The sequence below is a fragment of the Heterodontus francisci genome, chromosome 10, assembly GCF_036365525.1.
Source record: "Heterodontus francisci isolate sHetFra1 chromosome 10, sHetFra1.hap1, whole genome shotgun sequence".
Taxonomy (NCBI): Eukaryota; Metazoa; Chordata; class Chondrichthyes; order Heterodontiformes; family Heterodontidae; genus Heterodontus; species Heterodontus francisci.
The window spans coordinates 84,102,959-84,175,047 of record NC_090380.1 but is presented as its reverse complement, the minus strand read 5'-3'; the positions used below and the strand labels follow the sequence as shown (position 1 = coordinate 84,175,047).

At 43.0% G+C, this 72,089-nt stretch overlaps 1 protein-coding gene across 1 annotated transcript; it reads left to right on the top strand.

Annotated features, from left to right (window-relative positions):
• The first annotated feature begins 13,360 nt into the window (after positions 1 to 13,360).
• On the top strand, positions 13,361 to 64,650 carry zpld1a (zona pellucida-like domain containing 1a). The gene is made up of 10 exons (XM_068039970.1): positions 13,361 to 13,466; positions 15,873 to 16,093; positions 17,138 to 17,319; positions 17,424 to 17,496; positions 28,534 to 28,631; positions 28,719 to 28,799; positions 37,661 to 37,832; positions 49,388 to 49,502; positions 61,530 to 61,559; positions 64,478 to 64,650. The coding sequence occupies exons 1-10, from the start codon at positions 13,361 to 13,363 to the stop codon at positions 64,648 to 64,650; spliced, it is 1,251 nt and encodes a 416-aa protein (XP_067896071.1).
• Positions 64,651 to 72,089: the final 7,439 nt, after the last annotated feature.

The window sequence follows — 72,089 nt, the reverse complement described above, 5'->3', positions numbered from 1 at the left end:
ACTGGATTTCAGCAGCATCAGGGCCATCTGCCACATGCAAATGGGGCCTCATTCATATTTAAAACTCAGAATCCAGTGATGCCTATCATGACAGTGGCATACTTTGCTGGGCATGCAAGTGAAACCTGGCGGCATGCAAGATCATGGCCAGATCATGACCAGGTATTTTAAAATTTTACAATTTTTTAAATGCACTACCCTGGGCCATACAGGAAAACCTTAAGTCTCCCCTCTTCCAGGTTTTTCTTTCCGTCCCCTGACGACAATCTTCTCCAGAATCCTCCAACCCTCCATCACCACTTACCGTACCACTGGGTACCAGTCCCTTGAGTCCCAGCAGTGGTCTCCTGCCTTGCAAAATCGTGCACCTGCCTGCCTGCCACCTCAACATTCCCCCCAGATTTGGGTGGGACTATTACCATCTACATGGTAATGAGGCTCAGGGGTTAAAATAGCCCAGGCTTCAAACTGGCACTATGTGCACATCCCTTCCACCTCAACCTTGGCACCAAACACTCACACCCCAAGTTAAAATCTGGCCTTGGTAGTGACACAGTTTTTACCTTTTAGAAATCAACATTGATTGAGAAAGTACTCACATACTCAGGGGTGGTTTAACGGCTCTTTTGCAGGTATCACTTCTGCGGTTTTATATGTCACAGGCAATCATCTCTTCAAAATGGAACAAATGTAGAACCAGCTTTAAGTTAATATTGAATGGGTGAAACATTCTTGGTAAAATACACAATTATTCTGATAACTGTGGCTCATTTTCAGTGTCTGATTTTATTCAGCAGTTAGTTTTTCCAGACTTATTGTACACACTACAGACAGGAATGTTTAATAGTCTGATGATTCAGTCATTTTGCTAAATCGACAACTTGTAGTGCAAATCTCATAAAAAGATTGTGTGTTGAAAGGTGAAGATGAAACAGAAAGCGCAGTCAAAGCATGGACCTCACAACCTACTCAGGTTTCTGGGCTGTTGAAAAGAATTGTACAATAAATTGAGATTTGGTAACTTTTCCCATGTTACTCCATGTACAGTTTTTATCACCGTGTTTAAATAATGAATTCTTCTGTTTTCCCTAGATTGCCGCTGCTCATCTTTTTTTCTAATAATATTCGGCATGGCAAGGTAGCAGAAAACTTGATCACATGCAGAAGGACAAGGCATATGGAGCACAACTGACCTGCCAGCTACAAGGTCCTTGGGTAAGTGGAAAGATGATTATTTTTTTTAAAGATTTTCGTCATTTATTTTCCATGCCTTGTAAGCAATAAGTAATGAAATGACTCTACGTTAATACAATTATGTTTTTCCCTCACAGAGGGAAGAATTTGTGCCCTCCAGTATTATTATCCATTTTTATCCAATAGTTAAAAATTCAGAGATCACTTTTAAAAGAGTTTTTAAAGTTAGCCTAATCCTGAAATCATCTAAAAATTAGTGATTTTTTATAAAGATTGGTTATTGATACCAAGTCCAATAAAAGTTTTTGTTAAGAACATAACACTAATTCTTCTGAAGGATCTCACAAATTATGAACTTTAAGATACCCTAACTTTCTAATCAATAATCCTATTTAACAAATCATGTGTATTTGAATACTCAATAATTATTCATCATTTTAAGCACTTATAATTTGATTGGTACATTAAAGATTAATATTTGCATTTACCTTTGCTATTTCAATGAACCTAACTCTGATTCAAAAGAAAATCTGCCCACAACGTATAATATTTCCAGTAATTTCACTTACTGCATTTGCTGACAAATTCCTTGTTTGCTTATTCTCCATATAGGATATTGTAAAATGCTAATCCTACTTCCATCATTTTTAGTCTTCACAAGGAAGGGGAAATATAATAAGCCTTTGTAAATTTGTTTATCTATGTCTTGATGCCAGAAAGATTTTTTTTAAATAGAGAAATCTATGTAAAGAACAAATCTTATAAGAACAGGCAGCATCAAATTTGAAAAGAGTAGGAGGGAAGGCAAAGTAAATGGGAAAAATGTGATTAACTGAAGACTAGTTTGCCTTTTAAAATTCTATAGACTGCAGGAGGAATGGAAGACTATAATGAAGATAACGAGCTTCACGATTTTGAAGTCCTGAAAAAGAATGAGAAGAAACAAATATAATGGGCTGAATTTTATTCGTGCACCGCGCTCTGCGGCAGAGCGCTTTGAACTTGCCGGTCTTCCAACATGGAAGTGCCACCAAAGAGCCCCCGCGATATTATGCACAGGGGCCCATTTAAATAGAGGGGGCGGAGCAGCCGCCCCCGATAATGTAGAGGAGGCAGGCACCGCATCCTTGGCAAAGGCGTCCGGCGCAATTTTAAAGGGCTTCAAGCCCTTAACACAGAAATAAATATATAAAGGTACAGTCGTTCCCATTTTTAATAAATGAACAATTATGTTATGGAGGCCCTTCCCCAAACCCCCCTCCGAAGGTCTTTTAATTGGCCCTCATTGCTAAAATGACTTTATTCCCTGCCTGAAATTTCCCCCCCAACCTTCTATCATTTGCCCTTCAACCCCTTCCCACCATTCGCACAACCAATAAAAATAGTTTTCCACGCTCCCCTACCCCACCGGCCCTGAAAATTTTATTCCTCCCGCCTCCCCACCAGGTTCCTGCCTCGGAACTCCTAATAGAGTTCCAAAGGCGTGCCAGAGACGAACGGCGGCCGTAAAATTGGTGTTGGATGGCCGTCGCCCACAGTTAAGTTTATTTCCATACCATTAATGTTAATTTAAATATTTAGATGAAGGGCCCACTGCCATGCGGCAGGGGTGACCGCACAGAGGTCCACCCGCTGCCGGTAATATGCGGCGGCCCCTTCTCAATGTCGGGGGTCATGGCGTGTCGCTCCTGCAGAGTTTTACTGCCCCCACCGCCCCCCCCCCTGGTTAAATTCAGCCCAATGAGTCTTGATTTTAGCACTGGTGAGGACCTGAGAAAATGAAGCTGAATAGGACAGTTTATTTGCATCTTTGAAGGAACAGATAAAAAAGAATTCACACCAACAATCTAGTATTGATGAAATAGAGACAGTCAATAAAGCCTGTGATAAGATTTGAGGCAAGAGGTGACAATAGCAAGTTCATTTAAAATAATTCAAAGTTAAATAACTTTAAAAAACAGTTCCCAGCGTGCTTCATAAATTTCCATTCAGAGCTTCATCTGATTCTGGGAGGAAAACAATAGAACCCTGATTATTATAATTAGCAGAAATTGTAAAAGCAAAATAACTGACAGAGGTTGTTCCCAGCTGGACATTGGGTTCCATGACAGTGGTGGGAGGGGGGCCGGAGAATCAGAGCGGCAGCAGCCGCCACGGAACCCAACGTTAGGAATGCCGGGCCTGATCTTCCCGGCAGTGGGGAAGCTCCAAAGCGGCCCTCCGCTGTTCTGCAGCGGGACCCTGCTTTCCATATGCTAATTAGATGTTCATATTAATTTAAATGTAACGCACAGTGATCTTACCTTCAGTTCCCGATCTACAACGTGACGTGCGGCATTCACACGCCTTCACTTTCCCATCCAAGGAAAGCTGGCGCCACCGAGGTGGGAAAGGGGTCAACATTGAAGTATTTGTATAGGAAAGGGGGAGGGAAGGGGTGAACTCTGCAGTATTTGTATAGGGGAGGGGGGAAAGGGGTCAACTCTGCAGTATTTCTTTCGAGAAGGGGGAAGGGGTCAATTCTGCAGTATTTGTGTAGGGAAGCAGGTTAAGGGGTCAGCTCAGCAGTATTTGTATAGGGAAGGGGGAAATAGGTCAACTCTGCGGTATTTGTATAGGGAAGGAGGGAAGGAGTCAACTCTGCAGTATTTGTATAGGAAAAGAGGTAAGGGGTCAATTCTGCAGTATTTGTACAGGGAAGGAGGTAAGGGGTCAATTCTGCAGTATTTGTACAGGGAAGGGGGGAAATAGGTCAACTCTGCAGTATTTGTATAGGGAAGGAGGTAAGGGGTCAGTTCTGCAGTATTTGTACAGGGAAGGGGGGAAATAGGACAACTCTGCAGTATTTGTATAGGGAAGGGGGAAGGGGTCAACTCTGCAGTATTTGTATAGGGAAGGAGGGAAGGGGTCAACTCTGCACTATTTGTATAGGGAAGCGGGGAAGGGGTCAACTCTGCACTATTTGTATAGGGAAGGTGGTAAAGGGTCAACTCTGCAGTATTTGTATAGGGAAGGAGGTAAGGGGTCAACTCTGCAGTATTTGTACAGGGAAGGGGGAAAATAGGACAACTCTTCAGTATTTGTATAGGGAAGGGGTCAACACTGCAGTATTTGTATAGGGAAGGGGCTATGGGGTCAACTCTGCAGTATTTGTATAGAGAAGGGGTCATCTCTGCAGTATTTGTGTAGAGAAGGGGTCATCTCTGCAGTATTTGTGTAGGGAAGTGGGATAAGGGGTCATCTCTGCAGTATTTGTATGGGGAAGTTGGGTAAGGGGTCATCTTTGCATTTCATTGGACTGTCTGCAGGACTGGCAGCTTATAAAAATGGTGCCAGCACCTGCTTCCGCATCAGGTGACACCATGAATGGCATCACCAATGCCACCCCCGCCACGTGATTGGGGGAGGGACGGCTGTCATGAATATGCTAAGTGGCCACCTGCGGCGTAATCGTGGCAGCGTGGTCGCGCAGGTCCCATGTGGGATGGCCGCCATGTTCTTCGCCCACTGCCGCTTCTGACAGTAGGACTACAAAATCCAGTCCATATGAGAGGTTTTGATGAGGTAAATTGGGGCAAAGTATTTCTACTGGCCATTCAGTCTGTAACTAGTGAACATGAATTTAAGATCATCACCAAAAGAATGAAGGGAGAGGTTAAGATAAATGTCTTGCCCTGAGTTGTTAGGAAATGGAATTCCTGACCAGAGTCAGTGATGTGAACAGAATCCTCAAAAGCTTTTAAACAGCAAATGTATAAATATTTGAAAAGAAAACATTGAAATGGTCTGGGGCAAAAGTAAAGACTGGATTCAGAAGATAATTCTTTCAGAGAGCCATGCTGGCATGTTGGGTCAAACGGACTCCTGTGTTGGAAAATTCTATGGGGCTATTTTTGACCTCGTGCAATAGAGTAAAGTGGGTGATAGCAAATCGGCAGCTTTTTCAATAAAAAATGGAACTGGTCTGGTCAGTTCTGTGGAGAAACTAGAGAAGTTGGGATTATTCTCCTAAAAACAGAGAAGGTTATGGGGAGGCTGAATAGAGGTGCTCGAAATTATGAAGGGCTTTGATGGTGTAGATAAGGAGAAAATGATTCCACTGGAGAAGTGTTGGTAACCAGAGGGCGCAGATTTAAGATAATTGGCAAAATAGTCAGGGAGAAAATTAGGAGCATGTTTTTCTATGCATTTGTTATGGTCTAGAATGCACTACCTGAAAAGGTGATGATAGCAGAATAAGTAGTAATTTTCAAAAGAGAACATGATTATATACCTGAAAAAGATAATTTGCAGGGCTATGGGAAAAGAGCAGGGGAGTAAGACTAATGGAATAGCTCTTTCAAAGCACAGACACAATGGGCTGAACGGCCTTCTTCTGTGCTGTACAATCTTTTTTTTTTATCTCATTGCTATTTGTGACACCTTGCTGTCCAATGTTTCCTGCATTACAATAATGATTACATTTCAAAAGTAATTCATTGGCTGTAAAGTGCTTTGGGACATCCTGAGATCTTGAAAGGGGCTACATAAATGATTTGCTGACTCAGAGATGAGAGTGCTACCACTGAGCTCAGGCCCTATATTAACTATTACACCTATAAGTTGTCTTCAGCACAGTATTAAATACATTAAATATCTATTTCTGGAAAACAAACTGCTACACATAAATTAAATATTAAACAAATTTATGGGAGGTAAAAAACTAATTCAATTTTAAAGTTTCAAAAAAATCACTGAATCCCTTGGATCATAATATTCCTAGTTAACATGGGCCATTCATTTTTGTAAATTATGTCAACGTGTAGTATATAAAATTATCAAGTTGATGTTTTGCTAATCTACAATAAATTTATATTTGCATAGATTCATTAAAACAAAACATTAAACTTAAAAGGAGTAAAACTGTAAATACGAATAACGCTCGAACAAATACATTTTTCGTTATCAGTAAATTAAAACACTGATGTATTTCCCATTGTGATATTTTTACTCTGAAATACAAAACAGTCCAAAGATGATGGATTACTGCAATTCTACTTAAAGCCTGAGCACTGACCATTTTTGCAGTTTGTGTATAGTCAGGGTTGTTGTATAAGCAAGCTGGTAATAAGATTTCCTTGGTTTAAAAGTTGATAAGAAATGTAAAATAAATAAAGAGACAAGGATAAGGCTAACTTTTTGTTCCTTTATCATTATTTGCTGAACAGTTCAATAATATAAGACATTTTTAGTGAATTTCATTGGTAGACATGGCTGTGACACTGACTTTGGTTTTAAAAATTAACATTTATGAAAATGACATTTGGTGATTGGAGAAAAATATGTGTTACCTTTCAAACACAGCAGTGGCATAAAAGAAAAATGCTTTTGTTATTGAGTGAAAATCAATTAGGTCATTAATAAGTTATTTTATTTATGCCATGAATTTTTGGACAATATGCCTGAAGGTGTTAAAGATGATAATTTGTCAATGTAAGTGGTTCCAGTCAAGAATAGATTGTGTTAGATATCTAAAGTTTTAATCAATCAGAAATTCTAAATAAACATCGTGATGTTGAGGTAAAGCAAAGTTTTCAATATTAATTACATACAAAATGTATGGGATTGTAGCAACTAATTATATAGTAAACAGGATACCTCTAGCGGTTTTTATATTCTATATATTGCACATTATTCCTATGATTTACGTTATTACTAATGAGGAATGAAAATATATTATTCATTCTGCTGTGTACTGTTATTGAATTTTGTTGACTAAAGTTATGAATGTGGTGGCGAGTGATTGAATTAGCATGCTGTACCATTGTAGCATAAAAATTGACAACTAGATCTCAAAACCAAAAAGTTCCAGAAGCAAATCACCAACAAGAGGTTACTCTTAAGAACCGGGAAATGAACCATGACATTGTGGGGAAATGTTAAGTCAGTGTGACATGTATTTTATCTGGGCAATAAAGCATCCACTTAGCACACACACCAGCCACTTTTTCATTTTTAACAGTATGGGCTGAACTTTATGTCGCCACCGCTGCCAATATCAGGCCGGGCCTTCCTGGCATCGAGGCCCGTGGCAGGTCTCTCCCAGAGACATTTTTCGGGCCCCGCACCACAACCCCCAACATCGGGGGGTCTGTAAAATCCAGCCCTATATGTCAATTTTTCCTTCAGTTCCAACAGCAGTTTAGAAAGTGTGGTGGAGCATTAAGAAATGCACATTTATGGCAAGGTTCTCGAGGCTCTGGAAGGAGTAAGGGGAACATCAAGTGAAAAGCAGTAAAATAAAATAAAAGGTAAAATAAAATAAAAATACAAATGCTGGAGATCTGAAATAAAAATAGGAACTGTTAGAATTACAACTGATCAGTTAACACCTGTAAAAAGAAAAGGTTATGATGGTATGGGTGCGTGCTGTTCACTGAGAAGGATACACACCCGATGTACCCCTGAGTACACACCCTCAACATCATAACCTACCTTTCCTCTTTACATATGCTGACTGGCCTGCTCTGTATCTCAAGCATTTTCTGTTTTTCTAAAGACATGGCAAACCAGGAAAGTCATCTGAAAGAAGATGTCAGGCTGAATAAATCTACAATGGTAACAATTAATTTTAATGTGCATGGCATGCACTTGTCATAAACGAATTAAATGAAGTTACCCTAAACTGCTTGTTCCTGAAAAAACAGTATGACAAATTTAGAAAGTGTAGTGAGACAACCAAGGGAGTAAAGCATTGACATGAATGTGAGGAAAGATGCAACCCTAAAGGAAATCAAGGTTCTGTTGCTTAGTTCATTAAAAAAAACTGTACAGAAGCACCAATTAGAAGGCTATTTTAGACAGTCAAGGCTTGCAAGTGAACCTAGCAAGGTGATTATTATTTCCTTTGAACATCCAACACACACTCAACTTCTACAAGACTGCAGAGGATGGTATGCAGTGATAGTGGCCAGGATTTTACAAGCATAGCCGAGGAGCGGATGTCGAGGCCAAAAGCAGGTGGCACTGATGCTCCTGACCCGATCCCACCACTATCTCGTGTGGGCTGGCCAATTAACTGTCAGCAGATGGGGGGATGGACCATTCCGGTGTTGAATGCAGGCATTTAGGCTGTAACTGGAGTGTCAGCTGACACCAATGGATGTGCTGGCACCATCTTTAAAGAGTTGCCAGCCCTGGAATGCAGCCGAAGCCCTCCTGGAATGAAGCCAGCTTTCCCTGAAGAGCCAGCCAGCAGTGCAAGCATGCTGGAGGACCTGCCTCCTGAGTGCACGCTGCCCATGGCAGGCGTGCACTCCCGGTCTCAAGGGCCACTCTTCCAGATGCTTCCTCCAACCACCCCACCCCACACCCTCTCAGACCCCTGTCAATCCACCCAAGTGCCAGCAGCCAGATGGCACTATGGAGGCTCAACCCCAAAGCTCTGGCATCTGAACTCCTCCTCTTCGTTGCAAAATGCTATGACTACACTGCCCCATCCTTCCTGTAAAGGCTCGCTGCATCCCCTGAAGGCTGCCGAATGCGGCAATAACCTAAGCTGCTCCCTCATTACCATCCTGATATACCTGCTGGGGCTCTGACGCCCCATGGCCCCCGTGCAATCTTTGGAAAATTGGAACAGGCCCGTAAAATACTGGTTAATTGCCTTCAGTATCTTTTCTTCAGAAACGTGCACCATTCCCTCTTCACTTGCTGTCCACCCTTCGTAAAATCTGGACCTGTTGTTCTGATGCCACCCTACGTGATTTTACTTCCCTCCACCTCCAAAACCGCAAAGGGGCCGGAAAGACCCAGCCTATGTTGCTGCAAGCTGGTTAATAAAGATTATATCCAGATATCAATGGAAGGCTTCAGCTGTGAAGTCCTGCCATTGCTGTCCATCCTCCTGCAATGAGAGTTCGCAGCTGGTTCATCATCCTTCTCTTGGCCTTTTGGTATGCCATGGATTGCAGATGCTCTTCATTTTCTTCGATGCTGAGAATTTCTAGAAGAACAAAATGGAGCCGCATTCAAAATAATTCTGGAAACCCTGAAAAATTGCACTATGCCTTTCCCCAACCCTGCCCCCCACAATCAGTCCAAATTTTTGAAACTCATTCTTGGGATCCTAATTCAAGTAAAAGGTGTCGCTATGGGTACCCGCATGGGTCCTAGTTATGCCTGTCTTTTTGTGGGATATGTCGAGCATTCTTTGTTCCAGTCCTACTCAGGCCCCCTCCCCCAACTCTTTTTCCGGTACATTGATGACTGTATCGGTGCCGTTTCCTGCTCCCGCCCCGAACTAGAAAACTTTATCAACTTTGCTTCCAATTTCCACCCTTCTCTCACCTTTACATGGTCCATCTCTGACACTTCCCTTCCCTTCCTCGACTTCTCTGTCTCCATCTCTGGGGATAGGTTGTCTACCAATATCCATTATAAGCCCACTGACTCCCACAGCTACCTCGACTACACTTCTTCACACCCTACCTCCTGTAAGGACTCCATTCCATTCTCCCAGTTTCTCCGTCTCCGACGCATCTGCTCTGATGATGCTACCTTCCATGACGGTGCTTCTGATATGACCTCCTTTTTCCTCAACCGAGGATTTCCCCCCACTGTGGTTGACAGGGCCCTCAACCGTGTCCGACCCATTCCCCGCACCTCTACCCTCACCCCTTCCCCTCCCTCCCAGAACCGTGACAGGGTTCCCCTTGTCCTCACTTTTCATCCCACCAGCCTCCTTATCCAAAGGATCATCCTCCGCCATTTTCGCCACCTCCAGCGTGATGCCACTACTAGTCGCATCTTCCCCTCCCTTCCCCTGTCAGCATTCCGAAGGGATTGTTCCCTCTGCGACACCCTGGTCCACTCCTCCATTACCCCCACCACCTCGTCCCCGTCCCAGGGCACCTTCCCTTGCAATCGCAGGAGGTGTAATACCTGCCCATTTACCTCCTCTCTCCTCACTATCCCAGGCCCCAAACACTCCTTTCAGGTGAAGCAGCGATTTACTTGTACTTCTTTCAATGTAGTATACTGTATTCGCTGCTCACAGTGTGGTCTCCTCTACATTGGGGAGACCAAGCGCAGACTGGGTGACCGCTTTGCAGAACATCTCCGCTCAGTCCGCAAGCAGGACCCTGAGCTTCCGGTTGCTTGCCATTTCAACACTCCCCCCTGCTCTCATGCTCACATCTCTGTCCTGGGATTGCTGCAGTGTTCCAGTGAACATCAACGCAAGCTCGAGGAACAGCATCTCATCTACCGATTAGGCACACTACAGCCTGCCGGACTGAACATTGAGTTCAATAATTTCAGAGCATGACAGCCCCTCACTTTACTTTCATTTTTAGTCATTTTTAGTTATTTTTTCTTCCTTTTTTTTTACATTCCTTTTTACATTTTTTACAATGTTTTTTTGCATTTATTTCATTTCATCTTAGTTTGTTCAGTTTGCTTACCCACTGTTTTTTTCAGGTTGTTTTTCTTCAGGTTTGCACTTGCTGCTGTTCAATATTCAGTATATTCACACCTAATCTGTACTAATGCTTTGTCTTTCAACACACCATTAACATATTGTTTGCCTTTGCTCCGTGACCTTTTGGTCAGCTATGTGGCCTGGTCCAATCTGCACCTTCTCCTTTGTTATCTCTTGCCCAACCCCCACCTCACTTGTTTATAATCTGTGACTTTTCTAATATTTGTCAGTTCCGAAGAAGGGTCACTGACCCGAAACGTTAACTCTGCTTCTCTTTCCACAGATGCTGCCAGACCTGCTGAGTGAATCCAGCATTTCTTGTTTTTGTTGCTTGGGATCCTAATAGTGTGTTCAGTGAGCCTCGTTATATGTGTGTTCTGCTGTTATATATGAGAATTACATAATTGACGTGGGTACCCAACATTTCCAATCTGGTCTCTTTTCTCCTTCAAACAATATAGGACTCACCAGATTGTCCTTAAATAAGGCAACATTAGAGCTCAACAGGTGTTGACTTGAATTTATCAGAACTGGTTATCACAAACCAGTTGGATGTTGATGGAATAAAATTCTTCTCTATTCATGTATAACATGGCATTTCACACAGAGACAGCATGGCAACATAGGTATATTTATTAACTCACTGCAGTCTTAGTAAGACAGCAGTGCTGGAAAAATGGGTCACCATATCCTACAGTTGCTATTGACTCATGCTGAACTGAATGTACATTTGCATCGTGGATTAAGATATCTGTGATCTCAGCAGTGATGACAATGAGTGCAAACTAGCTGACACAACATACTATAATCAGCTTTTGACAGGAATGATACATTAGGGATGTGGTAATTATCACTACCACTGATTGTAGAATGCGTTTGCGTGTCTTCTTGCAGAAGACAGCACAGATGTATCATTGCATACTTACTTAGTCTGAGCATCCTGAGGCACTGATCTACTGTGACATACAGGTAGGTATGCAGGGGCCAGTACAATTAGTTAGTACTGACAAGACCCGCATGTTGCTTTACTTTGCAAATGTGCCGCTGATGTTCCTCCTGATCCACCTCTGCTATATAGTGAGCTAGTGCTCTACTAAATGAGTCAGCCTTGGCTTAGTGGTAGCACTCTCACCTCTGAGTAGAAAAGTTGTGGGTTCAAGCTGCACCCTGGAAACTTCAGCATGTAATGTAGGCTGATACTTCAGTAGAGCTGAGACAAAGTGCTGAACTGTTGGAAATACCATCTTTCAGCTGTGATTTTAAACCAATGCCCCATCTGCCAATCAGTTGGATGTAAAAGATCACATTACAATATTCAAAGAAGAGCAGGGGAGTTCTCCTAGTGATCTGACCAACAATTATTCCACAATCAACACAAACAAAATAGATCATCATTACTGCTGTGGGATCTTGCTGTGTGCAAACATTTGCTGGAATTGCCCACTTTACAACAGTGAGTACATTTTAAAATAAGTACTTTATTGTCAGTGATGCACTTTGAGGTGTTCTGAGCATGTGAAAGGCATCATATAAATGCCTGTATATTTACTTTTAGATGGTGTCCCAAATATAAGAAAATTGCTTCTGCAATAAGTTAGTTGCTGCTCTGCGGTCAGTGTAACAAAGCTAACTGTCCCATAACTGAGACAGAAATTTATCACTGATTTAACAATCTTAACTTACACTTGCAATCTCGAATATTACACTGAATTTATGCAGACAACACCTTTGGAAACAGCAACAGAAGCAGGAAAATTCAGCACGGTAGTGCACAACTAAAATTCTTTTATAGTAACAGATGACTAGCATGTGCGATAAAGTAACGGGAGGAAGTTTTAGCCTTGTATGACAGCTTCAATTAGATTTTGAAACATTTTTAGGCAAAGTGTACAGAGCAAGCCATTAAATGACAATGCATAGATATGGCTTTGTATTTAAATTATAGAAAATTATATTGGGACCAGTATAACAGCAGTAGAATTTTTCCACATCAAATTATGAAAGAAAACAGACTTGCATTTATATTGCACCTTTCATGACCTCAGGACATCCCAAAGCACTCTATGGCCAATTAAGTACTTTTGAAGTGTAGTCACTGTTGTAATGTAGGAAACGCGGCAACCAATTTGCACACAACAAACTCCCACAAACTGCAATGTGATAATGATGTTGATTGGGGGATACATATTGGCCAGGATACTGAGGATAACTCTCCTGCTCTTCTTTGTGATGTCCTCGGAACTTGAGTGAGGTTTAGCCGAGTTTGGCATAGGATATGAGGCAAAGACAGAGAGACAAAGTCTGCAGCAGCTGAACACTAGGGCTTCTCCTTTTATTCTGTCTTAGTTTCACTTTATCTTTTCTAGCATGTATGTTCTACAGCAGCCTGTAGTGTGCACAATGCACAATGCAGTTGCAATTTCAAAATACTACAAAACTAAATTCTTCAAAATAGTGCCATGGGATCTTTTGCACCCACCTGAGAAGGTAGTCAGGGCCTCGGTTCAACATCTCATCCAAAAGACAGAGCCTCCCTTAGTACTACACTAAAGTGTCAGTCTTTATTTTTGTGCTCAAGTCCTTGAACCCACAATCCTCTGACTCAGAGAGTGCTATCAAATGAGCCACAGCTGACATCTAACGGTTACACTTATGCAGCTTGTTCGATTTTTTTCAGCTTGTTCAATTTTTTTCAACAGCTTTGCAATGGAACGGTTCAGCTTTCTGCTGCTACTAGCTATCAAGATACATTCAGTGGATGCACAATTCAATGGGTACAACTGTGATGCTAATCTGCACAGCAGGTTCCCTGGTAAGTTGGATCCAAAATTGGCTCAATGGCAGGAAGAAAAGGGTAGTGGTCAGTAGATGTTTTGTGACTGGAAGGCAGTTTCCTGTGGGGTTCCACAGGGCTCAATGCTTGGTCCCTTGCTTTTCATGGTATATATCGATGATTTAGACTTAAATATAGGGGGCATGATTAAGAAGATTGCAGATGATACAAAAATTAGCCGTGTAGTTGATAATGAAAAAGAAAGCTGTAGACTGCAGGAAATATCAGGTGGGCAGAAAAGTGACAAATGAAATTCAATCAGGAGAAGTGTGAGGAATGTGTTTGAGGGGAGGCAAACAACGCAAGAGAATAGACAATAAATGGCAGAATACTGAGAAATGTAGAGGAACAGAGGGTCCTTCGAGTGCACGTCCACAGATCCTCAAGGTAGCAGGACAGGAAGATAAGGCAGTTAAGAAGACATACAGGATACTTTCCTTTATTAGATAAAGCGTAGCATATAAGAGCTGGGAGGTTATCTTAGAACTGTATAAAACACTGGTTAGGCCACAGCTCAAGTACTGTGTCCAGTTGCGGTCACTGCAATGCAGGAAGAATGTGGTCACACTAGAGGAGGTACAGAAGAGGTTTATGAGGATGTTGCTAGGACTGGATAAGTTTAGCTATGAGGAAAAATTGGACAGGCTGGAGTTGTTTTCTTTGAAACAGGGGAGATTGAGGGAAGATATAATTGAGGTGTATGAAATTATGAGGTACCTAAATAAAGTGGATAGGAAGGATATATTTCCCTTAGCAGATAGGTCAATACGCAGGGGGCATAGTTTAAAGTAGTTGGCAGAAGGATTAGAGGGGAATTGAGGGGAACTTTTTTCACCCAGAGGATGGTGGGGCCTGGAATTCACTGCCTGACAGGTTAGTAGAGACAGAAACCCTCATCGCATGGAAAATATACTTGGCTATGCACTTGAAGTACTGTAACCTACAGGGCTATGGACCAAGAACTGGAAAGTGGGATTAGACTGGATAGTTCTTTGTTGACTGGTGCAGACATAATGGGCTGACTGGCTTCCTTCTGTGCCATGAATATCTATGATCAAACAAAGTGTACACAAAATATTAAATGCTTTGAATGTCAAAAAGTCAATCCCATCTTTGGTCTGTTATTGAAAATACTGTGCTCGGAGCTGAAGAATTTCTAATTTTACTCAAGTCTTTCTGCCAGGGTAAACAGGGTGTCTGAAAAAGAAGACTTAATTAGATCACCCTGAAATCAGCATGATATTTAGATTTAATGAACATTCACTTGCCTATTGGCAACATATTTTATATCTTCAAGTTGCTCATTTGTAGCAGGTTTTACTCTAGTTCTGTGTTTTCCCCCTTTTCTCCTGAAAGCAGTACGGTTGATCTTGACTTTATGCGATAGTGTGAAATGGGTGGTAGCAAGTCGACAGCCCATTTTACATCTCTCCTGACCTCCAATGGAAATAAGAATGAGGAGAGTTATAAAATAGGCTGTCGATTCATGGCCATCCATTTTACGCTATTTCACAAAGTAAAGATCTATCCCTGTGATTCTTATTGGGGTAACATACTGAACTATTCGAAGCAGATCAATGTCCTACTGAAATTGTAGGCAATGCTCTAAATGAGTCCTTAGCAGTGATTTACACAAAGTAACAATAACTTGAATTAATCAAATCAAATATTCTTGAAATGCATTTCTAAACCCAAAGATTTCTTCTGATCTCTATGTATTAAGGACTTAGCTGGCTGATTTCCTATGTTTGCTACTTTGAATCAAATCGTAAAAATGTTCAAAAGGAACTTAGCAATTGCAATCAGATAAATCTTTCCACTTTGTTTATGATGTTGTGTTGGCATAGCAACCAGAGGAAATCTTTCCCCAATTCGCATTGATGATAACAACATCATTTTGTGTGGATACTTGAAGATAAATCAGGCCCAAATTTCTTCCTCTTCCAACTTTTCCAATGAACTCACTACATTGCATTTACATGTTTCACATTTCCTGTTCCAAACTGAATAACCTTACATTTGTCCATATTAAAATCCAATTACCATACTTTAACTCATACACATAATTGATTTGAATCCTTTTGAATGCTATCATATACCCTTATACTTATCACTTAGCTAAATAAATTGGCATCATTAGCAAAGTTGATAATATTATCAGAATCTAGAAAAGAATTGGCTGCTTACCATCTGGCCACTTGATTGAATTTATGTCACTTAAAACGTTATGTTTATATCCCAGATAAGCATTTGTCAAATATGTGTCAACAAAATTGAATTTAACTGCAGTCAGGGGTTATGTTCTCAGCAATGTATAATATCAGCCATTCTTTACTGAACCTTGATCAGATTATAATTGACTTCATTGAATGTTCCTTCCTACAGGTGAAAAGGACATCCTTGTCTTTTGTGGAGTACAGACCATAACAATCAAGATCAATTTTTGTCCAGTACTGTTCTCTGGCTACTCAGAAACTGATTTAGCATTAAATGGCAGACACGGCAATGCACATTGCAGGGGTTTTATTAATAACAGTACTTTTCCCACAGTCGTCATATTCACTATCAACCTCAATACACTAGAAGTCTGTGGAAATAGCCTAGTGGTAAGATTAACTCTCTTCTTTCTCTTGTGAACAATAGGTTATTGGTAATGTTTCATAAATATCTCAGAGACAGAGAAACACTGAAACACAGTTTGAATGTGTCATCTTGTTAAGCGTCCAACACTTTCCATATATGAATCTGTGTGGGAAGCCTCACTCTAGTTATAAAGCATTAGAATCAAATGTTTCTAAATGGATCAATTGCTCTCAAAAGCTAGAGAAAAAGGAAAATAGCACTGGTCCTATCTTTGCCAACTGATTCTGGAGCAATACTGATATTTTCCATGGTCTAGGTAACAGTGATGAAATCACCCTGGGTTACTCTCATGCACATCTTAATGGTTGCCGAATTCTTGGCTGACAGATGATGCAGCTGCAAAGCACACTCGAATCAGGAAGGCCAAGGCCAGCCTAAAATTGGGTCTCGAACCCCATTAATTGGATGGGCTTCCAGTGCCTTTCTCGGCTCCTCAGGCACCTTGCCCACTTATAGGTTTCGTCAGCAGTGACCTGAAGCTAAGTCCCGGGTGGGGAAGGGTGGAGCTGCCAGGTTGGTGGGGGTGGGGGGCACTGTGGATTTGGGGAAGGCTCCTGCTCCTCCTTATTCCCCAGCAATGTATTTTTAAAATCTAAATTTATCTTAGGCCGTAGTGACTTTTGAAGATGTCTGAGTGGAGCAGACCCACCTCCTGCCCCACTCATTGGAAAAGAATTTCCCAGAGGGATCCTTAACAGCCATTAGGGTGCTCATTAATATATACCCAGGATGCCTAGAAAATGAACCCAACAAATTTTGTATTATCCGGAACATGCATGCAGATTGGGCGCGAGTTGTCCTATTGCTGCATTTCTCACTGTTGCATCCATTTTATGACAGAAACATGGGTCCGACACATACCAATTTTTTCCCAGTGAACGGCAAATCAACCAACATTCCCACATCCCTTTCAGCTTCCCACTTGACAAATTATATTCCCAAGCGGTACATATGCCTCCTATTTTGAGCTGTAGAATCAGTAAAAATTGTCTTGTGAACTATTTTAGGTTTCTTCTACTCAAGGACTCAATGCGTTAGGCAATATTTCGATGGTGCAATTTGGGAACGTTTCAGGTTATATTGACACTCCAGACCCACCAACCATTATAAGCTACCTGCCAGGACTATTGTATAAGTATAGCTGCAGCTACCCACTGGAGTACCTTATCAACAACACCCAGCTTGCTTCGTAAGTTTCAACTTTAATTGGAAAAATATTTCAGCACATTTGTTAAAGTACTTGACAAATATTCCTGTTCAGTTTTTAAATTACTTTCACAACATTATTTTTAGATCATCTGCAGCAATTTCAGTGAAAGACAGCAATGGTACATTTATCAGTACTTTGAACTTACTCCTGTACAACGTAAGTTTGTTAACTGTTATTGAAATAGAAATAGTCAATATAGCCATACTTCTCTTTATAGTACAGCTCAAACTTATGAAATGAATGCAAAATTGATGAGAAACAATTCTTAAATCATGCTTTATTTCATTTTCTGTCTTCTTTGGCCTCCTTATCTCGAGAGACAATGGATATGCGCCTGGAGGTGGTCAGTGGTTTGTGAAGCAACGCCTGGAGTGGCTATAAAGGCCAATTCTAGAGTGACAGGCTCTTCCACAGGTGCTGCAGAGAAATTTGTTTGTCGGGGCTGTTGCACAGTTGGCTCTCCCCTTGCGCCTCTGTCTTTTTTCCTGCCAACTACTAAGTCTCTTCTGTATTGCATATATATTGTATCTCTGCACATCGAATGTTTCAAGTTTCAAACTCCTCAGTTGACTTAGTATCAACTTGGCTTACAGTAGAATTTTGCATATTGTAAGTTCAATCCTTACACCATAAATTGGCTGGCATTTCAATGCTCTACTGATGGAGTGCTACACTGTCAATTTCCATTATCTACATAAATTAGGTTAAGCACAACTGTGATATCCCAATAGGCACTCACAACGATGAAGGTCCATGCTGGTTACGTAATTAATTAAATCAGCCCTGTACCATACATCATAGGACAGAATCACATTTTATATCTGCAGATTGGGATTTCAAAGACACTGGGAAATATATCATTTGGTACGAAAGTATTTCAATTTTTTGTTAATTTTGAGGACTTGTGTTTCATTTGGGAAAACTGAAAATGATTCCATGGATTTTTTTTTTCACTGGGGTCATTGAAAGGTCTTGTTTGCAAACAACATGGACTGGAAGTCACCTGTATTCAGATAAATACCTAACAGGGGGATTTTTTTTGACTTGGAGATGTTTGCAGAGAACTGACGGGTTAAGATTTATAGGGGTCAAGTGGCTTGACTCTTCAGATTGTTTTTGGTTTCACTTTGGAAGGTCAGTGGGAGTTTTAAAAACCAGCCAATAGAGCAGTGACCCCAACTCAGCCTTTTCCATCTCTTTGAAAAGCCTGCAAGCTTTTCTATCTCTTTGAGAAGCTCTTAGAAGCGAGTGTAAGAAATAAAGAAATTGGTGATAGATTCCTCCTGAAAGGCCTGCCTAAAACTCTTGTTACCACATTTTTCCTGAGATGCTGGAAAAACTTGATGGATAAATCCTCAATGCCGCCTGCTCAAAATGCTCCAGAGAAAGATCCCAGTGACAGCCGTCCCTACGTACCGTCGACGCCAAACCAAAAAAAGGACAACTGACGTCTTGAAAGATCTTTTCTTTTTTCTTAAAGGATTGGCAAGTATTTGGCCAGAGTATTCTTTTCTGTCCTTTTTTGTAAAAGAGCTCTAAAGAGAAAATCTCTTTTTTCCAGTTAACCGGTGTGTGTGTGTGTACGTGTGTGTGTGTGTGTGTGTGTGTATGTGTGCGTGTGTGTGTGTGTGTATTTGTGTGTGTGTGGCTAAGGTAAAAGGGAACTTTCATATTTCAATCTGTGTGTTAATGCCTTTCTTCATAACTACTAGTTATGTCTTGTTTTATAATGAAGTGATAATTTTGTTGTTTATCAAAGAAACCTGGTTGGTGTATTTCATTCTGGGATAAAGACTAGAGTCTATGATGACTGTATCGGTAACTGGGTAAATATTTAAATATATGCTGTGGCCTGTGGAAAAGTGGAACTAGAAAAGACTCCTCCCACCTTGTTGTAACACATTTAACTACTTGATCTCGGAAGAACTGATGATAGATATAATGATTAAAAATGTGTCTTGCTGTATATCTTGGGTGTCACGAAAACATGTGAGGTCGAAGGATGATTTTTTAAAATTTTTAATAAGGAAACCTGAATATTGGACTGATGGAAATGACCCACTCAGTCCTTGCAAGTTTTGAACTTTGTCTGCTGACTGGGCTCACTTACTTAAGCCTGAGGAGGCAACTAAAGAGAGAGAACTTTCTGGAAAAAACGGACAGAAACCTCCTTCAGCTACACAGTTTAGAGAGAACTTTCCAGAAAGAACAGACAGAGATCGCTCTCGAAGGAATTCAGTCACATTTCTGTCTCCCGGAAAACCATTAAATCACCATTCACCTTTTCAAACCGGATGCTGGAGAACCACCAAATTCAGCCCGAAGCCAGTGAGTCACAAACCTCCACAGACAGTATACCCCTTTTATTTCTCTGGACTCCAATTCAACCAATCTATCCTTCCACATTCTGTAACCTACTGTGTATGTGTGTGTGTTGTGTGTGTGTGAAAGTTGGAGCGTATTTTATTATTTTACTTAGATTGGTTTACATACCGTAAAGTTAACCTCTTTCTTTGGTTAAACTCAAGAAAACCTGTCCAATGGCTCTTTTTATGATCACGGCACATAAACAAGTAAACACTCACTGAATTGATAAGTATATCCACTTAAAAAAATAAATCTGTTGTGGTCAAACAAAGAGAGGAAAAAGAGGGGAGCCCTTCAAACCTTCCTCACCTGATCATAACAGAAATTTGGGGACTCTATGTCCAAGATCAAACTCAAAGACGAACAAGAAATTGGAAGCGGGAAACCAAATTGATCCCTAGCAATAATTTGCTTTTAAACTTTAAAACAGGTTTTCTTGTGGTTCAGTGCTAGAGTACTAAAATTTGAGGCCAGTGTCTTCCTAGAACAGTGTGAAGTAAGTTGGGACAGTTCAAAAGCCCTATCTGTTGAAGAGTTAAGGAGTATAGCTAGGCATTTACAGATAAAAATCTGCCCAAAAGCTAGGAAACCCAAAATCCTAAAACGTGTAGCTAACCATTTTGACATTTAAACTGAAGAAACAGAGCCAAGCATAGAATCTGAAACAGACAGAATAGCATTAGCTAAGATACAACTGGAACAGCGATGACTAGCGCTAGAATTCAAAGAAAAATAAAAATAAAGGGAGAGACAAGGACAGAAGGAGGAGAGAGAATTCTAGGAAAGGGAGAAAGATAGAGAATTCCAGAAGGAGAAGCAGGAAAGAAAGTTAAGGCAGATCGAACTGAATAGGGGAAAACCCAATATACCCAGTGAAGGCACCACTAGTGAGGGAATGACCCCTAGCTCAGGATTGAGTGCTGTGCTCTTCAAGTTCCCCCAGTGGATACCTAAGTTCAATAAGGGGCATGTGGAAGCATTTTTCATCTCATTTGAGAAGCTTGCAAAGCAATTGAAATGGCCAAGAGAGGGCTGGGCCCTGCTACTGCAAAGCAAATTAGCAGGAAAAGCACATGAGGTTTATTCCCTATTGTCCGATGAGAGTTCATCAAACTATGAGATGATCAAAAATGTTATCCTGAGCGCATATGAGCTGGCACCGGAGGCATATCACCAAAAATTCTGAACTCTCCAAAAACAACCTGAACAAATTTACATCGAGTTTGAAAGGGTTAAGCAGCTTGCTGTTGAATGATGGATCGGTAGAGCCCACCAATAAGTACCTCAGAGAAGTGGTCCCCATCTAGGAGTTCAAAAATACAGTCCCCCTTTCCATAAAAGGCCACATGGAGGAACAAAAGGTTCCAAGAGCTAGGCAGGCAGCAACCCTGGCTGATAATTATGAGCTTGTCTGCAAGCCCTTGCCCCAAGGGAAACCATTCTCTAGTCACCTCCAAAAACCTGAAAAGGATAGAATGTGGGAGGGTGATAGGAGGATGAAAAGCCATGGGCAAGAAGGGAAATCTGGAAACACAGGGAGCCCTCCTCAGGCCAAAAATGAAGGTGCTGAGAACAGGAGCGATGCCTGAAAACCTGCATGTTTCTATTGAAACAAGGCAGGTCAACTTTGAGCTGACAGCTCGAAGTTACAGGGAAAACCCATAGGATTCGTCAGGGTACACCAGACCAATGCAGCAAAAGCAGCCCTGATGGAAAGCACAGGAGACCAGGCTGTGGCTCTAACTGTGACAGTCCCTGCAGGCGTACCGCTGTGAGTGCAGGAGAACTTAACAAAATCCTTGGGAGTTACCAGGATTTTGTGTCCAGAGGAAAAGTTTAGAGAGAACTTTCTGGAAAGAACAGACAGAGATCTCCCTTGAAGGAATTCAGTCACATTTCTATCTCCCGGAGAACCACTGAATCAGCATCCACATTTTCAAACCGGAAGCCTCAGGACCACCGATTTCAGCCTGAAGCCAGCTGAGTCACAAATCTCCACAGACTGTATACCCCTTTTATTTCTCTGGACTCTTATTCAACCAATCTATCCTTCCGCATTCCTATTTGTGTGCATGTGTGTTTGTGTGGGTGTGTGTGTAAGTTGAGCGCATTTTATTAATTTACTTAGATCAGTTTACGTACAGTAAAGTTAACCTTTTTCTTTGGTTAAACTCAAGAAAACCTGTCCGATGGCTCTTTTTATGATCATGGCGCATAAACAAGTAAACACTCACGGAATTGGTAAGTATATCCACTTAAAAAATAAATCTTTTGTGGTCAAACAAAGAGAGGGAAAGGAGGGAAGCCCTTCAAACCCTTCTCACCTGATCGTAACAGAAATTTGGGGGCTGTATGTCCAAGATCAAACACAAAGACAAACGAGAAATTGGAAGCGGGAAACCAAATTGAATGTGGCGAGTCAGCAGAGAGTGCATTGAATGCAAAAGTATTAGTGAACGGTATCAGGGGAAGGTATATGCCCAAACCTTTATATTGGGTGCAACTGGGGTGAGACCTTATTTTAGGACCGTTAACCATGGGGATTGTCCCTAGTTTACCTGTGGACGGGATTGACCTGCTCCTTGGTAATGATCTGGCAGGGGCGAAGTTTGTAGCTTCCCCAGTGGTCTTAGAGAGGCTGAAAGAGGTCAGGGAAACAGAGCAGTTACCAGAGAAGATCCCCAGCATTTTCCCTGACTGAGTGGTGACCTGGTCCATGGCCAAACAAGCTCCATCAGAGGAGGCTGAACTGGCACTACAGACAGATGACCCTAATGTCTGGTTATATGAAACCTTCTTCGGGAATTTAAAGGAACCAAAGGAAGTGTTCAGCAGGTCTTCCTTGGTCGAGGCTGAGCAAGCCGACCCAGTGTTAATAAAGTTAACCCAGATTGCCCAAACTGAAGCTGAAGCAGAGGGGCTTCCAGAGTGCTACTAAAAGAATGAGGTGCTGATGAGGAAGTGGAGACCTCCTCACAGACCTGCGTAGAAGAGTAGACAGTGGTTCACCAGGTAGTGGTGACACTGAGGTACCATAGGGAAATATTGAGGATAGCCCACAAAGTTCCAATGGCTGGACATGTCGGTATCCAAAAATCCCAAGCCCACATAAGAAAGCATTTTTACTGGCCACAACTCCACAAAGATGTGATGGAGTTCAGTAAAACTTGACACACGTGCCAAGTTGTGGGGAAGCCCCAACCTGCAATAAAACCTGCACCCTTAATTCCCATACTGGCTTTTGGGGAACCATTCAGCAGAGTGGTGGTGGGTTGTGTGGAGCCCCTGCCGAAAACAAATGGGGACAAACAAGCGCAGGTCTGACAGGCAGTCAGGAAAGAGCAGGGTGAAAGGCATAGTGAGGATGAGTTAGAGGAAGGTATGGAGGATTCCCAAATCGAAACCCCTATGGTTGGTTAGCTAACACCGAAATGTTAGGGAGAGTAGACGCCGTACTCTCCTATTTAAACGCAAAACAGAGAGGAGACCTAACAAGGCTGCTCACAACATTTAAAGAGATCTGCAGGGACAAACCAGGGTGCACAACCCTAGCCCTACACAATGTGGATGTAGGAGACACCCCTCCCATAAAGCAAAATCTCTATCGCCTCGGTCCGGGGAAACTGACCCAGGTTCGGGAAGAAATTCAGTATATGCTGGAGCACAAACTGATTGAACCCAGTCAGAGCAGCTGGAGTTTCCCAGTTGTGCTGGTGCCCAAACCTGATGGCTCAACATGGCTCTGCATTGATTAAAAGAAAGTTAATGCAATGACAAGAGCTGACTCCTACCCAATTCCCCCCCAGAAGACTGTATCAATAGAGTAGGAAACACCACCTACATAACCAAAATAGATTTGATAAAAGGATACTGGCAGGTTCCCTTAACCAACCAAGCTAAAGAGATCTCCGCTTTTGTAACCCCAGACGGCTGATTCCAGTGTTGGGTGGTGCCATTTGGATTAAGAAATGCCCCAACCACCTTCCAAAGGCTGATGAACCAGGTAGTGGCTGGCCTGCCCAACTGTGCAGTGTACCTGGATGATCTGTTAGTATACAGTGACACCTGGGGGGACCACCTAGACCAATTAGAAGCCCTCTTCCGAAGGTTACAGTCGGCTGACCCAGTGGTAAATCATGCAAAGAGCGGGTTAAAGGTCAGGTAACCTACCTAGGGTATGTTATGGGTCAAGCGTGAGTACTGCCCAGAGCAGCGAAGGTACAGGCATTGATGGATTTTCCCAACCCCACGACCAAATGGGAAATAATGTGATTTTTGGAGATGTGTGGGTTTTACCGCAAGTTCGTCCCAAACTTCAGCACTATAGCCACCCCACTGACAGACTTATTTACAGAAAAGAGTGAAGGTAGTGTGGTCAGGGAGGTGCCAAACAGCTTTTGAGAGGCTGAAAGCCATTTAACCAATAAGTCAGTAATAGCAGCTCCAAACTTTAACAAACCATTTAAAGTGGCAGTGGATGCTAATGACCTAGGGGTAGGTGCCGTCCTGCTCCAAGACGATGAGTCAGGCATTGAGAAACCAGTTGGGTATTTCTCCAAAATATTAAACAGACTCTATGGTGGAGAAGAAAACTCTGCAACTGTTGCTGGCTCTCAAGCACTTTGAAGTATATGTCCAAAATGGATATAACGAGACCGTAGCTCATACCAACCACAATCCTTTGACACTTGTGGAGAAATTCAAAGCCAAGAATGCAAGGCTATTTTGAAGGAGCCTGCTTTTGCAACCTTACCACCTAAAGATTACCCACATTGCAGGGAAAAACAATATGATAACTGATGCTTTATCCAGAGTCTAACTCAGCATAGAAGCATCCTGGATGAAATCTAAACTGGAGCATAGCTATGGCAGTGTGAGATTGATAAGTGGGTGTTTCAGGATATACAGATTTTTTTATTTTTACAATTTTATAATGAAATGCTCCTGTCATCGCATTTCATTCCACATGGTGTGGAGGTTTATGGGCGGCACAGTGGCACAATGGTTAGCACCACAGCCTCACAGCTCCAGCGACCCGGGTTCAGTTCTGGGTACTGCCTGTGCGCAGTTTGCAAGTTCTCCCTGCGTCTGCGTGGGTTTCCGCCGGGTGCTCCGGTTTCCTCCCACCTCCAAAAACTTGCAGGTTGATAGGTAAATTGGCCATTGTAAATTGCCCCTAGTGTAGGTACGTGGTAGGAGAATAGTGGGGATGTGGTAGGGAATATGGGGTTAATGAAGGATTACTATAAATGGGTGGTTGTTGGTCGGCACAGACACGGTGGGCCGAAGGGCCTGTTTCTCAGTGCTGTATCTCTAAATAAAAAAAAATTAAAATGTTTTAGGTCGAAGGATGATTTTTTTTTTTAATCCACCAGCTGGAAACCTGAATATTAAACTGGTGGAGCCGAACACTCAAAACTTGCAAGTTTTAAATTCTGTATGCCGACTGGGCTTACTTACTTAAGCTTGAGGAGGGAGCTAAAGAGAGAGAATTTTCTGGAAAGAAGACAGAAACCTCCTTCAGCTACACAGTTTGTAGAACTTTGGGAAAGAACAGAAAGAGATCTCCTTTGCATGAATTCAGTCACATTGCTGTCTCCCGCAGAACCATTAAATCAGCATCCACATTTTCAAACCGGAAGCCTCAGGACCACCGATTTCAGCCTGAAGCCAGCTGAGTCACAAACCTTCACAGACTGTGAACCCCTTTTATTTCTCTGGACTCTAATTCGACCAATCTATCCTTCCCCACTCTGTAATCTATTTGTGTGTGTGCTTGTGCATGTGTGAAAGTTGAAGCGTGTTTTATTATTTCTATTTAGATCAGTTTAAGTACAATAAAGTTAACCTCTTTCTCTGGTTAAACTCAAGAAAAGCTGTCCGCTTGGCTCTTCTTATGATCATGGCATGTAAACAAGTAAACACACTGAATTGGCAAGTATACCCACTTTAAAAAAAACTGTTGTGGTCAAACAAGGAAAGGGAAAAGAGGGGAGCCCTTCAACCCCTCCTCACCTGATCATAACAGAAATTTGTGTCACACTCAACCATTCTTTTATTGGCCTCGCTTTATTTCTCGGCTTGTCTTCTTCCCTCTCCCTCTCTATATGTGGCTCTCACACATTTTCTGTTATTGCTGTCTCTATGTTTGTCTCTGCAACTTGTATTCCTGTCTCCTTCCTTGTGGAAGTGTTTTCTACCCTTTGTTTCCTCTTTGCTTGATATTTATTCTAGTCTGTGTCTGTGCCTCTAACACTTTTGCTTTAGCCAATTTATAATTTTTAAAGCCAGGACAATTAATGAAATGTTTGAAATTTGTATTGACAGTGTGAGGGAGAGGACTGGAGGCATATGGGAATAAAGCTGTCCATAAGCAGTTGGATGCAAGGGAGAAACTAGCTGCCAGATCTGGGCCTAATAATGGGAGAGGGTGGAAGATTGGCCTCGTTGGGAGGAGCAGAATATGGAAACTGGGTTAGAAAGATGGGGCCAGAACCCTGGATGGACGTCATGTATGAGCTGAATGGTCTTCCTCTTGCAAGAGATCCAGAGCTGCAGCCCTGGCCAGTATTGGCATGTCCAAGAGCACTGCAAAATACATGGGTGAGAGAAAAACTGAAGTGAGCAGTGGGACCAGGCTCGAGGATCCATAGGAATTAGGAGGGTTTGGGTCAGGAGGAAACCACATATTCACATCAGGAAGGATTGGGAATTAGCACGGAGGCCATCAGAATGGAGACTGAGGTATGAGAGAAAAGGGAGATTACATCATCAGTAAAAAGAAAACAGCATGCGTGGGAGTGGTTTTTGTTCAATTCATTCACAGGATGTGGGCATCACTGACAAGGCCAGCATTTATTGCCTATAACTGAGCAACTTACTAGTTCCTAGGCCATCTCAGAGAGTTAAGAATCAACCCCATTGCTGTGGGCTGCAGTCTCATAGAGTTCAGACCAAGTAAGAACAGCAGGTTTCCTTCCCTAACAGACATTAGTGAACCACATAGATTTTTACAACAATCCAGTAGTTACATGGTCACAATTACTCATACTATGGTCTAGATTTTAAGAGCCCACCGCCGAGATCGGCAGTGAGATCAAAAGTGCAGGCCGCATGCCAAAGAGCCGCTGCCATCTCCTAAACGGCAGCTCATTTAAATAGTCGGGGCGGCCCACACCCCCCCCCCCCCCCACCCCCGCAATCACATGGAGGGGGCGGGCTGTCTGTCCCCGGCAATGGCGTCAGCTGCCCGTGCGCTGGTGCTGGCTCCCTTTTTAAAGGGCAGCCAGCCCCATCGGCATATTTACATTTTTAAAGCTGCACCCCCCAAAATTTATCTAATAAATTTCTAATGCCCCTTTCCCACCCTCCAATAATAATTGCATTAATGATTTGCCCTTCCCCCCAAAACACTTACCTTTCAAATCTGACCTATCACCCCATCAGTTCACCTCTTCCCACTATCTCCTACACTCATTACGTTTATTTGACCCCGTTCCCCATCCCCACACTGAAAATCCTAACTCCTCCCCCTTCCCCACCAGTGTCATGCCGGCTTTCCACAGATGGGGAATTGAAGGCACGGGAGTGCCGGCCGCCACACTGAGGATTGCGGCAGACCCAGACGATTAAAGGTAAGTTTATTTAAACTTATTCATCCCATTCATTCAAATATTGCAATTCAGTTCCCATCGCCTAAAGGCAGGGGAAGTCGCCACGGAGCCTCGCTGCCACCAGGAGGATCAGGCCAGGCCCTCCTGGCATCGGCCTCCGTGGCGGGCCTCTGTCAGAACAATCATCCGCCCTTCCCTGCCACGGACCCCAATGTCGTGGGCTTGGTAAAATCCAGCCCTGTCTTTTTATTCCAGATTTATTAAATTAATTGAATTTAAAATCCCCAGCGCCAGATCATTAGTGCAAACTGCTAGATTCCTATCCCAGTAATGTAACCACTACAAATACCATTGCCTAGAAGGAAAGAAGGTTGGGAGATGCAGTGCTAGGTTAGGGGGTTAAGAGGGAATTAAGCAGAGGCCAATGATTGAGTCTGGGTGCTTCGTGCAGGTTCCTGAAAGTGCCTGGAGTGGAGGATTAACAAAAAAATAGATGCAGAGCTATCCTGACAGCTAAAAATAGTAGGTTCAATTTTCTTTTCCAGTGATCTGATTAGTTTGTGGTATCACATGGCTAACAGAGACCAATCACCAACACTCACTAAAATATTGTAACCATCCAATATTACAGACAGAGAAAAGACTTTTAGATAGATTATGTAAAATTAGCATATTATAAATAAGTGGTAAAATTAAACACAACAAAATTATACATGTATCATTGGTTGTTGTCATTCACTCCCGTTTTGTGTCCACAGTGGTTAGGTGTAGAGTGAAACAATAAACACTTCATGGGACATATCTATCCCTGCACCACTGAGTCAGGGATGGGGAGGAGGGAAGTTTTGTGGAGGGCAGTAGGTTAGGGCTAAACACTCCAGTTGAAAGAATATTCGAGTGTTTTATTTGATTTGCTTTGTGAACTGGAAGTTTGCAACAGGAGACTAAACAGATGAGATTAGAGACCATAATAGCATAATGAAAGGTCATCGGCCTGAAACGTTTACTCTGTTTCTCTCTTTGCAGATGCTGCCTGTTTTGCCAAGTATTTCCTGCATTTTCTGCTTTTATTTCTTGATTGACTGAATGTTCTGTTCTCATTTAACACTTTGTTATTGGTTTCCTATGCATTACTGATATAAAACTGTACATTACAAATTGGAAGAAGCAAGTACACTTCTGAGAACTTCAAACAATCTTTTTATTTCTCCAGGATTCAGCCTACAATCTCCCTCTCGTGATACCACCTGCAGGTTTACCTTTAAAGACCAAAGTATATGCAGCTGTGAAAGCTACAAATCTAGATGGAAGGTAACAGCTTGATTGTTATATTGATTTGATCCATTATAAACATGATCAATTTTTCTGATTTAAAAAAATATCTTGTTATTTGTGTAGATGGCACGTCTTTATGGATTATTGTTACACCACACCTTCTGGTAATCCAAATGACGAACATAGATATGACCTGTTCTTCAGGTGAGTAGTTGCTTTCTTTAAGACCTGGAAGGATGAATGCAGTGCCTCTTTCTGGCTGCCTGTTCCCAATCAGATTATAGCCTATACTTAGATGCATTTAGTAAGTTTTGAAATAAGGATAAATGAATAAAAATCCAAACAGCATTCAGAAGCGCTGAGCTCAAAATAAAACTTTAAATTATATCAAAGTTTCCACTGATTTCCTAATATTCATTTGTGTGACAGCTATACCAAATCTAAAACTATAGCCATTTTCAAACATTATCATGTTTTGGATCATAGAATTGTAGAATCAATAGGGCGCAGAAGGAGGCCATTCAACACATCAAGTCCATGTCAGCTCTCTGCAACAGCAATTTAACTACTCCCACGAGCCTGCCCTTTCCCCATAGCCCTGCGATTTTTTTTCTCTTCAGGTGCTTATCCAATTCCCTTTTGAAAGCCACAGTTGAGTCTGCCTCCAGCATCCTTTCAGGCAATGCATTCCAGATGCTAACCACTCGTTGCGTAAAAAGGTTTTCCTCTTGTCCCTTTTGATTCTTTTGCCAGTCACTTTAAATCTGTGTCCTCTGGTTCTCGACCCTTCCACCAATGAGAAACATTTCTCTCCATCTACTCTCCAGATACTTCATGATTTTGAACATCTGTATCAAATCTCCTCTCAACCTGCTCTTTCTAAGGAGAACAACCCCAGTTTCTCCAATCTATCCACGTAATTGAATTCCCTTATCCCCAGAACTATTCTCAAATTTTTTTTGGACCCTCTCTAAAACCTTCACAACCATCCTTAAGTGTTGTGCCCAGAATTGAACACAATACTCCAGTTCAGGCCGTATTAGTCTTTTCTAAAATTTCATCATAACCTCCTTGCTTTTGTACTCAATGCCTCTATTTATAAAGCCCAGGATCCCGTATGCCTTTCTAGCCACTTTCCCAACCTGCGCTGTCACCTTCGACAATTTGTGCACATATACCCCAGGTCCCTCTTTTCCTGAACACCCTTTAGAATTTTACCTTTCAGTTTATATTGCCTCTCCTTATTCGTCCTACAAAACAGTATCACTTTACATTTATCTGTGTAACATTCATCTGCCACGTGTCCAACACATTCCACCTCTCTTATGTGTTCTTGAAGTCTATCACTATTCTCCTCCCAGTTCACTATACTTCTAAATTTTGTGTCATCTGAAAATTTTGAAATTGTGCCCTGGACACCCAAGTCTAAATCATTAGTATATATCAAGAAAAGCAATCGTCCTAGTACTGATCCTTGAGGAACACCATGATATACCTTGTTCCAATACAAAAACCAACCATTCACCACTACTCGCTGTTTCCTGTCACGTACCCAACTTTGTATCCATGCTGCCACTGTCCTTTTTATTCCATGGGCTTTAACTTTGCTGGCAAGCCCATCATGTTGCTCTTTATCAAATGCACTTTGGAAGCCCATATACACCACATCCATGCTGGCTTTCCCTAATTAATCCGTACTTGTCCAAGTGACTGTAAATTATGTCCCAGATTATCTAATTATCTATTATTTCTAAAAGCTTTCCTATCACTGAGGTTAAACTGACTGGCCTGTGGTTGTTAGCTTTATCCTTACACTCATTTTTTAAAGAAGGGTGTAATATTTGCAATTTTCCAGTCCTCTGGCAGCACCACAGTATCTAAGGAAGATTAGGGCCAGTACCTCTGAAATTTCCACCCTTACTTCCAGCATCCTTGGATGCAACCCATCCAATCCTTGTGATTTATCAACTTTAAGTACTGACAGTCTTTCTAGAACCTCTTCTTCATCAATTTTCAGCCCATCCAGTATTTCAACGACCTCTTCTTTCACTATGGTTTGGGCAGCATCTTTGTCCTTGGTAAAGGCAGATGCAAAATATCCATTTAGTATCTCAGCCATGCACTCTGCCTCTGTGCATGATCCCCTTTTAGGTCCCTAAAGGGCCCCACCAACCTTCTTACTACCCTTTTACTATTGATATGCCTACAGAAGACTTTTGGATGCCCTTCATGTTTTCTGCCAGTCTCTTCTCATACACTCTCTTTGGTGCTCTTATTTCCTTTTTCTCTTGCCCTCTGAAGTTTCTATATTCAGCCTGGTTGTCAGTTGCATTATCAACCTGACATCTGTCATACAGAACATTTTTCTGCTTCATCTTATTCTCTATCTCTTCCATCATTCAGGGAGCTCTAGCTTTGGTTGCCGTACCTTCACCTTGTGGAATGTACCTCAACTGTACCTGAACTCCTCTTTAAAAGCAGCCTATTGTTCAATTACAGTTTTACCTGCCAATCTTTGGCCCCCTGAGGCGGGGTCGGAGGTGAGGGAGCACTGAGTATCGCAATGGGTGGTGGGGGTGCGGGGGGCAGAGTGCCTGGTGCCTCCCCATCGCCAAGTGATCTTCCCAGGGGTGGGATAGGCTGACGACGGCCTTCCCATCCAGAGGCCAATTAAGGTTCTTACATGACCTATTAATGGCTAATTAAGGGCCTTTTCACGCTGCTGCTGGGATCGTACCAGCAGCGGGGGAGATCCTTCGCCACATGGGGAGGTCGCCTTGTAAAACAAAACTCCTTCCCTGCAGGCTTGGGGCAATTTGTGGCCCAAGGAGGATACCCACCGGGAGCCACTTTATCTTCCAGAATCCCCTCCCCCTGGACTGAACGACCAGCCCCCAGCCCCCCTTCACCATGGCCTCCAGACTGGCCCAAGTGACCCCACCTCACTTACCTAACGTCTGGGGTTCCAGCACTGGGCCTGGGTCTGAGGTAAAGGCTTGCTACCCAACCCGAACCCAACAGGACCCGATGACATGTGTCAGGTTCGGGTCGGGTCGGGTTGCACTTCCGGGTCCGGCATTCAGGCTCGGGTCGGGCCGAGTCGGACAAGCTCCATCACAGCTAAGTGGCTCCACTGTTAATGTAATTTTTGGACTAGAAAAGTGGTTTTGTTACAGTTATTTTAAGCTTGCGCAGATCAGCAACAAAGGGAAAAACAGAAGGTAAGTTAACTGATGGTCGGGTTGGATCGGGCACGGGAAAAAGTGAAAGGACTCGGGCCGGGTCAGGCTCGGGTCGGATGTGGTTCTGTCGGGCTCGGGTCAGGTTTTTGTTTTGCAGACCCGAGCAGGCCTTTAGTCCGAGGCCTCTGCAATATGGGCAGTAGCCACTGCTATCAGTGGCACTGCCGATACTGCTGAGCTGCCAGCTCTCTGCTTGGCTGGCAGCTCTTGGAGGCAGGATCCCCGACTTTAAAGGGATGGGAATCCCGACTCATGAAACTTACAAGTAAAAAAACTGGAGGATCGCTTCGGGGGACGCGAAAAGGCCAAGGTGGGCTTTCCTCCGCCTTTTCAGCCTGGTGCCGGGAGCCCCAGCTCCAGCACAATATTTAGCCCTTTGATTCCAATTCACCTGGACCAGACCTGTTCTCAACCCATTGAAATTGGTTCTCCTCTATGTCTTACTATGATCCCTGTTCCCTAAATGTTCCCCCACTGACACTTGATCCACTTGACCCACCTCATTCCCAAGAACTAGATCCAACAATGCCTCCTTCCTCATTGGGCTGCAGACATACATCTCTTGAATACACTTCAGAAACTCTTCCCTTTCTCTACCCTTTACACTATTACTATCCCTGTCTATATTAGAATAATTAGGATAATTGCAGTCCCCATTTATCACTACACTATTGTTCTTGCACCTCTCAATAATTTCTCTGCAAGTTTGCTCCTCTATATCTTTCCCACTAGTTGGTGGCCTGTAGAATACATCCAGTAGTGCAATGGAACCTCTATTGTTTCTTATCTCTAAGCAAATAGATTTTGTCCTTGATCTCTCCATGATACCCTCTCTCTCCAGCAATGTAATCTTCTCCTTAATCAATGTTGCCACCCCTCCTTTCTTTCCTGCCCTATCTTTCCTTTGTATCCAGGACTATTTAGTCCCCAGTCCTGCCCTTTCTTGAGCCAGGTTTCCATTATTACCACAACATCATATTCCCATGTAGTTATTTGCACCTGCAGCTCACCAATCTTATTTATCACCCATCATGTGTTTATAAACCTAATTTAAACCTTATTGTAATCCATTTTAGTTTGACATCATCTGATATCTGACTGTATTTTGCACTGGTGCTATTTGTCTCTCCCAATCCTTTGTGAATCTTATTTCTCCTTTCTAATGCGACATTCTGGTTTCCATCCGCCTGTCAAATTAATTTAAACCCTCTCCAACAGGAGTAACTAACCATCCCACAATGACATAAGAACATAAGAAAAAGGAGCAGGATTAGACCATATGTCCCGTCCAGCCTGCTCCGTCATTCAATATGATAATGGCTGATTGTGTGCCTCAACTCCATTTTCCTGTCCACTCCCCATATCTCTTGATTTTCTGAGAAATCAAAAATCTATCTATTTAACCTTGAGTATATTCAATGATGAAACATCCACAACACAGTGGGGTAAAGAATTCCAAAGATTCACAACCCTCTGAGTGAACAATTTTCTCCTCATCTTAGTCCTAAATGATCTACCACTTACCCTGAGACTGTGCCCCTGTGTTCTAGATTCCCCAGCCAGGGGAAACGACCTCTCAATGTCTACCCTGTCAAGTCTCTTCACAATCTTGTATGTTTCAATAAGATCACCTCTCATTATTCTAAACTGCTGAGAGTATAAGCTCAATTTACTCAGCCTCTCATCATAGGATAATCCTCTCATCCCAGGAACCAATCTAGTGATCCTTTTCTGTGCTGTCTCCAATATAATTATATCTTTCCTTAGATATAGAAACCAAAACTGCACACAGTATGCCCGATGTGGTCTCACCAAAGTCCTGTACAACTGTAGTAAGTCTTCCTTATTCCTGTACTCCAATCCCCTTGCAATAAAGGCCAACATGCCATTTGCCTTCCTCCTTGCTTGCTGTACCTGCATGCTAACTTTCTGTGTTCCTTGTACGGTTACACCCAAATTTCTCTAAGCATCAACATTTAAAAGTTTTGTGCCTTTTAAACAATCTTCTGATTTTTCAGTCTTACAACCAAAGTGAATAACTTCACATTGGTCCCAGCTCTGTTGAGGTGCAACCCATCTGGCTTGTACAGATTCCACCTTCTCCAGAACGCATCCCAATGTCTGAGGAATCTAAAGCGTTCCCTCCTGCACCATTTCTGCAGCCATGCATGCATCTGTGCTCTCCTCCTATTTCTATACTCACTACTGCGTGGCACCTGGAGCAATCCAGAGATTACTACCTTTGAGGTCCTGCTTATTAATCGTTTATATAACTCCCTAAAATTTGCCTGCAGGCCCTCATCCTTCTTTCTAACTATGTCATTGGTACCAATATGGACTACAACCTCTGATTATTCACCCTTCTGCCTCAGAATAATCTGTAGCTGCTCAGCGACATCCTGGACCCTGGCACCATGGAGGCAACATACCATCCTGGATTCACATCTGCAGCCATATAAATACCTGCCTGTTTCCCTAACTATTGACTCCCCTATCACTATTACTTTCCCAATCTTCCTCCTCCCCTCCTGTACAGCTGAGCCATCCATGATGCTGTTGTCTTGGCAATAACTGCACTCCCCAGAGGAACCTTTATCCTCACCAGTATTCAGAATTGAATACCGGTGATGGAGCTTGATGCACACAAGGGATCCCTCTTTGACTGTCTGGAAGTCACCCATTCCCTCTCCATCTGCAGAGTCTTTAGCTGCAGGTTGACTATCTCCAGAAATGTGCTCCTCCATGTAGCTCTGAGCCCTGCAGATGCACTGCAGTGACAACAGACACTATTCAAGCTCCAAAATCTGAAGCTCGAGTTCCTCCAGCTGACAACACTTCCTGCACATATGATTGTCCAGAGCATGAGAAGTGTCTAAGAGTCCCCACATGGAATAGGATGTACATTCCACGGGACTTTGGTGCCCTGCCATGCCTCTAGTTATCAGACTATTAACTAATTCAATGGAAATGAGCTTAAGGCTAAAAAATTACCAGCTACTGGAGGTTAAAAAAAGCAGCACCTCCTTCCCTAACTGCACTGAATTCCCACTTGCACTGATTTCCCTACTCTAGCACTCTGTTACGTCTGCACTCAGTTCTGTGAACACTCCATGCTCCCCACCTTAGCATGTCAAGAGACAATATGATATAAATGATACAATTTTTAAGGGGTTGCTGGAACAGAGAGACCTGGAATGTATGTACATAAATCTTTGAAGATAGCAGGACAAGTTGAGAAGGCTGTTAGAAAAGCATATGTGATCCTGAGTTTTATGAATAAAGGAACAGGGTACAAAAGCAAGGAATTTATATTAAACCTTTAGACAACACCGATTAGGCCTCAGCTGGAATATTGTTTTCAATTCAAGGAACACTTGAGGAAGGATGTCAAGACTTTGGCGAGGGTAGAGAGTATATTTACTAGAATAGTACCTGGGATGTGGGATTTCTGTTATATGAAGAAACTGGAGAAGTTGGGATTGTTCTCTTTAGAACAGAGAAGGTTAAGAGGAGATTTGATAGAGATATTCAAAATCATGAATTTTTTTGAAACAGTAAATAAGGAGAGAAAGTGGCAGAAGGGTTGTTAACCAGACATCACAGATTTAAGATGTTTGGCAAGATAACTAGAGGCAACATGAAGAAATTACTTTTTTACACATCCAGTTGTGGTCTGGAATACATTGTCTGAAAGGGTGGTGGAAGCAGATTCAACAGTAATATTCAAAAGAGAATTGGATAAATTGAAGAGTTATGGGCAAAGAGCAGGGGAGTGAGATTAATTGGATAGGTCTATTGAAGAGTTGTAGAAGCATGATAGGTCAAATTAGCCTCCTTGTGTGCTGTAACATTTTAGGATTCTATGATAAGAACATTAGAATATAAGAAATAGGAGCAGGATTAGGCCGTGTTGCTCTTTGAGCCGGATCCACTATTCAATAAGTTCACAATTGATCATCTTGCCCTATCCCCATATCCCTTGATTCCCTTAGTGTCCAAAAATCTATTGACCTTTGTATACTCAACGACTGAGCATCCACAGCTCTCTCGGATAGAAAACTCCAAAGATTCACAACACTCTGAGTGAAGAAATGTCTCCTCAGTCCTAAATGGCTGACCCCTTATCCTACAACTATGAATCCTAGTTCTGGACTCTCCAGCCATGGAAAACATATCCTATCGAGCCCTCTAAGAATTTTATACATTTCAAGGAGATCACCTCTCATTCTTCTAAACCCAGAGTGTATCGGCCCATTCTATTCAAGCTTTCCTCACAGGAGAACCCCCTCATCCCAGGAATCAATCTAGTGACCAAAATTGTACCCCCTCTAAGGCAAGTATATTTTTCCTGAGGTAAGGAGACCAAAACTGTACACAATACTCCAGGTATATTCTCACCAAAGCCCTCTATCATTGCAGCAAGACTTCCTCACTCTTATACTCAAATCCCCTTGCAATCAAGGCTAGAATGCTATTTGTATTCCTAATTGTTTGCTGTGCCTGCATGTTAACCTGCAATTATTTGGGTACAAGCACACACTAATCTCTCACCTTTTAAAAAATGTTCTGCTTTTCTATTCTTCCTATCAAAGTGGATAATTTCATACAACTGCAAAATACTGCAGATACTGGAAATCTGAAACAAAAACAGAAAATGTTGGAAATACTGAGCAGGTTGATGAATGGTCTGATGAAAGGTCAAACAGACCTGAAAGGTTAACTCTGTTTTTCTCTCCAGATGCTGGATAATTTCATGTTTCCCCACATTATACTTCATCTGTCACTTTCTTTCTCACACACTTAACCTGTTCATATCCCACTGCAGCCTCTATATGTCATTCTCACAGCTTACTTTCCAACCTAGCTTTGTATCATCAGCAAACCTGGATACATTACACTCATCTAATTCATTGATATAGATTGTAAATAGCTGAGGCCCAAGCACAGATCCTTGCAGCATCTGTTAGTTACAGCCTACCAAAATGAAAATGACCCATTTATTCTATCATAAAGCATAAATAAATAGGTTGCTCCACCTTAGGGTCCATAAAGCTCTGCCTTGCTGAGCACTATTGAACCTTGTAGTAGAAAAGAGGCCGCGGGGTCGGAATGGAGGATTTGCTCGCCAGCTTCTTTCACCTTCTGATAGCTAAGTACTTAGCCTCTGCATTACAATATGACTTTACCTGACACAGCCCACCACAATAGGTTAATTTTTACAAATTTGCACATGTGTCAAAGAGTTTTGCATACCTGGGCAGACTATGGCAACACGGGTTTACAGCCTCAATTTTACATCTATTAAAATGAATGGTTGGAACAGGTATATATTCAAATTCACAATGTGCACTAGAAGTGCAAATTTACAAAAACTATTCTACTGTACCATGCAAACCACCTACAGATGCCTAAACGAAACAAAACTTCCAACAATGAACTTTTTAGCAAATACTGGCATACCCTTGCTAAGGAGGCATTCAATATAATGTGGCTGCATCAGACTTTGCATGTTCATTTTTGTGGCTTCAATTTGGTACCATTTTGATTTGGTATGCGTTAGTCCAGGTCAAACCAAATTAAATAACCAAATATGGATACCTCACTCATCCTCACTGGAATGCATTTGGTTTTGTTTTGCTTGGATCCTCTATATGCTTTCAACACACCGTTCATTCATTTGTTGTGATCATGGTGACCATTATAGTAACAGAGATGAGTTCAGAGTTAAAGCTGTTAAATGCCAGCATCTATTGGCAGGGAAGGGTGGGTAGGTCAAGTTTATCACAATTGCTAACTTTGCTTTTCTTTTTATTGATGAACCAGCTGTACCAAGGATCCACAGACGACAGTTATAGAAAATGGCAGGAGTCAGATGGGCAAATTCTCATTTGAAGTTTTTCGCTTTGTGAAACACAAAAACCAGAAGATGTCTCCAGTGTTTTTACACTGTGTAACAAAGCTTTGCAAAGCAGATGACTGCCCCTTCTTGACACCAGTAAGTGATTTTATTTATATTTATGTGAACAGGAGTCTTACAGTTTTATGAAAGGAAAATGGTGTTTGATAAATTTATGAGTTCTTGAGGATGTAACAAGCAGGTTGGATAAAGGGGAACCAATAGGTGTAGTGTATTTGGATTTCCAAAAGGCATTCAATAAAGTGCCATATAAAACGTCAGAAATGCTCCATCCATCAATATTGGCAACCACGCTCTGGAAGTAGTTCAAGAGTTCACCTACCTAGGCTCAACTATCACCAGTAACCTGTCTCTCGATGCAGAAATCAACAAGCGCATGGGAAAGGCGTCCGCTGCTATGTCCAGACTGGTCAAGAGGGTGTAGGAAAATGGCGTACTGACACAGAACACAAAAGTCCGAGGTTTCAAGCCTGTGTCCTCAGTACCTTGCTCTACGGCAGTGAGGCCTGGACAACGTAGGTCAGCCAAGAGCGATGTCTCAACTCATTCCATCTTCGCTGCCTCCGGAGAATCCTTGGCATCAGGTGGCAGGACCACATCTCCAATGCAAAAGTCCTCGAGGCGGCCAACATCCCTAGCATATACACCCTACTGAGCCATTGGCGCTTGAGATGGCTTGGCCATGTGAGCCGCTTGGAAGATGGCAGGATCCCCAAGGATGCATTGTACAGCGAGCTCGTCACTGGTATCAGACCCACCGGCCGTCCATATCTCCGCTTTAAAGACGTCTGCAAACGCGACATGAAGCCCTGTGACATTGACCACAAGTCGTGGGAGTCAGTTGCCAGTGATTGCCAGAACTGGCTGACAGCCATAAAAGCGGGGCTAAAGTGTGGCGAGTCGAAGAGACTTAGCAGTTGGCAGGAAAAAAGACAGAAGTGCAAGGAGAGAGCCAACTGTGTAACAGCCCCGACAACCAATTTTTCTGCAGCACCTGTGGAAGAGACTGTCCCTCTAGAATTGGCCTTTATAGTCACTCCAGGCGCTGCTCCACAAACCACTGATCACCTCTCAGCGCTTACCCATTGTCTCTTGAGACAAGGAGGCCAAAGAAGAAAAGGTTACTGCATGAGATAAGAGCTCACAGTGTTGGAGTAATATATTGGTATGAATAGAGGATTGGCTAACTAACATACAACAGAGTGTCAGGATAAATGTGTCATTTTCAGGTTGGTAAACTTCAACTAATGGGGTGTCACAAGGATCAGTGCTGGGGCCTCAACCATTTACAATCTTTATTAATGACTTGGATGAAGGGACTGAGTGTATTGTAGCCAAATTTATTGACGATACAAAGATAGGTGGGAAGCATCTTGTGAGGAGGACACAAAGAGTCCACGAAGGAACGTAGAAGATAGGTTAAGTGAATGGGCAAAAACTTGGCAGATAATGTATAGTGTGGGAAAATCTAAGGTTATCCACATTGGCAGGAAAAATAGAAAAGCAGAATATTATTTAAATGGAGCAACACTGCCGAACACTGCGTAGAGGGATCTGGGTGGCCTTGTACATGAATCACAAAATGTTAGCATGAAGACACAGCAAGTAATTAGGAAGGCAAATGGAATCATAGAAAGTTTACGGCACAGAAGTAGGCCACTTGACCCATCGTGTCTGTGCTGGCATGTTGGACTTTATTGCAATGGGAATGGATTATAAAAGTAGGAAAGTCTTGCTACAACTGTACAGGGCATTGGTGAACCCACACAGTTTTGGTCTCCTTTTTTAAAGAGCGTTATACTTGCAATTCAGGAAAGGTTCACTATGTTGATTCCTGGGATGAAAGGGTTGTCTTATGAGGAAAGGTTGAGCAGGCCTATACTCCTTGGAGTTTAGAAGAATGAGAGGTGATCTTATTGAAGCATATAAGCTTCTGAAGGGGCTTGACAGGGTACATGCTGGGAGGAAGTTTCCCCTCATGGGGGAATCTAGAACTAGGGACACAGTTTCAGAAAAAGGGGTCTCCCATTTAAGATGGAGATGAGGAGGAATTTATTTCTCTCAGAGGGTCGTTAATCTTTGGAATTCTCTACCCCTGAGAGCAGTGGAGACTGGGTCAATGAATATATTCAGGGCTATGTTAGACAAATTTTTGATCTACAAGGAATCAAGGGTTAAGTGGGGCAGGCAGGAAAGTGGAATTGATGCAAAATTCAGATAAGCCACGATCTTATTGAATAGCGGAGTAGGCTCGAGGAGCCGAATGGCCTACTCCTGCGCGTATTTCTTCTGTTCTCATGATGTCATGTTGGTTTTGTGAGGACAGGGTAATAATGGCAAATTTAAAGGAGACAGGGACAATACCTGAAGAGAGAGAACCATTAACAATATTGTCTAACTTGGGGTTTTCATGGGAATAGCATCATGGAAGCAGGAGGTGGGTATCATGGACAAGATGAGCTTGGAGTGGGCATGAGGGGAGGTGGAGAGAAACTAGAGAAAGATGTGAGTTCAGGGCTAGGGCAGTGTAGTTTGACCTGCTGGGCTCATGGAAGGGAGGGGCATGGCAGAGGCATCTGATTGGTTGGCCTTAATCTTAGTGACAAAGAAGTCCATGAGCTCCTCACACTTATTGTTAGAGCTGAGGGTGGAGGGAGCAGGGGAGAGGAGTTTAAGAAGACAGTTTGCAGTAAAGAAGCTGAGGATTATTTTAGCAATCCAGGATGATTCTGGAATTGTGAGCAGTTTCAGCAAATGAGAGCAGGGCCCAAAAGTGTTTTATATGGTCCAGCCAGATCTGGCAGTGGATGGCTAAACCAGTCATCTGCCATATCCTTTTATGTCTGCGTCCCTTGGACTTAAGGGACCGGAGATGAGGCCCATTCTGGAGGAACGGCCTGGGTGAGAGAGTAATGGTTTTATTGGGAACTCGGACGTCAAAGGTGTAGATGAGAGTAGATTGAGCAAATCATTAGCTGCAGAAAAGTTGTAGCAAACAGTGGACCAAAATTCAGATTTTGAAAATGAATAAGTGAATTGGGGAGAAAGTTTTTCCAGGGACAGATACAGAAGGAGGGAGGGTTGGGGTGTGGAAGGGCAATGTGAGTGGAGGGTAATACAAGGAAGTGATCAGAGTTGGCCTTATCTGTGATTGATACGATGGGACTAGCAAGACCATTTGAGATGGCAAGGTCAAGGGGGTGACTGTGAAAATGGATTGGGGAACTTAGATGGATGGAGAGATTGAGGGAGGATAAGAGGACATTGAACTCAGAGAAGAGAGAGAACATGATGAGTTGAGATGGAGGTTGAAATCACCAAGGATCAGAAATTGTTTGATGCAGAGGCTGAGGGATGAAAGCAACGAAAATATCTCAGTGAGAAAATTTTTATCGTACTTGGGAGGAGTGATAGATTCAGGTTGCATGAGCAGACAAGGTCGAAACTAATCATGGCTAGTTCAAGGAAGTATTTATTTATGGCATCACATCATTACATCATCACATCATTAGCATATTATACAAATACTTACACTGCTCCCCTGTCAAAAGAAAAGTCTTTCTCTCTACAATGAACTATATTTACAAATCAAGCTTAATGACTTGTTCACAAAGTCTTTCTGATCTCCTTACTGGTTTTGGTATAGAGTCAGGTCTTGGACTGCTTGCTTTAGGTTCAGAACTTAGAAAATCACAGAATTACAGAATTTTTACAGCACAGAAGGAGGCCATTCGGCCCATAGTGTCTGCAGCGGCTCTCCAAATGAGCATTTCACCTAATGCCACTCCCGCACCTTCTCCCCGTAACCCTTTTCAGGTAGCAGTCTAATTCCTTTTGAATGCTTTCAATTGAACCTGCCTGCACCACACTCTCAGGCAGTGCGTTCTAGACCTTAATCACTCGCTGCGTGAAAAAGTTTCTCCCATGTCACTTGTGCTTCTCTTACCAAACACTTTAAATCTATGCCCTTTCATTCTTGATCCTTTCACAAGTGGGAACAGTTTCTCTCGATCTACTCTGTCCAAACCCCTCATGATTTTGAATACCTCTACCAAATCTCCTCTCAGCCTTTTCTTCTCCAAGGAAAACAGTCCCAACTTCTCCAGTCTATCTTCATAACTGAAGTTCCTCATCTCTGGAACCATTCTCGTGAATCTTTTCTGCACCCTCTCTAATGCCATCCTTCCTAAAGCGTGGCACTCAGAACTGGAAGCAATACTCCAGCTGAGGCCGAACTAGTGTCTTATATAATTTCAACATAACCTCCTTGCTCTTGTACTCTATGACCCCATTAATAAAACGCAGGATACTGTATACTTTATTAACCACTCTCTCAACCTGTCCTGCCACCTTCAACGACTTATGAAACAAATACACCCAGGTGCCTCTGCTCCTGCTCCCTCTTAAGAGTTGTACCCTTTATTTATATTGTCTCTCCATGTTCTTCCTACCAAAATGTAACACTTCATGTTTCTCCTCATTGAACTTCATCTGCCACCTGTCTGCCCATTCCACCAACTTTTCTATGTCCTTTTAACGCTCTACACTATCCTCCTCATAGTTCACAATGTTTTCAAGTTTCGCATCATCCAGAAATTTTGAAATTGTGCCCTGTACACCAATGTCTAGGTCATTAATATATATCAGGAAAAGCAAGGATCCCAACTCTGACATCTGGGGAACTCGAGTAAAACCTTCCTCCAGCCCGAAAAACATCCATTAACCACTATTCTTTGATTCCTGTCACTCAGCCAATTCCATATCCATGTTGCTAATGTCCCGTTTGTTCCATGAGCTGTAACTTTGCTCACAAATCTGTTGTGCAGCATTGTATCAAATGCCTTTTGGAAGTCCATGTCTACCACATCAACTACATTGCCCTCATCAACCCTCTCTGTTATCTCTTCAAAAAACTCCAGCAAGTTAGTTAAACATGAGTTTCACTTAAGAAATCCATGCTGGCTTTCTTTAATTCACCCACATTTGTCCATGTGACAATTAATTTTGTCCCAAATTATTCTATTGAGAATCTTGATCTTGATCTTGTTTCTTTTTCAAAGATTGGTTCATCCCTCGCTGTGATCTTCTACATAGGAACATAGGAAATGGGAGCAGGAGTATGCCATCTGGCCCCTCGAGCTTGCTCCGGCATTCAACCAGATCATGGCTGATCTTCTACCTCAATGCTATTTTCCCGTACTATCCCCATATCCCTTGATATTTTTAATTTCTAAAAACCTATCGATCTCCATCTTGAATATACTCAATGATTGAGCCTCCATAGCCCTCTGGGGTAGAGAATTCCAAAGATTCACCACCCTCTGCTTGAAGAAATTCCTCCTCATCTCTGTCCTAAATGGCCTACCTCTTATTCTGAGACTGAGACTTGTGATCCGCATGGGCATTTCCCGCTTTATCATCAATCTCAACCAAGTATCTTTTGATTCCACACATTTCTACTACGTTTCCTGCATCCCATTTGGGTTACTTGTGATGGAAACTCAAAACAAGAACACACTCACTCTGCTTGAAACTCTTTTGTTTGTGTCAAACTGATGTTTCTTACTGAATTGTTTGAGTTCAACTTTAGCAGTCCAATTAGGTAGGACCAGACTCAGACGTGTCTTGAACCTTCTCTTCATCAAAAGCTCAGTAGGTGTATACCCTGTAGTGGAGCATAGGGCTGTTCTCTACTTCAGCAGGAAATTATCCAACCGCTGTTCCATACTGAAATTTGAACACCCATGCAGCACTTGTTTCTTGAGTGCATCTTTAACTATCCTCATGGATCTTTCAGCTACTCTATTAGATGCCGAATGGTAAGGAGTGAGGGAATGTTTGATAGCATTTTGCTTCATAAAATTTTGGAACAGAGCAGAATGAAATTGAGGACCATTATCTGAAACAAGCTCCTCTGGTAGTCCATGACAAGCTAAAATAGGTCTTAATTCGTCTATTGTCGTTCAGCATTGGTGTTTTGATTCATGTGCTTGACTTTGACCTACTTTGAGTGGCTATCAAAGAGTGCGAAGAAATTATCAGTTTCCTTCTCACAAAAGTCTACTTGAACTCTTTGAAATATTCTGGTCAACCATGACCACAATCGCAAAGGAGTTTCAGGTGGCTTATTCTACAGTTTTGGTAGGTAGTACATTTGCTATCCAGTGATTCGAGCTCACTGTCTAGACCAGGTCAATAAACTTCTCGGAATGGATTTCATATTGACTATACCTGTGTGTTCACTATGGAGTTCTGCCAAATTCCTATCTCTCAAAGACCTAGGTACTACCACCCAATGTCCTCACTTAATGCAGCCCTGTTCACATGTCAACTCATTGCAATGATTGTGAAACAGTTTCAGTTCCTCATCCAAATGCTTGTCAAATTCTGTCCATCCATTCAAAGTCTGTTCATAGACTTTTTTCAACAGTGTGTAATTCTGAGTGTCAACTGCAATTTCAGTTGCAGTGATTGGAGAGTCATCATCTACTACTCCTATTGTGAAGATTGCATCTTCACATCCTACTTCAGAGTCTTCATGCGGCAAACTCGACAGTGTGACAGTGATCGCATTCTCCATCGAACTGCGATATTCAATATTGTAGTCGTACTGTCACAGAAATACAGTCCACCACTGCATCCTTGATTCTGCCATCGTCGGTATTGAAGACTTTGGTCCCAGAATAGCTACTTTTTTTAAATTTTGTTTTTATGGGATGTGGGCATCGCTGGCAATGCCAGCATTTGTTGCCCAACTCTAATTCCCCTTCGGAAGGTGGTGGGAGCTGCCTTCTTGAACTGCTGCAGTCCATCTGATGCAGGTACACGCAGAGTGCTGTGAGGGAGGGAGTTCCAGGATTTTGATCCAGCAGGATGGTGTGTGACCCGGAGGGAAAGTTGCAGATGGTGGTGTTCCGACGCATCTGCTGCCCTTGTCCTTCTAGATGAAAGGGGTCATGGGTTTGGAAGGTGCTGTTGAAGGAACCTTGGTGAATTGCTGCAATGCAGTTTGTAGTTGGTACACACTGCTGCCATTGTGCGTCGGTGGTGGAGGGAGTGAACGTTTAAGGTGGTGGGTGGGGGTGGGGGGGGCAATCAAGCGGGCTGTTTTGTCCTGGATGCTGTCGAGCTTCTTGAGTGTTGTTGGAGCTGCACCCATCCAGGAAAGTCGAGACTATTCCTCACACTCCTGAATTGTACCTTGTAGATGTTGGACAGGCTTTGGGGAGTCAGGATGTCCAGCTTCTGACCTGCTCAGGTAGCTACAGTATTTATGAGGTTGCTCCAAATCAATTTCTGGTCAATGGTAATCCCCAGGATGTTGACAGTAGGGGATTCAGAGATGGTAATGCCATTGAATGTCAAGGGGTGATGGTTAGATTCTCTCTTATTGGAGATCGTATTTGCCTGGCACTTGTGTGGCGCGAATATTACTTGCCACTTATCAGCCCAAGCCTAAATGTTGTCCAGGTTTTTCTGCATTTAGACTTGGGGTTTATGATCTGTTACTGGCGTGAAGTTTCAATCCAACAAAAGCTGGTGGAACTTTTTGATTCCAAAGATGATCTTAAGTGCTTCTATTTTTACCTATGCGTAGTTGCGTTCACTCTTGGTCAGGGTACGTGATGCAAATGCTACGATATGACTAATCGCTGCTCCAACTCCATAGTTCGTAGCGTCACATGCTAGCTCCAAGTCACGATTTGTGTTGTAATGAATGAGTAATGCATCATTGGTCAAGCTTTTCTTAAATGCATCATAAGCATTTTGTTGTGCTTTAGCCCATTTCCATTTCACAGCGTTCTTCCAACAACTCATGTAGTGGAGCTAACATCATTGCACGCTCAGGCAGAAATTGCATGTAGTATTGGACTATGCCGACAAAAGATCTAAGTTCAGACACATCTTTTGGCTTTGGGGCACTGACTATAGCCTCTATCTTCTCTTTCACTAGCTGTAATCTTTTTTCATTGATTTTTAAGCCAAGGTACACTACCTCAGATTGCACAAAAGCACACTTGCTCCCATTTCAACTTCACATTGTAATCATTGAGCCCTTTTAACACTTCAACCAACACTTGAAGATTCTATTCCTGTGTTGCGATCCCGATCAACATATCATCCTGATTACACAAGCAATGCAGCATTCCTTGCAAAATCTTATCCATTGTAGCTTGGAAGATTTTTGGAGAATACTTCACACCATAGGGGCAGTTTCTTGTAGGAGTATAACCCCATTTGTGGAGTTTATCATGAGATACTGTTGACTCAATTCACATTGAGCTGTGCATAAGCATGGGACAAATCCAACTTCATGAATAGCTTGGATCCTGCTAACCCTGCGTATAAATCTTGAGAAGTTGGTCATGGATACTGCCCATCATCCACTGCCGAATTGATTATGACTTTGTAGTCTCTGGTTTTGTCTGGCTTAGGCACTACTGCAATTGGGGTTGCCCAATCACTGTGATCAGTTTCATTAGCACACCATTCTCTCTAGCTTCTTCAGTTCCTCTTCAATTTGGGCTTTGACAGCATAAGTAACCGGCCTAGCCTTGCAATGTACTGGTTTTGCATCAGGCCTCATTCGATGTACGCTTTCACACCGATTATACTTTCATACTTATTCTCGAAAATGTTCCTGTACCTATGCAATAGCTGATCAAGCTTCTTGGTCATCTCTACTTCGAAAACATGCTTGCAGTCTAACCTCAGTTTACTAAGCTAGTCTTTGCCCATGAACATTGGCTGGTTGACATATCTCACTACAATAATGGGTATCTTGAGGGACTAGCTCTTATATTGGACATTGCACTCCATTTGTCCACACGTTTCTAACACCTCACCAGAGTGGGTTTTCAACTGCACTGTGCTCTCAGTTAGAGGTATGTCACTGAATTTGCTCTACTCATAATGGAGCAATCGGCAGCTGTATCAATTCGCATGTTGGTGCACTGTTGACTTACCATCACCTTTGTACAAGTCTCTGTCAGTTGAGTGATTGCTAGTGGCATAAATACTGTGCAGCCCTAGCTCCTTGTCAATTAGGCACTCTGGATTCACTTCAAGATTGCAAACTCCACCCTTGTGACGTCGCTGTTTTCCATTACCACTGGAATGAGTTCCCTTTCCTGCTTTGGCCTTCACTCAGCAAGCAATTGCAATAAGATTTTTTTTTTTGGCAATTAAAGCACTTGGCATTTCTGTACTGACATGATTGTACCATGTGGTTGCCCTTAAAGCGATAACAAGACTCTAAACTGCTATCACCAGCACTCTTTTGACAAGCTCTCTCCACTTTAGACTTGGCAGAAGCCTTCTGACAGTAGACAGAAGCTGTACTAGTCACTGCCATAGGACGAAATTTCCAACCATTCCTTGATGCCGTCTCTATAGGATTTTACACACTAGCTGAAATCTAAGATTCTGTGTGTTTAGTAATTTTGATTGGATTCTTTCATCCATCAATCTACACATAAATCTGTCTGATAATGCATGGTCTAAGAATGTGCTAAAGTTGCAATGTAGTGATAAATTCTTCAGTGCCCAATGTACTCACTAACTGTTTTGCTACTTTTCTGATTTCTGGTTCCAAATTTGTAGCTTTCCGCTATTTCTAGCAGTTTAGGATTAAAATCTTCCTCTGACTTTGTGATGATTATTTTGAACGGCACATCTTTTGCCTTGTTGGGAGCAAGAAGGTTTGTTAGCGTGCTGTACACTTCCGGGTTAATTTCTGCTAGCAACGTTGCTTTCTTGTACTCAAGAATTGCCTTATTCTGATTCTTGACCTCTTCACTATCATCTTCAAGTTCAAAAATGTTATTAGTTCTGAAAAACATGTCCATTCTTTCAATAACGAACTGAATGGTTCTCAAGCCCTTTCATATGTTTCTCGCCTTCCAATCTATCCTGTGAGCACAGACATATTGTCCTGCTCCTAAATTCACCGTAACCCAGTAAATGCTTTGCTGTGGCTGTCCATAACAGTCATATCTAAAACCAGTCAAGTCGGTGGTTGAAAATATTGCCTTATCTAAATGAATACTTTGAATCCTAGGACCCTGCAGCATCCCAGTCAACTGAGGAGACAGCCTGAGGTTCAGGCTTCGTACAAACCAACCATAATCTCTGCCATCCTAGCAGGTAGTTCAGCAAGAGCTGAACTTATTCACTGCAGTCTCTGCTACTGTTTACTGCCGATATTGACAGATTTTTAATCATCCTCATTGCCATTTTCTGTGATATATTCTGGTAGCATAAATGGACAAGATGGACACCAAGCATGGCTAGTTCAAGGAAATGCTTATTTATGTCATGATATCATTATGTCATTGTGTCATATCATTAGCATATTATACAAACACATTACAGGAGAGTAGTAGAGAATGATGATTTTGAATGAGAGGTGAGAGGCGTGGAAAAAGGTGAGATGCTCAAAGGAAGAGAAAGTGCCAGAGGAGTAGGGGTCAGGCCTTGACGGTCATGACAGGCAAGTGGTGGAAGATATAGCCAGGTGGGGAAACTTCATTAAGGAGAAAGAGGTCATCACCCTTCAGCAAAGTTTCCATTGAGGCCATGATGTTGATGCAATCGTCCACAATAAGTTCATGGATGGCAAGGGCCTTATTCACAAGTGAACTTACATTCTGGAGGGAGCTGCATAGAGGGGTGGTGAAAGCAGAGTCCACAGGATCAGCAGTGAGAGGGGTGAGTTGGACAGGAAGGAGATTGGCAAGATTAGCCCCCAGTGGGTTCACTGGGCAGAAAGGTTGGTGAGACAGTGGGATGGGAAAATTGGAGTTGCTGCACATAATGAACCAGCACCAAGTTCCTCAGTGATCCCTTCGAAGCATGCTGAGAGAGGTCCAGTAGGAAGCTGTAGACTTATCTAAGAGGGAGCCAAGCCTGGGAAGGTGGCAAGAGAACAGGAAGGTTGAGGAGTACTGATGGGTTGGAGTAGGGAATTGGAAGAGCAGAGTATCTGAAAGTGGAGAAGTGAAAGGAGGCATGGTGGGGTCTTGGTGAGGTAGAGAGAAAAGAAGTTAAAACGAAAGAGCAAAAGTGGGAACAGTGTGATGGGCTTCGGTCTGGAGCGGCCTCCAAAATGCACATGTGAATGGACTCAGGAAGAGCTTAAGTTACATAAAAATTAGGATACAAAAAAATCTGATAGTAAATAGGAAATAGATTGGAGATAATAGGAAGGAGTCCGGAGTTAAAATCAGAGGTCCTGTGGTGGGATAATGATGACTTGGGTAGGGTGGAATTAGCATGGGGCATCGACGAGCTGTTCTCTGAGTTCGAGTGAAGTCCAGAAGCTATTTGAGGGTAGAGTGTCAGAAGTATTTTTGTAGGAATAAAGATCCAGGAGGTGTACAGAGGTTTCATAGGAACAATGAATAATATTCCTACTTTCTTTGGCTCAACTATTCACTGCCTTAACCAGCTGATCCATCAAGTATTGTAATTAGTGTAATCACTCAATTTTAATTTTAATTTCCTTTTCAAATACTGCTGAGCTTCAACATTTCAGAATGCGTGGTGAAACATAGACCATTAGGAACTACTTCACATTACCCTAGTAAATGTAAATGTCTACTGAGTAAATTATTTTTGATTTCAATTGGCAGAATTGTTACAAGAGAAAACGAAGAGACATAATGGAGGTCACTACCACAATCCCTCGCAGTTCCACTGGGAATGCAATAATTACTGCAGGACCTATTATCACCAGGAGTGAAAGTGGTAAGATTAACCTGCTGTAGCCTGACAACAAATAAACACTAGGGAGTATTAAGATAAGTTCAGATTTCATGCAATTGTAACTTGTGATGTGAGGCTAGAAATTACTGTTGACAATAGCTGATGAACACTTAAATTTTATGAGAGAGCTCACACGCAAGCCAAATGAGAAATTGGATATGTGCTGTACATAATTTTCCAACCAAATGGCTTTGAAATTATGCACTGTGGTGATTGTTGTTAATCGCTGTTATTTCACATTGTGCCACTAATTTCGAAGTTAAGCTTTAACATTCTAATGGGCCAGATTTTGTGCTCGCTGGCAAATGAATGGCATGGTGTTCATTCCACTGACACTTGGCAATAAACTCACAATGGGTTTTTGCACTGGAAGTTTCTGTCAGCCAGACATTAAGAAGTACAGCCCCATCTACAGGGCATCTGGGATCTGTGTGAACGGAAAGAAACTGTGTATCTCCTTAACCAATCAAACTGAAGAATCATTAATAGCAGCACAATGTCAATACCAGGAAGTGTCAGTTAGAATATTTAATACAATGTCAAAACAGATGTAGAAAGTGAAATAAAGAAATATAGATTTGATTTTAAAAAGCGAGATAAAAGAGACAAAGAAAAAGAAAAAAAAAGCTTCTTTTTAAAATTTTTTTAAGTCTCCATCAATAATTAAAAGCTGAAGGAATGACACTCCACATTTTGAGTTAATTTTCAGTGCCAGAGAGGATGTTTGGTAGTAATCACTCTGTTAGAAGGAATGGACAAGCCCTAACCTTTTCCTGGTAAGTTTAGTGCATATATGTCAAGTAAGTACAGCAACTTCACGCTGTTCCATGTATTTTAGTGGTGAGTCAGATGGCACGGGATCATTATCACACAGCTTCTGGAGAAGCAGGGCATCTCAAACAGCAACTTCCTGATTTATGTGTTTAACTGTGTATGTGAGATTGCTGGAATTTGCTGTCCAATTCAATAATGGCGAGCAGCATTAGCCTCCTTGTTATTTTTACTTCAAAATCTGGACCAATGTATTTACAATGGCCGGGATTTTGTGTGGTCCCGAGGCGGGGTCAGAGGCGGGGGGCACTGCGTATCACGACGGGGGGGGGGGGGGGTGGGAGGAGGTGGAGGGCCCGTCGCCGCCCCGTCACCCAGCGATCTTCCGGTAGACAGGGTAGGCCGCAACAGCTTTCCCGCCCTGAGGCCAATTGAGGCCCTTAAGTGGCCTATTAATGACCAATTAGGGGGCCTCTTCCCACCGCTGCTGGGATCTTACTAGCGGCAGTGGGGGCCTGTGCCATGCAGGGAAATCACCTTGTAAAACAAGGCGCCCTCCCTGTGGGCTTGAGCGGGTGCCCCTCATTCTTGTGAACTTTGTGGCCCATGGAGGACCCTACCAGGATCCAGTTTATGCCTGGAACACCCCTCTCACTGGACTGCACAATCACTCCCCCATACCCGCTCACTGGGGCCTTCCAGACTGGCCCTGGTGGCCCTGCCTCACCCACCTCTAGTCCAGGTGTCCAGCACTGGTCCTGAGTCCGAGGCCCCTGCAGTACCGGCAGTCACCATCGATCACAGTGGTGCTGCCAATACTGCTGAGCTGCCAGATCTCTGATTGGCCGACAACTCTTGGAGGCTGGATCCCCATCTATAAAGGGACGGAGATACCGACTCCTGAAACTTTGATTGAAAAAGACTGGAGGATCACTCTGGGGGAGGGCGAGAAAAGGCCGAGGCGGGGAATCCCCCCACCTTTTAAGCCTGGTGCTGGGAGCCCCAGCTCCAGCACACAATCCAGCCCAATGTGCCTAACCAGACTATCACTTATTCCATGGAGCAATGCATTATTGATAGAGGATAAAGTGTGAACAATACACAAACAAAAGAAAGTGTAAATGCTGGAAATCTAAAATAAAATAAATGCTAGAAATACTCAGCTGTTCTGGCAGTACACAGAGTATTTCCATTTTTTTCTGTTTTCATTCCAATTTGTATAAGTCTGGCTCGGATACCTCAGTATTGGTACAGATTTATTGACCTACATCTATAATTTAATCAATGCCTATGCAACTATTGGCTAAATCACTTTGTACCCTGTATGCATTGTAGATATGGGATATGATACGAGCCCTACAGGCTGCCTGATCAAATAAGCACACATAAACACATGTGTTATGATCTCAGGACTGTCAGTTTGATAAAACAGTGGTTTCTCAATGTGCTTTCTTATACCATGGGTATGAATTAATAACCTGGTTGTTCACATTATAAATATGTTTGGACATTAAAGTTTGATCTGGGAATACCTCCCTTGAGGTTTTAATTCAGGAAGTGAGGGGCAGGAGGAAAGAACTCAGTTTCCTCAGCCAGAACTTCACAGGCTCAGGAGCCACTGGCAATGTGTACCTGAAGGGTCCAAACCTGATGAACAGCAGCCTTCCACCAGCTTTGCTGAGGCTATTAGGGGAGTATCTCGTAGGGGTAGAAAAGTTAGGAAACCTTTTAAGAAAAGCAATGCCGCACTTGGATGAATTCAAGGAAAGTATTATGTTTGGCTTCAAATTTATGGCATTTATCGAACTTGACACAATTGGCTTACAATGTGGTTTCATAGCAGCTTCTGAGTCTTCCTTCTCAGTATGTCATTGATATAGGAGTTATCTGATCAACTCACCGGAACCGCTGAGCAAAAAGATAATCCCTGACATCTATTGCTGGAAGGTGTTGTGGTGACCGTCCTTCTTCAACTGCTTCCTCCTTTTCCCCGCGCCACCCCAGCCCATTCTTCTCATCAGATGAGATCCGCTGCTGCTAATCTGGCTGTTCCAAAGGCTGGTCTCGCTGCAAGGTGAAGTTGTGAAGTATACAGAACACAGTGACGATACAGAATACTTTTCATACGACATATTATATGGTCCCCCCACACCTGGCAAGACACCTGAACCTAATCTTCAGCATCCCTATAGTGTGCTCAGTTATGTTCCTGGTGGTCCCATGGCTGCGTTGCTCACAAGTGGTGAGATCATTGAGGGGTGAAATGTTTTACCTCTGTAGGAGGTTGCCCATGTCCCCTAGCAGCCATCATGCCAAGTTCCTGGGTGGGTCAAATACTGGGGGATTGGTAGAGTGTCTCAGGATATATGCGACATGATGGTTACCAGGGTACTTTGCAGAAACTTGCATGATCCTGTTTCTGTGATCACCCATTAACTGCACATGGATGAAAACTGCTGGCTGGTGATCTGGTGCACTGATGGCAGCTTGTATGCGGTCAATGAAGCCTTGCCCATGGGGGAAGCCAGCCTCAGTCACAAATCCCCATGCTCTCTCCTGCTGACTGTTGAGGCCAATGGGGAAGGTGATGAGTTAGTTAGCCCTGTCAAAGCTTAATGCTTAATGCAGCTGTGCACTGTGAATTGGGAGATGCGGGTAAAGTCCCCTGCGGCAGATTGAAATAAGCCAGTGGCGAAAAAGTTGAGTGTTGTGGTGACTTTGAGAGCCACTGGTAAAGCATAGCCCCCTGCTCCAGTCAACAACAAGTCCTACTGCAGGAGGATGCAAACGTCTGACACAATCTATCTGGTAGAACAAAGCCTCTGAGGCACTGCTCCTCAGTTAGGCATGTAAATCCTCTGTTCTTCTACCACCAGCCCCCCTCACCTGTCCCAGCTCATTGAAGCTGCTGAGACTCCTAATGCTGCTTGTTCTGCTCCTCTCCCTCCGACTGTATGTCCATCCAGAAAAGACTGGTAATAATAATGATGATGAGCGAAAGGTTTCTGGGATAAAGTAAGTCAATAACAAAAGTTGTGAAAGGAGCAATTTGGAAGCTGGAGACTCGCCTGGCAAGCCACACAACAAGGATCCAATGACCTACAGTGTCAGTGGGGCTGTGGGCCATCAATCCTGCCAGTTTTACTAATCGCTTTCAAGCTGGGCAGGCCTCCCACTTGAGTGAGTTAAAATCGCAAACCAGTACCAATGAAACCATCCTGCCAAAGCTTGCATTTGTGAAGTAGGTCTCCTGCCTGGGGCAGGGTGCCCTCCCAAACCATCTTCTTGTCAAGTTAAAACGGGGCAGGTGGGAACATGTCCGAACATGGCTGAGCCCCCGATCACCATTATAAGTACCCAGGATGGGTTAAAGTCAGGGTTATTGTCTGAAATTGCAGTATTTAAACATGCACCACGTTTGGAATTTTATGCATTTCCAATATTCATTCCTGATGGGCAAGATTCCCAGCCATTGCACAAAGTCAGAAAATTATGCATTATGTGTTTATGTGACATTCCTTTGTTCACTATTTTAATGAAGTTTTCCCCTATTATTTTAAATTGGTTAATACCTCCTTTAAAATTCAAATGGGATCTTGCCATTTTTCCAGCCTGTTTCCATTTCGTCCTCCTCCTATTTGGAGCTGTTTACACCTCCTTTTGTTTTTCTAATACCTTTTCCCTGCCTAAGTGAATAAGAAACATTGAATATTCTTTGAATGATTATTTTAAGGGAGTGGTGAGAAGTGTGGATCAAGGTGAGGTGCTCGTCGGAGAAGGTACCAGAGGAGTAGGGAGAAATCGGCCACATCACAACTGCAGGGTAGATGATGAAGAGTTAGCCATGTTGGAGGGTTCAGAAAGTAGAATGCCACCCATGAGCCAAGTTTCAGTCAAAGCCAGGATGTAACAAACACTCTGGAGAGAAATATGGAGAAGGGTGGTGATTTTTGGTGAGCTGGCAAGAGTCCAAGGTGGGGGTGGTGTGTAATAGGAGTACGATGAGAAGGACATTGGTGAGGTTTGGCTCCAGGGGTCATATGGGGCAAGAATGCTAATGCGAGAAACAATGGAGCAGTTGGGTTGTTGCTTATCAGGAAGCACTATGGGTACCCCATAGTTGTAGGCTTATCCAAGAGGGATTGAAGGCTGGTGGCAGTAAAGTAGGAAGGTAGAGGAGTAGTGATGGGTTGAGTTAGGAATTGGGGGAAATATCCAAGATGAGAGAAGTGAAAGTGGAAATGACTGATGACAGAAAGGAAAGGAGATGGGAGAGAAGAGGCCAAGAGAAGAAAAAGTCAATAGAAATAATGGGGAGGATTTTATTCTGTTTTCAAGACAGGAACAGATGCGGGGTTGCACACAAAGTGGCAAAGGGTGGTGTCAGGCAATGTGCCCAACATTGTCATGGCCCCCTGCCATTTTGTCCAGAGTGGGGAAGGACGAGGATGCCTTTTCCACCCAGGCCAATTGAAGCCCTTAAGTAGTCAATCAATGGCTACTTAAGGGCAGCTACTCGACTCTGCTCCCATTTTCCTGAAGTAGGAGGAGCTTGTCGCATGTGGAGACACCGCCAGGTGTGATCTGGCAGCCTCCTCGCAGGCTCGGGAGTTCCTCCTCTAGGGGCAATCCATGATGACCATCCCTGTGGCAAGAATCCTCACCCTCACTAATCCTAACCCTAAACTCTTAAGACCCTCCGATTGGCAGGCCGCTCTGGAGGTGTGAGCTCATCCCTTAAAGGGACAACATCCCTGATCGCAGGTGGTTAATTGGCTGCCTGTAGTGAAATTCCAATGAGCGTCCAACAGGGGGTTGAGGCTGGGTCTCCCCCTGCCAGGAACCCTGCCGCCAGGATAAAATCCCTGCCATTGGGTCCAGGTATGGAATGGCAGCCAAAATGTGTGCACAAATAGACATAGAAAAGACCCTTTGTTGTGTATACTGAACTTTATAATCTCGCATGTAATGTCACATTCATTTAGTCTATCCTTCAGAAGGTGGACTGCTAAATGCTCTAGAAATGAAGCCAGTTATGAACCAACAAACTGGTTTATTTTACGTGCAATATATGAATGAACAGAATACAGTTTTATGTGAAATTCTTGCTGTTCCTCATAGCATGGAAAATAATAAATTATGCGAGCTGAGACCTTTGATATGGGGGCCACTCATTTACAGGTCATAAATTTTAGGATTGACTGAATTATCCTTTAAAGAGTGCCTCACCAACTTTTAAACCTGCTCCTAACTGCCCGTCTTCTTTGCTGTCTGTGTCAAGGATTGAGATGCCAATCAAAGCTACCACTTAAATAAGAATTATTTTCCCCTTCCAACAAAAACAACAACTTGTATTTATATAGCACCTTTACATAGTAAAATGCCCCATGGCACTTACTTTCAAATAACATTTGACACCGAGCCACATAAGGAGATATTAGGACAGATGACCAAAAGCTTCTTCAGAGAAGCAGGTTTTAAGGAACATTGCAAAGGAGTAAAGGGGTGAACAGAGGTGGAGAGATTTAGGAAGGGATTTCCAGAGCCTAAGGCCTAAGCAGCTGAAGGCACTGTTGCCAAAGGTGGAACAATGAGAATCAAGAATTCTCAAGATTCAGAATTGGAGGAGTGCTTGTTAATCTGCTAAGTGGGTATCAATTGTTTAATTATATGTAGGTGGAGGGTGTTAATTGGCATCTTACTTGAGCACATAAGCAGACACCAACTGAGACTGGTGGAGGTTTTTGAGTGAGGAACTACATGTTTGTAATTCTTTTACTGTGTGTAATAAATGTGAAACTGAGGCTTCAACATCATCCTCCACAACAAGCTTTCCAGAATTTAACAGTGCAGATATCTGGGAGGGTTGTAAGCATGGAGGAGATTACAGAGCTAGAAAGGGGCAAGGCCATGAAGGGATTTGAAAACAAGGATGAGAATTTTAAAATTAAGTCATTGTTTAACCAGGAGTCAGTGTAGGTCAGCGAGCACAGACGTGATGAGTGAATGGGACTTGGTGCGAGTTAGGACACGAGTAGTAGAGTTTAGGATGGCCTCAAGTTTACGGAGGGTAGAAAGTGGAAACCATGCTCAGACCCCTGATGGCATATCTGAATGAAAACCAGTCAGACTTTACAGATAGAGCTACGATGTTGTGGCCATTACGGAGACGTGGATATCACAGGGGCAGGAATGGATATTGGATGTTCCGGGGTTTAGATGGTTCAAAAGGAATAGGGAGGGAGGTAAAAGAGGTGGGGGAGTGGCATTGCTATTCAGGGATAGTATCACAGCTGCAGAAAGGGAGGTCGTCGAGGAGGGTTTGCCTACTGAGTCATTATGGGTGGAAGTCAGAAACAGGAAAGGAGCAGTCACTTTATTGGGAGTTTTCTATAGACCCCCCAATAGCAACAGAGACACGGAGGAACAGATTGGGAGGCAGATTTTGGAAAGGTGCAGAAGTAACAGGGTTGTTGTCATGGGTGACTTCAACTTCCCTAATATTGATTGGAACCTCCTTAGTGCAAATAGTTTGGATGGAGCAGTTTTTGTCAGGTGTGTCCAGGAAGGTTTCCTGACTCAATATGTAGATAGGCTGACTAGAGGGGAGGCTATGTTGGATTTGGTGCTTGGCAACGAACCAGGCCAGGTGGCAGATCTCTCGGTGGGAGAGCATTTCGGTGATAGTGATCACAACTCCCTGACCTTTACTATAGTCATAGAGAGGGACAGGAGCAGACGGGATGGGAAAATATTTAATTGGAGGAGGGGAAATTACAATGCTATTAGGCAGGAACTGGGGAGCTTGTTTAGGGAGCACTTGCTGCAACTGCTGGATAGGTTTGTCCCGATGAGGCAAGGAAGGGATGGTCGGGTGAAGGAACCTTGGATGACAAGAGATGTGGAACAGCTAGTCAAGAGGAAGAAGGAAGCTTACTTAAGGTTGAGGAAACAAGGATCAGACAGGGCTCTAGAGGGTTACAAGGTAGCCAGGAAGGAACTGAAGAATGGACTTAGAAGAGCTAGAAGGGGACATGAAAAAGTCTTGGCGGGTAGGGTTAAGGAAAATCCCAAGGCGTTCTACACTTATGTGAGGAACAAAAGGATGGCCAGAGTGAGAGTAGGGCCGATCAGGGATAGTGGAATGAACTTGTGCCTGGAGTCGGAGGAGGTAGGGGAGGTCCTAAATGAATACTTTGCTTCAGTATTCACGAGTGAGAGGGACCTGGTCGTTTGTGAGGACAGCGTGAAACAGGCTGATATGCTCGAACAGGTTGATGTTAAGAGGGAGGATGTGCTGGAAATTTTGAAAGACATGAGGACAGATAAGTCCCCGGGGCCAGACGGGATAGACCCAAGGATATTACAGGAAGCGAGGGAAGAGATTGCCGCGCCTTTGGCGATGATCTTTGCGTCCTCACTGTCCACTGGAGTAGTACCAGATGATTGGAGGGTGGCAAATGTTATTCCCTTGTTCAAGAAAGGGAATAGGGATAACCCTGGGAATTATAGACCAGTCAGTCATACGTCGGTAGTGGGCAAATTATTGGAGAGGATTCTGAGAGACAGGATTTATGATTATTTGGAAAAGCATGGTTTGATTAGAGACAGTCAGCATGGCTTTGTAAGGGGCAGCTCATGCCTCACAAGCCTTATTGAATTCTTTGAAGATGTGACAAAACACGTTGATGAAGGAAGAGCAGTGGATGTGGTGTATATGGATTTTAGCAAGGCGTCTGATAAGGTTCCCCATGGTAGGCTCATTCAGAAAGTAAGGAGGCATGGGATACAGGGAAAGTTGGCTGTCTGGATACAGAATTGGCTGGCCCATAGAAGACTGAGGGTGGTAGTAGATGGAAAGTATTCAGCCTGGAGCTCGGTGACCAGTGGTATTCCACAGGGATCTGTTCTGGGACCTCTACTCTTTGTGATTTTTATAAATGACTTGGATGAGGAAGTAGAAGGCTGGGTTAGCAAGTTTGCCGATGACACGAAGGTTGCTGGAGTTGTGGATAGTGTGGAAGGCTGTTGTAGGTTGCAACAGGACATTGACAGGATGCAGAGCTGGGCTGAGAAGTGGCAGATGGAGTTCAACCTGGAAAAGTGTGAAGTGATTCATTTTGGAAGGTCAAATTTGAATGCAGAATACAGGCTTAAAGACAGGATTCTTGGTAGTGTGGAGGAACAGAGGGATCTTGGGGTCCATGTCCATAGATTGCTCAAAGTTGCCACCCAAGTTGATAGGATTGTTAAGAAAGCGTATGGTGTGTTGGCTTTCATTAACAGGGGGATTGAGTTTAAGAGCCGCGAAGTTATGCTGCAGTTCTATAAAGCCCTGGTTAGACCACACTTGGAATATTGTGTTCAGTTCTGGTCGCCTCATTATAGGAAGGATGTGGAAGCTTTAGAGAGGGTGCAGAGGAGATTTACCAGGATGCTGCCTGGACTGGAGGGCATGACTTACGAAGAAAGGTTGAGGGAGCTAGGGCTTTTCTCATTGGAGCGAAGAAGGATGAGAGGTGACTTGATAGAGGGGTACAAGATGATGAGAGGCATAGATACAGTGGATAGCCAGAGACTTTTTCCCAGGGCGGAAAGGGCTATCACCAGGGGGCATAATTTTAAGGTGATTGGCGGAAGGTTTCGGGGAGATGTCAGAGGTAGGTTCTTTATACAGAGAGTGGTGGGTGCGTGGAATGCACTACCAGCGGTGGTAGTAGAAGCAGATACATTAGGGACATTTAAGCGACTCTTGGATAGGTACATGGATGATAGTAGTATGAAGGGTATGTAGGTAGTTTGATCCTAGAGTAGGTTAAAGGATTGGCACAACATCGTGGGCCGAAGGGCCTGTACTGTGCTGTACTGTTCTATGTTCTATGTGCATATCACCGGCTCAAATTAACCTAGCAATAGAAAAACATAATACTGAAATGGCTCCAGATGACTTGTCCTAAGCAAATTTGCAATTAGCTAGCATCTCTGAAGTAAATCCTTTATGATTTTAGCCTGACTTGCTATCGGAAACATATTTAGGGTAAATTTTCATCTTCACCGCATCCAGTGGAGCAGGTCATCTTTAATGGGATGAAAAATGGGTGGATTCTACAATAGGCAGGAAATCCAATCTCCCATATTATCAGCAAAATGATAAGGATGAAAATTTACACCATTAAAATTTAAAGCAAAATCCTTTCCTAGTCAATATATACAAATATCAAAATATGACACCAGTTAAAGCTAGGATCTGCACAAAGTTCCTTTTACTCTGTTCCAGCAGTTTACCCAAACTTCTAATGCGAATGTTTCATTTTCCCATATCGGACATCTTAATGGTCAATCTGAGTAAGACTGACATTTAAGCCAGGGGTCTGCAACCTGCAGCTGCATAGCCTCATGTGGCTCCTGACCTTAATTGATCTAACTCATTTTGATGGTAATTACTTGGATTGTTTCATTTTGTTAATTTTTCACAATGCTAATAAGAGTTTATTATTCAATTAACAACTTTTTTGTAAAAAAACATTAAAATTATGTTGAAATGTATCTCTTGTTTTTCATTATTATTGGCGTTTGAGTAACAGCATTGGGCTCTTAAGATATTGGGCTGAATTTTCCGGCCTCTCGACGCTGTGGGTCGCGGCAAGGAGGCCAGTAAAATGCAGCGGGGAGAGGTCTGCCACGACCCACAACGCTGACAAGGGCCCGCTGCATATAGCTGGCAGCAGGGGGGACCTCGGTGCAGCGCCCCGCCCCCCCCCTCCCCCTCCCCCTCCCCCTCCCCCTCCCCCTCCCCCTCCACCACTGCCTGCCGGCGGGCCCTTCATCTTAATATTCAAATTGACAATAAAGAGATGTAAATGAAATGAACTTACCTACAGGCAGTGGCCGTCCCATGCCGATTTTACGACAGCCGTTCGTACTCCGCGCACCTTCGGAACTCCGTACGGAGTTCCAAGGCGAGAACCTGGTGGGGAGGGGGGAGGAGTAGAATTTTCAGGGCAGGAGGGGTGGAGGAATGGGGTAAATAATCTTTACTGGCTAATGGGATGGTGGGAAGGGGTTGAGGGTCAAAGGGAACAAATTTTGGGGGGAAAAGTTCGGAATACTGTTAAAGATTTATTATGGGGGAAGAGTGCAATTAATGTATAATTTGTCCATTGGGCGGGTGGGAGAAGTGATTTATATTTGAAATGACATTTTATTGTTACATCCCGGAGATCGGGACCTTTACATTTTAAAATGCTACTGAAGGGCTTAAAGCCCTTTAAAAATGGCGCCGGCTCCTGTGCGGTGGCGCTAGACGCCACTGCCGGGGATATAGCAACCGCCCCCTTACCTCATGTAGGCGGCCGCTCGGCCCCCTCTATTTAAATGAGCCCCTGCGCGTAATATCGTTGGGGCTCAGGGAAGGCGCATCCGCATGGGATGCACGCTGCTTTTAGAGTGCGCCGCCGCAAACTGCGGCACACTCGTAAAATTCAGCCCATTGTGTTTTTTGACTAAATTTTTTTAAATGCCTCTTCTTGTTGTTAAGGTTGCCAAACCCTGGTTGAGGCAATTTTCTGCTGTGAACACATGCAATCCAGGACATTACTGACATTGTCCAAATTTTCTTCATATAGAATCCTCGCAATCAGCAGAGAGAGGAAATTTTGATCAGAACATTTTGTACTTGATTCAAATCCAGGTCCTGGCAGTAAAAAAATGGCTTATTAACCCACTGCACCACCCAGTTCAAAGGATTGCTTTCTTGTCATCTCTTTGTGAAAAATGTCAGACATTGTTTTGGGTTGACTTGATTCCATTGCTGAGAAGGCAGGTTGCAAGGAAGAATAATGGAAGATTGACTACTCAGATGCAGTATTGCAATGGCTGTTTCAATCTGGAATTATAAAATTACCAGAAAATAATATGCATGCTCTCGTGTAAGATAACACCGATTACAGAGATTTGCCTTTCAGTTTAATAAACATTTATTATCAGACCAAGGGATGACTAAATAGCATCTCGAACATAATAACCAAATAAGTTAGAATTCCATCAGGAAATATTTCAATTGTTAAAGTTCATGCACAATGCTTAACATGCTGTTATACATTCCAGCATTATTCCTAGACTGTCATTAAATTTTCCACCCTTATGTATCCCTTTCACTGCGGTGCAGATCTTTAAATCACTAAGAACCTTTGTTCTTATATTGCCTAAATGTTTTATTTTTTATTTTGCTTCCGACAGATGACACAGCAGCAAACAAATCCCAAGTTGGTAAGACTTATTCTGTTAATTTTCTTTTGTGACTTGGATCTTCATCAAATTGCTCAAGTTTAAAATCTCTCATTTTCCTTTTTCATAATATGCTTCATTGGTGTTTTTAACAGAGTAAAGAGAAAGTAATTGCTCTGATTGCTAATAGGAATCTTATAATTGTGCTCCTCAAAATTTCCTCTGGTCGGTAATTCTAGTGAACTTGTAAGAACAAGAGACCAACACAGAGCAAGTAATAGAGAAATGTACTATAACTTGCAGGGCATAATTCAAAGGTATTCTGGGGGAGGTTGGTCATGAGGGCAGAGGTGGGGTGTTCCAGCAGGGGCAGCCCTTGCTGGCATGGGGTCCCTCCATGGGCCAGAGTGCCTGATCAGGAGGCCCCACCCCCCGAGCCAGCAGGGAGGCTGCCAGCTTTTACTGGGCAACCTTCACATGTGATGGAGTATTCCCCCCATCGCTGCTGGTAAAATACCAGCGGTCGCGGAAAGAGACACTTCACTGGCCCTTAGTTGGCCAATTAATGGCTTCAATTGGCCTAGTAAAATTCCATGGCATCAGGAAGGCAGCAGGCACTCCACCCCCCACCTTCTCTTGCCATTTTATGCCGCCACCCCCGCTTCACAGCCTGCCCTAGAGGGCTGGTAATGTCTCTCCTTCAACACTTGTGAAATCTTCAGCAGCTTGAAGATTGATTTCTGAAATACTCTCCTTGCCTCTCCAGCCTTCAGAAATTTCAGCTAATTCAGAACTCCACAGATTGTGTACCCGCCTGCACGAAGTTTTGCACATCCGTTGAACCTATGCTTGTTAAACTCCACTGGCTCCCCATTTTCCAAGCAACTTAAAGATCCTTGTCTTTAAAGTCCCATCACCTTGCTCTGCTCTGAGTGGTTTCCTCCAGCTAAATGTACGTGCCGGCACCCTCCACTCCTCTGACTCAAGATTACTGCTTGTTTCACACTCCTTTTACTCCACCTATGAATGGTCAGTCATTCAGTCAGTGCATCTTTGCCCTCCATAATTTCCTCCCAAAACCACACTGCCTTGCTATCTCCCTCCCTGCCTTCAAAAGATTCCTTGTTTGGAAATTCAGGAAGTTAACACAAAACTGTGCTTAAATTTAACACAATTGTAATGAATTTAGAAATTTAACTAAGGCACTGTTTTTTTCACTCCTCTCATCCATCGGAGCTAACATTGTACCATTGTTTAAAAAGGGAGAAAGGGTTAGGACCGAGTAATTACAGGCCAGTCACCCTAACCTCGGCAGTGGGAAAATGATTGGAAAAAATTCTGAGGGACAGGATAAATCTTTCTTTAGAAAGACGTGGATTAATCAAAGACAGTCAGCATGGATTTGTTAAGGGAAAGTTGTATCTGAGTAACATGATTGAATTCTTTGAGGAGGTAATAACGAGGGTCGATGAGGGTAGTGCATTTGATGTGCTCTATATGGATCTTAGCAAGGCTTTTGATGGCAGAAAGAGTCACGAATGCCCTTGAGATCCAAGGCAAAGTGGCAAGTTGGATCCAAAATTGGCTCAGGGGCAGGAAACAAAGGGTAATGTCCATTAGGTGTTTTTGTGACTGGAAGGCTGTTTCCAGTGGGGTACTGCAGGGCTCAGTAATAGGTCCATTGCTTTTTGTGGTATATAGCAATGATTTGGACTTGAATGTAATAGGTATTAAGAAGTTTGCAGACAATACAAAAATTGGCCATGTGGATTATAATGAAGAAGAAAGCTGTAGACTGCAGGAAGGTATCAATGGATTTGTCAGGTGGGTGGAACATTGGCGATGGAGTTTAATCTGGAGAAGTATGAGGAAATGTATTTGGAGAAGGCTAACAAGACAAGGGAATACACAATAATTGGTAGGATACTGAGAAGTGTAGAGGAACAGAGGGTCATTGGGGTGCATGTCCACAGATCCCTGAAAGTGGTCAAGAGATATACTTGCCTTTATTAGCCAAGGCATAGAATATAAGAGCTGGGAGGTTATGCTGGAACTGTAGAAAACACTAGTTAGGCCACAGCTGGAGTACTGCGTGCAGTTCTGGTCACCGCACTATAGGAAAGATGTGATTGCACTAGACAGGGTACAAAGAAGATTTACAAGAATGTTGCCTGGACTGGAGAATTTTAGTTATGAGGACAGATTTGATAAGCTAGGGTTGTTTTCTTTGGAACACAGGAGACTAAGGGAAGATTTAATGGAGTTGCATAAAATTATGAGGAGCCTAGATAAAGTGGATCGGAAGGACCTATTTCCTTAGCGGAGATGTCAACAACCAGGGGGCATAGATTTTAAATAATTGGTAGAAGGATTAGAGGGGAGTTGAGAAGAAATGTTTTCACCCAGAGGTTGTTGTGGGTCTGGAACTCACTGCCTGAAAGGATGCTAGAGGCAGATACCCTCATCACATTTTAAAAATACCTGGATTTGCACTTGAAGTTGTTATCTACAGGGCTACAGACCAAGTACTGGAAAGTAGGATTAGACTGGATATCTCTTTTTCGGCCAGCACAGACATGATGGGTTGAATGACCCCCTTCTGTGCCTTAAGTTTTCTACGTTTCTGTTTTCATGGCCCTGCCCACCCTACATCCATCTACAAGTATTCAGGGAGAGAAGGGTGTGGCAAATTTAGTCCTCAGTCTCTAACTATAACCTAATTTTCTCAAATCTAAAATCTTCTAAAATCTGGCACACAATCAGAACATTGCACTTTTTAAGTCATGCTTGGATCAGATCTCTACAGACCATGCAGATGTCAAGCAGCACTTAAATCTCAAAGTGAGGTTACTAATACTGAAGTAGAATCTTAATCAAAGCAACAAAAGGTACTTTATTATTAGATAAACATATGTTTTACCGTTGATAAAACTCTGATCTCGTTTTCATTTTCATTTCAGGAAACATGGGAAAATCTACCTTTCATTTCAACTCTGTGACAACTGCGTTAGTTTCTGGAATTGTTGTCCTGGGTGTGATGACTATTTCATTTTTTATAACCTCTGTCATTCTTAATAGGAAACGGCAAAATAGTAGTGCTTTAACTGGAATCAGAAATCCTGTTTTTAATTAGTTAGATCTGGGTAATTTGTATTTTTTTAAATCTACATAATACAGTTGATTAGCATATTCCCTGATTATTTTAGGGCAGGAGGTTATGAAATTTTTTTGGTCGAGGAATCAAGCATAGACCTACTAGATGTTTTGTAATCCAGTTCATTGATATTTCCTACCATACAACAGTATCAGAAAAGAACACATACATTTTCCCACAAAATCTTCAGTGATATTTTAATGAATGTGTTCCATTTCTTGTACATGAGCTGGGTTGGCAGAGGATAGAAACGCTATCCAGGTTTGACAGTAAGCCGAGGCGTTTGCAGTAATGGTAGCATCAACATGATATATTAACCTGGGTATGGACTGAACTATCCATTAAACCTAGTATGGAAGGGAGAGAAGAAATTATGTCTTGAGAGTTTTTTGACTAAATTTTTATGCTCATCAAGCTGAGGAATGTTAGCACAGTGTAATGGATCACTTTACTATTTCAGGCTCCCAGTGTTGGCATCAAGCATTCCCATGTCAGAAAAAACATTTCCTTCTGGAGCAATGTAGCATTTCCATTTCCCACATCAGTGGTCCGTTTGAGTGAGGTTTTCACTTTTGTGTCAAATGGAGACCAGCTTTGTGCTATGGGTCCATTTTCAGTAGAATTGGATTAAGAGTACCAAAACTCATTTTATATAGGTCTTTTAATGCTAACAGTTAAAGGAGAATTTTATCCTGTCTGGATAGGCTGCATTTGAACCGAGATCCCAGAAGTGACAGGTCGGTGAATTCATTGCATCACCCAGTTTGTTGGAAACATTTTCAAAAATGTAATTTTCACACTACAGTTTGAAATATTGTCATTGTGCAAATTTCCACATGTTTTGTTTCTTTTCTGCTGACTGAGATACTCTATCAGTGCTACAATATCATGTCACCAAATCTCAATTCTTTCGCAGCAGTGTTGCAGTCTCCATTTAAGGTATTTCTAAGAACATAGAACCTTAAGTATCATATATTTCAATTAGTGACTGGTTATTGTAAACTTAAACATCACTAAAATTTTACTGTAAGGAAGTCATACTTCAGAGGAAAATGGGCAGAGTGTAAAACTGTTCTGAAGAAGGTTCATTGACCTGAAACGTTAACTCTGTTTCTCTCTCCACAGATGCTGTCAGACCTGCTGAGTGTTTCCAACATTTCTTGTTTTTATTTCAAATTTCCAGCATCTGCAGTATTTTGCTTTTATGTAAAACGGGCTGCCTGTTTTATGCTACTGCCCAAGACAAAATCCTACCCTTATTGTCTTTAAGGAATTGAAACAGTAAATGCTGACAAACACGGTTGGTTTTATGGAAAGAAAGAAAGACTTGCATTGAGATAGCGCTTTTCAATACCATCGACATCCCAAATCACTTTACAGCCAATGAAATACTTTTGAAGTGAAGTCACTGTTGTAATGTAGGAAATTCAGCAGCCAAGTTGCACACAGCAACTTCTATAAACAGCAGTGTGATAATGACCAGATAATCTGTTTTTATGATGTTGATTTCAGGGTTAAATATTTGGTAAGGATAACCCTGCTGCTCTTCTTTGATATAGTGCCATGGGTTATTTCACTTTCACTTGAAAGGACAGACAGGGCCTCAATTTAACATCTCATCCAAAAGACGGCACCTCCAATAGTGCAGCACTCCCTCAGTACTGCATTGGCATGTGAGCCTTACCCTTGTGCTTAAGTCCTGCAGTGGAACTTGAACCACAACCTTGTGATTCAGAGGCAAATGTGCTACCAACTGAACCAAAACTAACATCTCCCCACAAAGAGAAAGAAAACAGCCTATGCCAAGAGCACAGATTATCCTTCAGCACATTGGGAATAGGAACACAACACTACAGCACCGACTTTCTGGTCCTTGGAATGAACCTCCTTACTGGGAGTGCAGGATCAGGAAATTTACTCTATTATCTACCTATATAAGGGTAATTTCCCAAAATTGTGTTCCTGATGGCAAGCCTTGCCCATCAGGAGTTCTTAGCAAGAAGTTAGGTGCATGCACCCTGCACTTTGCCATCCATTAACATTTTATATAAAATTATTAGAACTATCCTAGTGCCCTATTAACTTTTCTTAAACAATTCGCTACATTACCTACATATTGAAAATGATACACTGCCTATTACATTCCGGTGCCTCATCCAGCACTAATACATCTGCTTATCTGCAGTTTGATTTTGTTATTTTCTACAGATTTTTTTTTAAGATGTTAAAATTGATCTGGGTCACTTTTTCACAATTGTTAGTTTTGAAAATAGTCTGCCGGCTGGACTGTGGAGGTGTGCTGGTACAACTCAACACCGAAAATATCAAAACGACTGTGCTCCCTAAGTAAGCTCAAGCCTGCACAAAATCATCCATTTACAAGCAATGCTGCCAAATGAGAAGTCTGAAGATAAGGTCCTAACTTTTTTCAAGCATTGAAGAAAATATAAACATGTAAATAGAGCAGATCTTCCCATCAGAAACCAACACTGAGAATATGTCTCGTAGTCCATGAGTTGTTGGAGTTGTATTGTATATTGCATGAGTTATTCATTGTGTAAATTGTAGCATCTCCTGAGAAATGGACTACGTAGTTCTGATTGCCCATGAGTAGGGTAATGATCTGTAACATTAACTCACAACAAGTGTATAGCTTATCTCCAGTGAATGAGTTGGAAACATATCATTCTCTTGATTTTCAATACCTCAGTAACAATGTGCACTGCAGGGCTGTCCTCTGATGACATTATCATACATAAGACCGTTATATAATAAATTGTACCTAAAGAAAATGTCTCAGTCTGCCTTTTCTTGCACTACATTATAACATTTGGCAATTATTTGGCTCATTTTCTTTCTATACATAGCAACAGTGGTCGCACTTCAAAAGTAATCCATTAATTTTAAGGCACTTTGGGTTGTCCTGATAGCCAAGTTATCTACCATGTCTCGAAATATAATTTGGGTTCAAAGCTGTCAAATTAGATACAACTCTATATATACGTATTTAAAATCAATTTAATCTTTATTTATGACAGACTTCAAAATACGCCAGCAAATTAGCTACAAAACCATATAACAGTCAAAGGATATTGCACCACACATCAATATGGGGCAACCTTACCAACAGAAAAAGTGAAAGGCCATGAAATTCAGCTGTATGTTTTGGTGGTGCGAACCAAAATGGCATCCATGCTGTGTATCCACACATCTGGTGCGGCACACGCTGGCACCATTTTTCTTAAGGCATAATGAAGGCATGCGCCAGAAGTATGCAGAGTAGACAGATCTTGTAATGCCAATTTGACCCTAGAGCCATAGTCATTTACAGTACAGAAGGAGGCCATTCAGTCCATTGAGACCATGACAGCTCTCGACAGAGCTACTCAGTCAGTCCCACTCCCCCACATGATCCCCGTAGCCCTGCATGTCTGTTCCCTTCATAGTGGCCATCCAATTTCCCCTTGATTTTTTTTAAATTCATTTATGGGATGTGGGCGTCACTGGCAAGACCAGCATTTATTGCCCATCCCTAATTGCCCTTGAGAAGGTGGTGGTGAGCTGCCTTCTTGAACCGCTGCAATCCATTTGGGGTAGGTACACCCACAGTGCTGTTAGGAAGGGAGTTCCAGGATTTAGACCCAGCGACAGTGAAGGAACAGCGATATAGTCCCATAGTTCAATGAAGAGTGCAGGAGGACATGCCAGGAGCAGCACCAGGCATACCTCAGAATGAGGTGTCAACCTAGTGAAGCTACAACTCAGGACTATCTGCGTGCCAAACTGCTTGAGCAGCATGCGATAGACAGAGCTAAGCGATCCCATAACCAATGGATCAGATCTAAGCTCTGCAGTCCTGCCACATCCAGCCGTGAATGGTGGTGGACAATTAAACAACTAACTGGAGGAGGTGGCTCCACAAATATCCCCATCCTCAATGATGGGGGAGCCCAGCACATCAGTGCAAAAGATAAGGCTGAAGCATTTGTAACTATCTTCAGCCAGAAGTGCCGAGTTGATGATCCATCTTGGCCTCCTCCTGAAGTCCCCAACATCACAGATGCCAGACTTCAGCTAATTCGATTCACTCCGCGTGATATCAAGAAACAACTGAAGGCACTGGATACTGCAAAGGCTATGGGACCTGACAATATTCCGGCAATAGTACTGAAGACCTGTGCTCCAGAACTTGCCACGCCCCTAGCCAAGCTGTTCCAGTACAGTTACAACACTGGCATCTACTACCCTGCAACGTGGAAAATTGTCCAGGTATGTCCTGTACACAAAAAGCAGGACAAGTCCAACCTGGCCAATTACCGCCCCATCAGCCTATTCTCAATCATCAGTAAAGTGATGGAAGGTGTCATCAACAGTGCCATCAAGCGGCACTTGCTTAGCAATAACCTGCTCAGTGACGCTCAGTTTGGGTTCCGCCAGGGCCACTCAGCTCCTGATCTGAAGTAACATTCGCACCACACAAGTGCCAGGCAATGACCATCTCCAACAAGAGTGAATATAACCATCTCCCCTTGACATTCAATGGCATTACCATCGCTGAATTCCCCACTATCAACATCCTAGGGGCTACCATTGGCCAGAAACTGAACTAGAGTAGCCATATAAATATTGTGGCGACAAGAGCAGGTCAGAGGCTACGAATCCTGAGGCGAGTAACTCACCTCCTAACTCCCCAAAGCCTGTCCACCATCTACAAGGCACAAGTCAGTAGTGTGATGGAATACTCTGCACTTGCCTGGATGGGTGCATCTCCAACAACACTCAAGAAGCTCGACACTATCCAGGACAAAGCAGCTCGCTTGATTGGCACCCCATCTACAAACATTCACTCCCTCCACCACCGACGCACAGTGGTAGCAGTGTGTACCATCTACAAGATGCACAGCAGTAACACACCAAGACTCCTTAGACAGCACCTTCCAAACCCGCGACCTCTACCGACTAGAAGGACAAGGGCAGCAAATGCATGTGAACACCACCACCTGCAAGTTCCCCTCTAAGTCACACACCATCCTGACTTGGAACTATATCGCCATTCCTTCACTGTCGCTGGGTCAAAATCCCAGAACTCCCTTTCTAACAGCACTGTGGGTGTACCAATCCCACATGGACTGCAGCGGTTCAAGAAGGCAGCTCACCACCACCATCTCAAGGGCAATTAGGGATGGCCAATAAATGCTGGCCTGGCCAGCGACGCCCACATCCCATGAATGAATAAAAAAAAGTCAGAATTGTGTGTGACGTGGAGGGGAACTTGCAGGTGGTGGTTTTTCCATGCATTTACTGCCCTTGTCCTTCTAGTTGGTTGAGGTCGCAGGTTTGTAAGATGCTGTCTAAGGAGCCATGGTGCATTGCTGCAGTGCATCTTGTAGATGGTACACATTGCTGCCACTGTGTGTTGGTGCTGAAGGGAGTGAATGTTTGTAGATGGGGTGCCAATCAAGCAAGCTGCTTCGTCCTGGATGGTGTCGAGCTTCTTGAGTGGCTGATGGGGCGGTAATTGGCCAGGTTGGACTTGTCCTGCTTTTGTGTACAGGACATACCTGGGCAATTTTCCACATTGCCGGGTGGATGCCAGTGTTGTAGCTGTACTGGAACAGCTTGGCTAGGGGCACGGCAAGTTCTGGAGCACAGGTCTTCAGTACTATTGCCGGAATATTGTCAGGGCCCACAGCTTTTGCAGTATCCAGTGCCTTCCGTCGTTTCTTGATATCACGCGGAGTGAATCGAATTGGCTGAAGTCTGGCATCTGTGATGCTGGGGACTTCAGGAGGAGGCCGAGATGGATCATCAACTCGGCACTTCTCGCTAAAGATTGTTGCAAATGCTTTAGCCTTATCTTTCGCACTGATGTGCTGGGCTCCCCCATCATTGAGGATGGGGATAGTTGTGGAGCACCTCCTCCAGTTAGTTGTTTAATTGTCCACTACCATTCACGGCTGGACTGCAGAGCTTCGATCTGATCCGTTGGTTATGGATCGCTTAGCTCTGTCGATCTCATGCTGCTTAAGCAGTTTGGCATGCAGATAGTCCTGTGTTGTAGCTTCACCAGGCTGACACCTCATTTTGATGTATGCCTGGTGCTGCTCCTGGCATGCCCTCCTGCACTCTTCATTGAACCAGGGTTGGTCTCCTGACTTGATGGTAATGGTAGAATGGGGGATATGCCGGGCCGTGAGGTTACAGATTGTGGTTGAGTACAGTTCTGCTGCTGCTGATGGCCCACAGCACCTCATGGATGCCCAGTTTTCCATTGTTAGATCTGTTCGAAATCTATCCCATTTAGCATGGTGGTAGTGCCACACAACACGATGGAGAGTATCCTCAATGTGAAGGCGGATGTCATTGATTGTCTCCATTTCCACCACCCTTGTGGGCAGCGAGTTCCAGGTCATTACAATCTGCTCCGTAAAAAAGTTCTTCCTCTATTACCTCTGCATCTCTTGCCCAAAACATTCAATCTGTATTCCCTAGTCCTTGTAGCATTAGTTCATGGGAACAGCTTTTCCTTGTCTAACTTATCCTGCCATAATCTTGTACACTTCTATTAAATCACCTTAATCTCCTTTGTTCTAAGGAGAACTACCCCAGTTTTTCCAACCTAACCTTGTAACTAAAATCCCCATTCTCGGAATCATTCTGGTAAATCTTCTCTGCACCCTCTCAAGGACCATAACATCCTTCCTGAGTGTGGTGACCAGAACTGGATGCAATACTGTAGTTGGGGCCTAACCAGAGCTTTATAAATGGTTTAGCATAACTTCCCCGCTTTGTTCTCAATGCCTCTGTTTATGAAGCCCAAGTTCCCACATGCTTTACTAACCACTCTCAATATATATAGCCACCTTCAAAGATCGAGGCACATGTACCCCCAGGTCCCTCTCTTCCTGCACACTCTTTCAAACTTAAGTATCTATTGCCTCTCCCAATTCCTTCTTCCAAAATGCATCACCTCACACTTGTCAGTATTAAATCCCATCAACCACCTCTCTACCCATTCCGTTCACCGATCTATGTCCTGTTGCAGGCAGTTCATATCATACTCATTGTTTGCCACACCTTCAAGCTTGGTGTCATCGGCAAACTTTGAGATTCTACTCTATATTCTAACATCCAAGTCACTTTCAACCTCGCCACTCTAGCTAATACTTAAACAGGCACAACTGCAAATGCGTTCAGGAGGGGGAAGAACCCTCAGCAGCATTAATTAAAGAAATCATCAACAACTTGCAGGTTAGTTGTTTATTACTCTCTACGGGCTTTGTTTGAGTTTGCGGAAGTGCTTGCTATATTGAGGAGCTGGTTAAAGCTAGTGAAGTCTGCAGGGAGTGATGCTGCACACAGAGAAGGCCTTTGTTGTGACTGCAAGGCTATGGGCAGACCAATTGCTTCCCGTCATG

What these genes read in the sequence shown, in the direction of transcription:
- zpld1a (XM_068039970.1), top strand. Translation starts at nt 13,361, where the DNA reads ATGGAACGGTTCAGCTTTCTGCTGCTACTAGCTATCAAGATACATTCA. An exon ending in AGATATGACCTGTTCTTCAG is followed by an intron (nt 28,800 to 37,660) that starts GTGAGTAGTTGC and finishes TTGATGAACCAG; the next exon opens with CTGTACCAAGGATCCACAGA. An exon ending in ACTGCCCCTTCTTGACACCA is followed by an intron (nt 37,833 to 49,387) that starts GTAAGTGATTTT and finishes TTCAATTGGCAG; the next exon opens with AATTGTTACAAGAGAAAACG.